The 70121-nt window shown below is 37.2% G+C and overlaps 1 protein-coding gene and 1 pseudogene across 1 annotated transcript; both read left to right on the plus strand.

Annotated features, from left to right (window-relative positions):
• Positions 1-41911: 41911 nt before the first annotated feature.
• On the plus strand, positions 41912-51195 carry LOC122357359 (T-cell leukemia homeobox protein 3-like). Its single transcript, XM_043256723.1, has 3 exons — positions 41912-42960; positions 48535-48772; positions 50759-51195. Exons 1-3 carry the CDS (start codon positions 42480-42482, stop codon positions 50973-50975), a joined length of 936 nt encoding a protein of 311 aa, XP_043112658.1. The 5' UTR covers positions 41912-42479; the 3' UTR covers positions 50976-51195.
• Positions 51196-57225: 6030 nt separating this feature from the next.
• LOC122358221 overlaps positions 57226-70121 on the plus strand; it is a 16767-nt pseudogene continuing 3871 nt past the window's right edge.

Here is a 70121-nt window from a genome sequence, read left to right on the forward strand (position 1 = left end):
AACTTGATATTTTGTAAGCAAATAAATAAATAAAATAAAAACACACACACACACAAAATAGTATAAAGTAAAACAGAGTAAAAAGTAGTAGTAGTAGTAGTAGTAGTAGTAGTAATAATAATAATAATAATAATAATAATAATAATAATAATAATAATAATAATAATAATAATGCCAGCAGAAAATTATAGATAAATATATACATATAATTAAGTAAATAATAAATAATCTTAAAAATAAATAATATTAAGAAATGTATATATTGTTTCTGTATATTCATGAGATACAAATTAGGGGGTGACTTATATAATTATCTTATAATTCACAATTCTATAGATACTCTATAGTTAAAATGAATGAAACGGTCCTTGAAAAAGTGTTTCACTGCAACTGTTTATAACACAGCTTAGATTCGCCAAACTGTGAGGCTTGACGCATTTTTTGTGCGTTTTTCTGTCGATGGAGCTTAACTTGCACATGAAGCACTTAACACAGCTCGAGCATTTCAGCGCTCTGTGTGCAAACATGAGTCATCTGAAAGGTGTTTGTTTGAAAACAAAAGCCCCATTTGCGCTCAGGCAAACCCCTGGAGACCCCCGACAGACTCAACATCCACAGAAGGTGAAAGACAGCACCTGAACGCTTCCTGACAGCGTATGACAGAAACATCGCATGTGCACTGCAGCATATTACCCACGATGCCTTCTCTAGCACCTGTAATTTGATCTCGTGATCACCTTCTGCGAGGTCAAAGGTCATGTCTAATGAACGGAGGGGCGAGGACAGCTAGGTAGCAGGCAGAACGACGATTTTGTTCTTTACATGAAAATACTCCTCTGTTATTACTTATGTGGAGCTATCCTCCCTCTCTTTTCCTTCTCTCAGCCGCACGCCGCTTTATGGTAATCCATCTTCATTGCGGAGACGTATACCGTGTTGTGACAGAACGGACACTGAGAGATTCTGGAAGATGGAAAGCAGGTACCTAACACGGATACAGCCAGACAACCAATCAGACCTCCAATATCTGCACTGACCGGACGGAGAAACTCAGCCGTCAGCCAATAACACGCAAGGCAGAGAGACGCCCATCTGAATGTGCTGACCTATCTCTGCATTCACTGCGCTGGTTCTGGGGACAATTTGTGGACTTAAACATGACGTTAAATGGTGAAAGCATTTCGGTTTTGACAGATTTAATAAACAAACACGGCAGCCGTGAAGAACGTGAAGCGCACTGCTGGTCTACCAGTTCTGTGGGTATCCATAGGAAAACAACGCTACATGCATGGTGATAAAATGCAATTAATGATAAAATTGTGCGTGATGCATGAATTGTCCTAACTTTTTAAAAGGGAAGAGGAAAAGCTCATGGAATGGATTGCTGTTGACGTCAAAGGATGTGTGTCCAATCAAACTCTGAACAGAAAACACCTAGCTGAATAAAATATACACTATATTAGATTAAAAACCTTAACTGGGGGAAAAAGCAGACGAAAATATTATTGGCAACTACTGAAAATATTTTAAGTTGTAAAGAAAAAAAAAGGTACATAGAATATGTAATAGATAGATAGATATAACAAAACAATAAAGGTGACCAAACAAAACAAAAATGATTAAAACTTACATTAAAATCTAAAATGAAGCTAATTGAATATATTAATAAATACTACAATGATTAAAATAATAGTTTGTGTCGCAAAAAAATTATATTTTATTTAAGAACATTTGGTTATTATTTATTTTTCTTTCTTTCTAGTGTTAAATAATGCTTTTAGTATTAGTAAATCATTTTTGTTAATAGAGCTAAAAAAAAAAAACAAAATAAAAAAATAATAATATTAAATAAAAAACCTAAACTGGGAAAAAAGCAAAAAAAAAATAAAATTATATATATATATATATATATATATATATATAAATATAAATATAAAAAATTATATTTATATATATATATATAATATATATAATATATATATATAATATATATATATAAATAAAGAAAAACAAAAAAAACTAACATATAACTAATAACTGACATATTAACATGCAAGTTATTTCAAAACATTAAGAAATACTATAATAGCATATAAAGAATAATAACACAAGTTCTGAAAGTGATCGCAGGATCCTGAAGTGAAAGCAGTTCATCAGCTCCCTAATTTGTATCAATTCCTGCAACTACATGCCTGAGGACTGAACTGCTTTCTCTCTGCGGTCGGTTTCTGATTTATCGTGACTGTTTGTTTGAGGAAATGTGCTTCACCTGTGACGTCCCTGTTGCTGTGTTACTTTAACCTCAGGCCGTGCCATCCGTCGTCTGGTCTTGTTCGGCTTTTGTTCACGGCGCACAACATGGCGGTTAACTTCTTGGCCTCTGCCCCGCCAGGGAGCCGCCAGACGTCGTGTCACTCGTCATGCCGGTGAAGAGCGGGAGGAAGATGGCGTCTGATGTCCTCAGGAAGTCTGAACACTCCTTCCTTTTCACTCCTACTCTCCTGATTCCCATCACTCCTCTGGTCTTTAGCACCTGCCAACACGACAGAGGAAGATCATGCAGCTTTCATAGATGAGTCCATCGCTCCAAGAGCTTTGAGAAAACAACTATGAAATAATTGAAGAATTATAAGACAAGATAAGAATGTCGCTTAAAACTGGAATGTGTATTTTGCACCAGTACACTGTGCGAAAAAAAATGTATGGAAATTGTATTAAAAAATGTATAATCAGTTAAATATTTTATATACATTATGTCAGATTTTATTGACTATATGGCATATGCTGGTTTTATACATTTAAACATTTTGATGTTTCCTCATTAAAGTGGACCAGCATGAATATAACAGAATAGAACAGAAAAGAATAGAATTTTATGATGACCACCATGTATTGTGATAAAAGAAAAAAACACAGTAAAAGTAAACAAAAAATGAATGGCAACAAACTGTCATAATTTTAGGTGCTAAAATGACTAAAACTGAAATACACAAAGTAATAATAATAATAATGAAAATAATAATTTTATAATGAAAAAATTAACAATTTGTTAGTCGAGCTGAGATAAAATTAAAATATCAGAGGAGAAACCTAAACTGGGGGAAATGTGTGCGTGTGTGTGTGTGTGTAGCTTAAAATGCTAAATTAAGCTAACTTGAAATATGAATAAATATTAGAATATAAACGTATGAAATAATTCAAATTTATGTAAAATATTTTAATATTTGGTGCTTTACAAATGGCAAATAAATAACTATTACAATCAACTAATAATAATAATAATAATACATTTTATTTGTAAAAGATTGGCAATTAACATTAACAAAATAATTTGAGGGAAAAAAGGAAAACAGCACAGCTATAAGTGCTAACCATTTTTACGTTTATACAGCTCATTAGCCTTAAGTACCCAAGACAATTATTTTCCATCATATTCCAATGCAGTGAGCTTTACATACGAGACAAACACCTCAAACGTGTTATCTTAGGAACGGAGGTCTTGATGTCTTTACAGCCTTTAGCAAAAGTCAAGCTTTGAATGGCATTTAAGTGGCACAAGCACAAATTTCTCTCAGCAATAACCCGCAGCAATAGTGTGATGGCATTACGCTTATTCCCCATGAATTACGTGTCACAAACAGAGCAATCAACTGGGAAGAGATTCTCTTAAGAGGTTTACGTATAGGCCACATTATATTAAATAACGGCAGTGATGGCTGAATAATAAATATGGCTGAATCTCACAAAAACAAAGGCGGGTCACATTTCACCTTAACATGAAGAGAAATGATATTTAGCATATTTCTGACAGGTTTCGTGAGTTTAAGCCATCTGTACTGGAGGTCCCCTCTCCCTCAACGACACACTTAAAGAGGAAGTTGGTGTGTCTATATACTGTAGAGGGTGTGTGCTTGTTTGTTTGATGAATATCACTCATCTGACTGTGACAGCTGCTGTTTTTCACAGAATACGACGTAGAAGCCGTGATGAGGAATCATTAATCCCACGTTGCCATCGATCATTTCAACCAGACAAACATGACAAGAGCTCCGCGAGACGCTGATGGATTTTAAATAACATTTAGCATGTCTGCACTTTGTCTTTTTTTACAATCTATGATGTACGCGGAAAGATATTAGGTTCCCTGAATTCAGTCTCTGTCAAAGGAAAGTTCATAAACACAGATATGTTTCTCTTAAAGGTGAAGCGCGCTGTTTCTACATGGTTTGTGACGACTAAAGAAACTTGACTGTATTCGCACAGGTTTCCCCGAATGCTCCCACATCTTCCAGTGGCCAAAATTCATTTTATCATCATACTGTGGGGGTGTGATTTAGTTCCTTGTTACCATATCTATTCATTTCCACGAGAAAGAATGCAGGGTGAAATATCCAGAAGATAAAAACAATTATTCTTTCACAGTGAAAAATATGCAGTTTTTAGCTGTTTTTAGTTCCTCAAACGACTCATTCTAGTAAGAAAAAAAGAGAAAGATAATATGCATAAATTATCGTCATGTTACTATATTTTATGCACATGTATATAGATATATAGATGTATATAGATAGATAGAGAGTCTAACACTCAGGGTTTGTCTACAATATTAAGCATTTCTAATGGCTTTTTACGCAAAGTGCTTAAACGCACAAACAAAAAGAATAATATTCTAAAAATGCAAAAAATTAAAAAAGTAAGACTTGCTCAGTGTAGTTTAATGTCTGGTTCAGCCCTAGGTTCTGGATCAGACTAGTTGTAGAATCTGTGTTTTGATAGCAAAAAGGTTTATACTTTTCAGCTGAATCAACTTACAAATAGCGAATAGCTTAGCTATTTCTGTACATCAGATTAGGTCAGCAGTATTTTAACATGGAAAAAAAAAGAAGACACTTCAGCTTTAAATGTAAGTTGTAAGAAAAATAAACATGAGCAAACTTGGAGAGGTTATTTATCTCCACTTGAAATCGGAACCCACTTTCCTCATGTCAAGCACTGACAGGACGAAGCACTCTGTCATGCACAGTCACACAATGAAAATAAGAAAAGTTACTCTACAAAACACCTCTAATCGGAGGGAAGAATTGGCTCCGAAATTACGAAACACTTCATAGTTGTTTGACAGAGACAAACGAGTACCGCGGCCCAGAATGCATTGCTGTGGTGAATGCGCCGCTTCAAAAAGACACTAATGGTGGTGAGAGGAGGTGAACGACACATCGAGGGTTTTATTTTACTGTACGTAATGCTAAAGCGATGCTTCTGTCTGCTGGTCAGGAGTGCAAGTACAGTAAAAATACTCAGAATTCTTTGGTTTACAAAACGTGTGAATTCACCCACCCTTTCCCCACATAACCGGTGCAAACTACTTCAGAACACAAATTGCTCCAACAACAGAATGACTCGGCTTTGCAAATACTCATAGTTACAGTTAATGGCAATTTAATTACCCTCATGCTGAATAAACAATGTACATGCCCCTGAAAATGGTTCTGTGACAGAGATTAACCTTCCTGTCAGTATTCCCTCCAGGAACAAACCCCTATAAATCTCGACAGGAGCTGCTTCAGCATGCCTTCCAGTGCCACGTCAAGTGACGATTAATCACTCGGGTGACAAATAAGAAAAATAAAAGCAGCTCTTGATGGAAACTGGTTGGCAGATAAGCATGTTCAGAAAGTGAATAAGGCTGTGAAACTGAAGCACGTTTGTGAATGTGCCAAACTAAAGACTATTTGAAGTTACATGTTGACAAGATGAAACACTTCCACATCTTTGCATTTCAATAACAGTGCCAATATATTGTTCTTAGCAGACTGAGAGTCGTGCACGATATTCAGACTTTAATCAGTATTTGGTCTTATTTTGTTGCGTTACTTATTGTGTTTGCACCTGCTGTTTATTTAATAGATTGGTTTGATTCAGTGTATGTAAGCTAGGGGTTGACCAATTGTCTGTGCTGATATTAAGCATTTTATGGTTATCGGTTAAGGTTTTTTTTCATAGCCTTTATTATTCTTAACTGATTTTCCTTTTAATTTCTACACCAGACACGTATTTTGGTTCAACCAGGTGTGTGCAAGCCAGTTAAATTACTGGCGAAGTACGAGGGAATGTTGTGGAGCCCAACCCCCTACATTGGCTGATAGTGGAGGGCTCATTGATTGGAAGAGGGAGTGTCTTCTGTCAGTGTTATTTCCCTGCAAGTCTGTTTGGCCCAGCCCTGAATCTCCTGCATCTCCACTAATCCCATCCAGTATCAAGGCTGTGTCATTGCTGAAGCTCCTGCTGAGGCTTCCTCTCTTGCCTTTGCGCCCATTATCATCCTGATCTTCAGCCCAGTCTCTGCTGTTTGCCTTCAGTTCCTCTGCTCCTCCTCAGTCACCAATCTCAAGTGGTGGACCTTCTGGTCACCAGCTCTGGGATAAGGATCCTTTGGCGCATCCTCAGGCTTCCGAGCCCTGGGCTCCATTTCTTTTTTCCGACCCTTCAGCACCTCCTCGTCTCCACTGGATTCCGTCAGTCCTAAGACTCCACCTCCACCACAGACTTCCATTCATCCCTCCATTTCTTCACTTTGGTACCACCTTGGCCCAGCTTGCCAAACCACTTCTACTTCAGCCTTGAACCTGTAGCTCTGCCTCCTTTGATTGCGTCAGAGTCAGAAGTCTCCATGGTTCTTCCTGGCAAGGTTCCACTATGGCTCCTCCCTCACTTGACTCTGCTGTGGGCCTTCGTCGTGGCTCTTAGGATGGGGGCTTCACCCTGGCTTCTTCCGCCTCCGTCTCCACCCTGGCCCTGCCTGTCCTATATCCTGGCTCCCCACTCCTGCCCTCCTCTGTTTGACCTTTTGTTTAAAGAGCAAGTATGCGCCTCCTTGTGGGGGATACTGTTATGGGTCATCCATATATTTTTTTTGCCTTAGTTGGACTTTGAGTTTCCACTGTTTCTAGACCTTTGTATTCATTAGTTCATATGGTTTTGGTAATGTTTGCACCATCTGTTTTGTTTCAGTGTATCTACCCCATGTTTTCTTCTGTTCATGGTCATTTCTCATTATGTGTAACTTGGTGGCTCTGTTCCTGTTTCCAGTTTTGGAGTTTGTGTATAAAACTAAATTGCTGCATTTAGATCCTAACCTCAAATTTATTTGCAATTATTCTGTGACAGAAGATCTGACACATAATGGATGGATGTAACTAAGTGAGGCTAATATTGTACAATTAAGGTAAATTAGCTGGCATTGGGTTAATGCCTTATTCAGAATATACATAATTAATTAAATAATAAATTATATATAAAAGGTAAATATAAATATTAGTATATAAAACAAAACGTTTCAGAATATCAACTGTAACTAAATAAAAAAATACATATAAAATATAAATATTTTATGTAAAACATACATATGTAGTTTTGTAACTACCCCATTCAGAAAATCCATTAAAACTGAATAATAAACATAGTCAGCTAAAATAATTTTAAATATAATTATCTTAATACAAATATTTGTTTCTGTCCAAATAAGAATAAAAACGATCAAATTGCTTAAATGGTTAAATAAACTAAATGATGCCCTGATATAAAATAATGATTAAACAAAAACAAAATAAAAAGTGCGCAAAAAGGACATAAATGGCACATTTTTGCAATAAAGGCTCAAGCAAAACTGAAAAATTATGTCCAAGTAAACAATTTAAATCTCACTAAGTTATGCATTTTATATTCATTTTATATATAGTCAACCACAAAGCATGAAGAAGAACTATTGCTGTAAGCCAACACTTACTCTACATACACTGAGATTAAAGCACAAAGATCTGGGAACCCCCGGTTTTTCTACAAACCCGATTTCCTGCGCCGTCTCCCCACAGGCGAAAGAGAGCGAGTGTTTGGGCTCTGGGGCAACGCAGTGCACTTCATCATTCTTATGAGCGGCTCTCAGACAGCAGCGCTGCAGCCCAGTGTACTATCAGCCTTTAATCCATCATCTTTTATGGAGAGTAATGGCTGTGCGTTTACACCAGCAGAAGGGAGGATGGGTAGAGCGCCGGGGCAGGCAGGATCTGGGCCTGCAAACATCACCCGAACACAGCGCTCACTTCAACATGGCTGGGATATCAGAGCTAGAAAAAGACGAGAAATCATGTTATCTTTACGTTTCCAGTACTTCTTCAGTAACTGCACATGATCAGTTCAGTTTGGTTGTTTGAGCTGGACATGTAAACGACAAAGGCATTGTTGTAATTTACAGTTCAAAGAATGAGAAGCTACATTTTGAATAAAAAGACAAGCTGTCATAATAGGAATGGTTTGATTTTTTATGTATATGTATGGCAGACTGGGGATAATTGCCACCTGGTAATATACTCAATTTCCGAGAGTAGATATAGATATAGATATATATATATATATATATATATATATATATATGTATATATATTATATATATATATATATATATATATATATATATATATATATATATATATATAAATGTGATTTTGTATATATATTTATGCATATTTATTTACGCATTTTTAGTGCCTGACGTTAAATGAAATTCAAACCGAATTAAATCAAAAATATATTACATATACCATATACTTATATGTATATACTTAAAATTGTGTCTCTAACCCATTCAAGTAATTTTAGCCCCAACAATAAGATTTAGACATCTTATTTCATTTGAATTATACAAAAAAAGTATAAATGATCACCTGATGCATTTGTCCCATATAGCAATCAATCTCACATACTGTACATGTTGCAAATAATTTCCTTGCTAACCTCAACCTCTCTCAAGATAGAGTCCTTCAAAAGGTGAAACAGAACAGAAGTCTCAGACAAAAGCCCATTATGAGACACAATGATACATCGTAGGAAACTTTACAAGAAATACCCCTCCTGAAAACACCATTAGAACATGTTTGAATAATAGATGGAAGGAAATACAAATACCTACTGTAACCATATCTGGATTTGAGCAAGAGTCAGCCAAAACATGAAAGTGCATATACTGTATATAAAATCACATTTATCAGGTTTCCGTCTGATTTAATTCATGCACAGCTCACTGCCGCAGAACTAGGATGTTGTAGGCTAAAGGAAGCTGAAATGGCACAGCTACATCAACAAATGTGCTTTTATATCGGTTTTGCATTTGTTAAGACTATCGGGTAGGTTTAGGGTTGGATTTGGTGTAGGGCATATTTACAACATGATCGAGCATTAGCTTTTAGCAACAGTTGATAACGTTCAATACATAACTATATCAAAGTAATACAACACAGCAGTATGTACCTATATCAATATCATAAAAATGTGCCCGGATTCACATAGTGTACCTGTGTTTTAGCGAAACGTGCATGCAAAAACAGTGCTGGACAGTGTGCAGAGTTACATATTTTTATGAGGCCAGGTTGGAAAATTCAGCTTTGCATCACAGAAATAAATGACATTACAAACTGTTAATAATTACATTAAATAGCTGTATTTTTTTATTTTTGATTAGCCATGATAAGAGACTTTAAGAGACTTTAAAACGTCTTACCAACCCTCAAGAAACCATAAGTCAACTCTTTAGCATGTGCTATGCTAGGAAATGGGTCTGAATATCTACTAAGAGAGTCAGAATGCCATCTGTTGACTTCATACAGTGGATATTCCTCCATCACCCTGCCACCTAATCAAAGAAATCTGGTCCCCCATTCCCCTCCTCCAGCCTCCTTATGGTGCTCTCCGCGTCTTCAAAGTTCTGTGCATCGATTAGTAACTTTGACGCCTCCATACTGGCAAGAGGCCAAAAATGATAAGCGCTCATGGGGGACATGAGAGCTAAGTGCTAAATCAATGTTTGTACGTCTGAGATGCGGATAGCGTTACTGAAAGGGCCCAATGGCCAAAAGTACTGATGATGTTTCCCCAGGGACGTCTTTAAGAGTCACACTTATCGGCTAATTTTTTGGTGCAATCATCCACATGATCAATCATGCCCTTCTTAGGGAGAAAATAAAGAGTTTTAATTCCCTCTTCGTTCACTTAAGCCCTTTCATTCAGCCAAAAATTAAAACTTTCTCAATTTATTCACCTTGCGTGTGCTGGGACCCCTTTTTATTTTCTGTCTTTCATGAAATGTGGTGATTTATACTATCAAACTAAAAAAAAAGCTCCATAAAAGTATCATTAAAAGAAAAAAAAGGGGATAATTTAATTAATTAATGGAATAGTTTACAGTATAGTTTAAAATGTACAAAAATATGTTCCCTCACACCATCCAAAATGTAGTTTATTTTACACTTCATCAAAACAGATTTAGGGAAATTTAGAATTACATCACTTGCTCACCAGTGGATCATCTGCAGCGAATGGGTGCCGTCAGAATGAGTTTTAGCAGCCGCCGATAAAACATAATTCCCAAGTAATGTGAGTAAGCCATCATTAACCTTTTTAAACTCCATAATTGTTGCCTCTGGCTAAAATACCAATCCTCTATCCATAATAATGCTTTCGAAAAAGGCATCTCGTCTGAATCAGGATAGAAATATGCACAGATCAGACAAGCTCCAAACAAATATGTCAGTGAAAGGACAACAATAGATGGACTTTTAAATGGTTTAAGCCTTATTATGCATTAAGAACTCTTGGCTGGAAGCAACAGATTGAAATGTAAAATTCCCTGATTAATCAGTTTCTTTCAAGCATGCATTTTTTCACCTCACGAGATGTTAATTGATAGACCGGAGTGTTGTGGATTACTTGTGAAATATTGTGATGTTTTTATCAGCTGTGTGGACTCTCATTCCGATGGCACCCATTCGCTACAGAGGATCCATTGGTGATCAATACTAAATTCCTTCTGATGAAGAAAAAACCTCTACATCTACATCTCAGATGATCTGAGGGGTCAGTAAAAATCATCACATTTTTTCCCTCAGAGTGAACTATTCATTTACAAACCTTAAACGTTTAACAGAACCTTTCTAGCATCTAAAAAGTTCTTTACAGTGAAAAAAAGTCCCACAGTCCTCCTAAAGATTCTTGGGGAACAAAAATGGTTCTTCCATGGTGTCACTTTTGGAGCCTTTATGCAGAGTGCATGAAACACTAAAGCTTTCTGCAGATATTTCACATAAGAAAGAAAACAGTACAGTAACACTTTATTCTGATAGTTCACTTTAGACATTCTACTCCCAGAAAAGTTTGCAACTACATTTAACTAGCAGTCATTATCTGCTTAATATCAGATTATTTTTCTAAAACATACAACATACTGACTACGAGAAACTTTGCAAGTATAAGTCAACGTATTCTACTAACCCTAAATCATACATTAGTCTACTCTGAGAGTAGTTTTAGTGCTCACCGGTTTAAAAGTTCACTAAAAAAAGTAAAAGCACTGATGTCTTATTTAAAATGTGTCATATGTATTCTGATAGCATGCTTATCTCCTTCAACTTGCTAAACCGCATCAAGCATCACTTTCCTTTGATTTGAAGTCATTAATAACAGGAGACAAGCTACAGATTTAGAGTTTCTCAGACATCTTCAGAGTTGAAAGGCAGATGAAGAATGAACACTCTGTGATCTGTTTGATCTGATAAGATCTCTTTCTGGTATTCTGAAAGTATGAACCTCCATGTCTAAGCACTAGCTATTATCTCACGCGTCAATGACTGCTAAAATACAGGCTAACAGGTCTGGCTGTGAGAAAGGCACTTGAAACTAAATGGGTCTGTGATGTTTCAACTATGAACTCTTTTTGGTCTTGAGGACTGACAAAAAAATAAACAAATGATCTTAAAATACTCTCCCATTAGATTAATCACATCAATTAGATTAAAAAAAATGTGATAAACCATAACATTCTCTCCACATTTTATTATGAATTGATTAATAGCATTCTTTGGTGAAAATGGCACTAAAATAGTAATTTCTAAAAAACATTTGGCATAATTTGTCAGAATGACAGCTTGACTGCAGCTAGAAATTATATTCCATTCACAAGCGATATTTAGCTTTTTGTTGTTGCCTTTAAATCATGTCTCATATTTCATATTAAGCTCTTTACTGACACGACTGCATGGGAGCAAAAGTAAAATAAATAAAAATAACATGAAAGGCATTTTTTACTGTAAATATTCCGAAGGCATGGTAAAAACTTTTGAAGAAATTCAAGATCTATTACTAACAGATCTTTTACTTTCAGTAAAAAGCTAGGCCTTGCACATAGTCAATGAAAAATGATTGTAATTCCTTCGTCACATTTCTTGACACCATTTCCAAAACAAATAAAACAATGATCACTGGATTTTTTTTTTTTTTTTTACAAAAGCATACTACTACTCTACTTGTGGAGTCTACTACTCCACGGTGTGGAGAGGGAAGGAGCGCATGAAGATGGCAATTAGCAGTCTTTAATAATTCACAACAAGGCAATTCCAGACAGAAGGAAGTGCCCACACGCATATCAACATGGTAGACCAGACCAAAAACACCGAACAGGAAAGAACTTATAAAGGGGAGAAAATTAAGATAATTAACAACACACACCTGAACACAATGATTCAATCACAGGAGACAGAAACTAGTGACACTACTACTTTCAAAGTGTAAAATGTGCAAAATGTATTAGCAAGGTCAGTGCATCAGATATTATATATATATATATATATATATATATATATATATATATATATATATATATATATATATATATATATATATATATATATATATATATATATATATATATATATACACACACACATACACATACATATACATATACATATATAAATTATTTGTCGGAAAAGACCTTTTAAATTAAAAAGAAAAAGAATAATTAAAGCATTTATATAAAACATCCTTAAGATCTTGAGAAACAAATTCAGTCAAGTGTGTCAATACTATAAATGTGTGTGTGTGTGTGTGTGTGTGTGTGTGTGTGTGTGTGTGTGTGTTTGAGAGAGATGGTGAGCCGGGAAGCCCTCAGCTGTGTGACACCTACTTAACGTCACAGTATTTTACTGTCCACATATTTCCTGTCAGGCTGACGTGTTGCTACACGGAGGCTCATTTTTCAAATCCTTCATTTGAAAGCCATTTGAAAACCACAGTTTCAGATTAATCTCCTCCTTTCTCACTCTGTTCATCTCTTTAACCTCAGCACTTCCCTTTCTCTCCGTATTTTAACTCTTTCATATCCCCCTCACTCAGAGGAAAATATTAAATGACCCCGAATGAACGTGGTGAGAAATGTTCATTTTAAGATTTCAGGTCATTCAAAAAGTTTTATTTCCCTCTATAACAGATTCGGAGAAAATTTAGATTTATATTACTTGCTCTCCAGGGGATCCTCTGTAGTGAATGGGTGCCGTCAGAATGAGGGTCAAAACAGCTGATAAAAACATCCCAGTAATCCACGAGCTGTCCACATGAATCCATTCCACAAGTAATATCTTGTGAAGTGAAAAGCTTCATGTCATTAAGACATTTTAACTTCAAAACATTGTCGCCTCATCTGAATCAGGTGCAAAATATGCAAAAAAAACAAGCACCAATTACAAAACAAAACAGTTCAAAAGTTGGTGGATTTTGATGTGAGGGGACAACAGAGGATGGCTTTCCATCATTAATCGGGTATGATGAAATGAGGAAAAATTCTGTCGTGATATTCTGATGCATATTTAATGAACGCACAAGGCATGCCGCATTCGGAGACAGATCACTTTTTGCTTCAACAAAATACAAGAATGCCATACAAACATCATCACATTAAAGAGCAATAAAATCAGTGTTCAAAAAGTGTTTATGATGATAGCAGTACACTGGGCAATAGCTAAAACAATAAAAATAGCACTGTGTGAAAAATAACATTAAAACACTGCATTCTGAGTACAGTGTGTTCCGAAAGCAATAACCTAATACTACTCTTTAATTTAAAGAGTCTTTAGCTGTGGTTCAAGCTTTGTAAGATATATAAGCTTGCCAGATTTTACTGCTCTTTAATGTGATATGCTTGTATGGTATTCTTGCATTTTTTAAGTAAAAAAGCTGGTCTGTCTCCGATCGTAAATTCACACACCTAGCCCTCCCGTCTAAATCTATAAATATACGTCGGAAGCATCATGACAGAATATTTCCTCATTCCGTCATACTCGATTAATAATGGAGAACTGTGGTTAATATATTTTGATGAAACATCTATAATGAATTGTTTATTAATAAATCACAACAACTCGGTGCCAGGGGCATTGCCAGTCATACAGGCCACGGAGGAAGTTATTATGTATTATGGACATATTTTAAAGCAGAATCAGTACACAGTAAGGACACCGCAGCATAACACCAGGAGATCTGGGGAATGTGGGCATGACAAGCCTAGAGTGTCTGGTAAATGTTTACGGCACCTTAGGACGCATCCATCACCGCTCGACACAACAGGATCGTTTCTCATGCATGTTACACATTTCTGCGTAAATATGATTAACATGAAATATGTCAGTCAAGTCTTTTGTAAACAGAAGGAAAAGCATTCCTCTGAATTCCGTTTGGTTCGGTGAAGTTTCCCCTGAATCTTCCTGTAAATAACAGATCGTTTGTTGCGTCTGTATCAGAAGTTCGATCAGATATTTTTTAACATCATTTGCGTGAACAAGTCTGTACTACGTTTCGTGAAAGTATGTGCATGAAAGATTAGGCACACATATGCGCCACGTGAGTCGAAAAACAAAGTGATTTCTGTGTTACTACTTTGAATATTTCCTTAATGACAGACAGAACCATACGGCTATTGACATTGTGCTGTTAAACGGTTACAAATAACTTCAGAGATCTAAAAGGCCTAATTAAAATATAAATGAAACGCAAACCTAAAACCGAAAGGGCTTAAAGGGATTTGCCTAATAAAGAAAATGTTGGCACTATTTACTCCACCTCATGACCTTTTCCCCTGCAAAACACAAAGTACATTTTGAGAAAAAGTCTCAGTAGTTTTTTGACCATAGAATAGAAGTCAATGGGGAGTTTATACCTGCTACTTAGTTGTGTGGTTTGAAACAAACCCTGTTCACACTGATACTGATTTCATCTCCAAAAGTCACTGGCCATTGAAAATGAATGACTTCCGGTCAGTTTGTCGCTGTCCGCTTTAGATTTGATTGCTTTAGCCCTGGAGCACAGGACCGGTGTAAGAGACAGATACTCTTCAGAAGTTATGGGAGATTGAGAACTCTTCTTTTTCTCCCCCCTGGGACGGCGTGACCTCTCTAATGCCTGAGGTTTCTAAACCGGGGTGCCTGGCAGATTGGCCACAGTTGTCAAAGAAACACGAGCAGGATTCACATGGCAGATCAATACACTAAAGTGTGGAGCTACTGACACGTTAAACCCAACAGCAGACATGGTCGAAGTACACGCGCGCACACACACACACATACACACACACACACACACACACCACATTACAAACAGATACCTTCAGCAGAAAGCGCAGCAGTAAAGGGACTCTATCCTTCTGTTCTGATATCTTAAATCATGCAGCTGAACAATAAAAGACGTGCTTTTACTTTCCTAAGCAATTAGATTCTGATAATAGCGGACAATAAAGCAGACAAACATTCAAACACCCTACAGAAACAACCCTTGCAACTACCTCCAAAACACCACGCCAGTGTAGTTATTGTTAATTAAAGCTATTAAGGTCATCCTTATTCCCAAGAAAAATTCCACGACAATGTAAAAAAAACTTTTTAAAACTTTATTGTTAATGAACAAAAATCTGAAATCTAATCTAATTTAAAATAACTGTCCCGCTTTTTATTAGGGGGAATAAAAGAATTAAAAAAAAATAGCTATATATAAATATTCAAATGATTTGAAATAAAATATAAATAAATTAATTATTATAAAAAATGTAATCAGTAATCACAATAATGATGATCATGTTATTGTGTAATATAAATATCCTTACTAATCATTCCCATTTTGTTATTTCGGGAAACAAAAAATGTGACATTGATCGAGTCAGTCATGGTGTTCACCAGGGGTCTGTTCTAGGTCCTTTACTTTTTAGTAATCATATTCTTCCTCTGGGGCAAATCACTATGGATACACGGTCCCAAATTTACTTCAGCTCAAAGTTTGATATTATGGTCACTTCCACAGTTCTCCCCAAATGTTTTCAGGATATAAAAGTGATTATATTAAAAAATTTAAACCACATATTGTTTATAAATAGTAAAATGCTGGTTTCCTTTTCTTGTAGTTCGAAATACATTCTCTGGCTGTACTCTGGCTAAAAACGAAAAATGAGAATGGCCTGTTCCGAAAGAGAAACAGAGACAGAAGAGTTTCAGCACCACAGGTAACATTTCAGACAGCTTCTGCCGTTTCCAACAAATGAATATAATCCACACAGAAGTTCCCATGATGAATGAGTATTCCTTGTGCTACCTTCACCGCTTTACACGGTTATAGCTCCACTTACAGACATTAAACTTTTATAATATCATCAAGTCATTTCAATTGCTTTAACGAGGCCAGTAATTGGAGCAGCCCCTTGTAGCATGTCGCTTAATTTCCCTATTGCGATGTAACAATTACATATGATTTGAATATTTTTTTCCTCTCCCAGTTAAATTATGAAGAATCAACAGCGGAGTCGAATAACAGGGCGTCGATCCACGCGGCGCGTGTCATGTGACTCCTGTGAATTGTTAAGATGAAGACAAACCAGCGGGGCTAATAGTGTAAGCGTTTCCCATGATGCACTGCTTCTAGCAGCTCTGATTATTATGGTGGTCTAATTAGTTGGTGCCAGAGCAGGCAGACTCCCAGCATGCTTTTCAGCGCGGTATTGAGACATGGATCACGCTTGCTGCCACCAGCCAACGGCCCTTCTGGGGCATCTGAACCCCATTTTTATGTCTTTAAGGCTTTATTGCGGCTATTTCGGCGAGATTTGATGCAATTGGACGCTGTTTAGACAGAGTATGAAATGCTGGATCGTAATGGTCTCGGATGTGCAGTTTCACAACTCGATATTAAAATGACAAAGGCCAATAACAGTGAGGTATTCAATGAGGTTTCTCGGCAGACCCCTAAGTAATGCAGCGCGCCGTCGAATCATGCGAGGGAAATAACCTCAATTGACTCAAAATGTGTTGCGTGTTTGGTTTGGAGAAACCCTGTTATCGATTTTCACATTCACGTTTATGAGACAGGATATCTGTATGCCGTAGCGCTCAATCTGCGCTTGAACACTGCGAGAAAGGACGGGGGGAAAAAGACTCCCAAATCCTTCTTTCATATCGTATAAATTTCTCCTGTGGTATTTCCGTAACTTATTTTCATTTAAATTAATTTTGTTCAAGTCAGGAGCGCCGAGGGGGGAGAAATGCAAATACCCTTGTAATTTCTCTCCCCTCTGTATATATTTACAAACAGCACAATATCAGGAAAAGACAAAACGGGAGAACAGACTTTCCTTTATAACGCAATTACAACTTTTGATGAAAACGCCTCTCCCTGCTTCTCTGTGTAATTAAATGTCTCTCGGCTGCCCCAGAGCGCCTCGCAAAACAAATCTCAAACAGCAAAATAAAAAATAAAAAAAAAACACAAACCTGCCCTGAAAACACAATATTTTTCCACTGCACAGCTGAAATGCCATTTAAAGAGCCTATCGCCGGATTATATCTTGCTTTCAGGGCGATAAGTAGAGCAAAAGAAACATTTTTTTTTGTCTTCATATCTCTTCGTTTCTACTGCTACAGATCTGAACAGATATGAAGATGAAAATGTCAGGTAAACAGTGAATAACAATCAATCAAATGATATTTTTGGTGATGCGTTTGAGGATAAAAAGAACGGCGTTTATTGAAAACATTTTGTAACATTATGAATCTCTTTTGACTGATTTAAATAATATTATAATGCTATAAATAAATAAATAATTATTTTACTTACATAATAGTTTTATATAATATTACAAAAGATTTCAAATAAATGCTGATGAATCCAGAAAAAAAGTATTTTTAATAAAATGATTAAAATATGAAGATTAATAATGCAAGAAATGTTTCTTGGGTAGTCAATCAGTATATGCAAATCACTCCTGAAGGATCACATGACACTACAGACCACCGGAATTAATTACATTTTATAATATATTACAAGAAAAAACTGTTCTTTTTTTATATTTCACAATATTACTGGTTTTAGTTTATTTTAGATCAAATAAGTGCAGTCACTATGAACATAAGAGACCTCTTTTCTTCAAATCATTAAGACATCTTACTATTAGTATTTATAGTTGTCCCTGAATATTCATCAACAACACATTATCCTCTGGTCACTGTGACAATCCAAAAAAAAGACGATCAAAAAAACTGAGTCGTATCTAATTTGACAGTTCAAAAACCCCAAACATGTCTAAGCAAAAATGTATTTCGTCTCCCAAAACATGACACGATCTGAACGGACCCCACTGCAAATGCAACGCTCTGGTGAAACTCAATAACTCCTTATCTCCATTAAAACACTGCAGAAACCTTCAGAGAGATTCATTGATCGTGTTAAAAATAACCGTTTCTTCTAACACGTCTTCTTACCAGGTTTCTGAAGCTGTAATGCATTTCCCAACCCTACTCTTGATCAACATTTTCAGGGTAAAATGCACTTCTGAGTCATGTCAGCGAGTCTTTTACAAATGCATTCAGCGTTAAGTCAAGTGCTGAAATACTTTATGCAAGACAACACCTGCTCATAGAGTCACCGCTGACTAAAGGAGGTATGTCATGTTATCAATGTCTGATCATTTAATTGTTGATTGACAGTATTTCTCTTTTAGATATATTTGTCAGATCAGTTTCACACAGCCGCTAGACCTTTGACCTTTCACATTACATCTTTTTCTAGCCAAGAACTGCCCACATGGACAGAAAGACACTGTTTGACTGACATGTAAAGCGAGTTCATTTTCTTTTGAAAGTGCGCTCAGGGGCAGGTTTGTCTGAAATATGTTACTCCCCAATTACAGACCTAGATGAGCCGGTTAACTAATCAATCACACATATCAATATTTGTCAAGAAAAGCTCCCGAATTAGGTTAAAAAATATACACCGCTTGAGTTTTGTTTTATCTCATTGCACAGATTTTTACTTGCTTTAAGTGTAAACAAGTCAAAAACATCTTTATATTTATTTATAAAAACATTATTTTTTGAATATCTTATCCAGTGTTGGCCTCTTTTTAGGTATATATAAGCTCTAATCTAAGGGGTTTAACAAAAATATAGAACATAAAATGGAATAAAAAACAAAATTGTTTTCAATATATAGTATTCGTATTTGTAAATATATCCACATAAAATTAAATATTTAAATATAATTCAACATCATATATAAATACATATATATCAGTTAAACAATATATAAATTATTATTTTATTATTTTAATTGGTAATTTAAATTTTACTTAACTAATTAAATGTAACATTTTTACATTATATATATATATATATATATATATATATATATATATATATATATATATATATATATATATATTATTTATTTATTTTAATGTAATGGCAAATTATTCATTGAAGAACTTTAATGAAGAAATCCTGCTGTACCTCAAGGCTTTCTAAAAAAAAAAAAAAAAAAAAAGAAGCAGTACACGAGTCAGGTCACGTATGCTGTGTGTCACTTTCCATGCTAGTGTTTCCAGCCTCCTATCTATGAATGCTTCAGCGGGATAAAGCCTGTACTGCTTTCTGAAAACATCCCTGTTTTAATGGACAACAGTGAGCACAAAGCATCTCCCCTTCACCAATGTTTAGTCAGGTTACCGCAGCAGGGCCCCTGCCAGATGGTCTCTGGTCCTGTTTAAAACCATCCTCCCCTGCCCTTTAGAGGACAGATCCGCTCCAATCCATCGCCCAGGGCTGTGGGATGAAGCCTGAGACGATCGGAGGTCGTGCCGCCTTAATTGCTGCACTCATGTGAGCTTTACTGCTGAGGAACAACAACTCAAGTCGCTGCATTATTGATGGAGGAGAAGCAATAGCACTTACAGGCCAACAGAAACACGCTCTCGCGCTGGGTGATGTCACGCCGGGGTCGGCACCGCTCTGACGGGCCTCGCTCTGGGTTCTAGGCTTGTGTGTGTGTGTGTGTGTGTGTGTGTGTGTTAGTGTGGACCTGCTCATCCATCACAGCCACTTACGAGCCATAGGATCCGTTGGGCGCGCAGGCTAAATCACGTTAGCTCCCGCTGCACATACCTGCTGCCTGATTAGCTCTTCCTGCACCGCGCAGGCCAACAACGCACGCTGCACTGGCGCTTGCAAATTACGCAGCTATATTTAAACACGGTGAAAACCGCGCAAACGGTAGGCTACATGTTACAAACACACCTGCCGCTAATCAGAAGCTACGCGTATATTTTGTTTCTTGTTTTTAAAATGTTTCGCTTCTTTCAGGTGTGCTTTGGAGGAACTGATACACTGGCCGTTCACAGAGTGCAGCTCAGTGCGGGTGTTAAATCCTGTTCTGTACACCCAGACTTCAACTATTTATAACAACGACAACAAGCGACAAAACAGATTGTGAACCATTCACAACTGAAATGAATTTGCATTTGATTAAATTAAAATGACTGCAAAACCTTCACAGAACTCTTCTGATATGCCTACTGTGGTTACATCCACACAAATTATATATAACGTGCTGTCAAACCTACATAATATATGTATGTGTACTGTGTATATTTATTATGTATATAGAAATACACACATATACACTAATTATTTATATAAATATATATAAAATCTGCATATATTTGTTATATATATATATATATATATATATATATATATATATATTATATATATATATATATATATATATATATATATATACTTTTAATATATATATATCCAATTTGTGAGGTGTCAGCCACACAAATATTATTTAACATAAACTAACTACATTGTATTAAATAATAAAATAGCATTCTTATAAAAGAAATACAAGTAATAGTAATAGTATTAAAAATGCAATTATCTATAAGTTCTTTATTAGGAAAGCAACAACTAAAATGTATTATCTAATATTATTATCTATGTTTATTCATACTTATTTTTCGATATCATAAAAATGAATTAAATCATGCCAATATTCACACAGCAAACAAATACCGTAAAACTACGATGGCTTTTTAACAGCATTAAAATGATGCAGAAATATTGGACTCTACATATCAGAGAACAAATAATAATTTGTGAGGCCTCGTATAAGCTACTAAAGATATTGTGTTCTGTATGTTTCAACTATGCACAGATCTATCTATAAATTTTGGGCCCCCATAGACTTCATAGTTTGTCTGAACAAACAAATATAACGGAACCGAAAATGATATCAACATTCTTCAAAATCATTTTTTCACGGAAGAAAGGAACGCATTTAGTTTTGAAAGCACACGGGGGTGAGTGAGTGACAGAATTAATAGAACTTAAATTCTAGAAAATGCTTTCCCAGAAGTAACTTGCAATTTTACGTTTCAACCACAGATGTCGATAGAGAGCCCAGAATGACTCTGGCTGTGATATCAATCACTGCGGTGTTACCAAAGCTATAATTAAGGGGATTTACTATTCCATTCAGACATGATAAATATCACTCCTAAAACCGTGTACACGACTTCTAAGACGCCACTCAAGTGCCCTCGAATCCATTCCACATAATATGTCACTGACAAACGTGTCTCTTTCTGCAGCGCTGGTTTTCTCTGACCGTATCCAGGTGATAAAACAGACAAAGGTCGGTGTCAGAAGAGAAGACAAAAAGATCTGACAGTTACTGCCATAACACGAGAGGCATCTTAACTTGCCCATAAATGTGTTTGCGTTGGAGAGAATAGCTTAATGCTATTGGAGCTCTGTCACTCTGGCTGCAGCACCGTGAGATGAAGCGTTTAGCGCTTAGCCGAGGTGTTTCATTTCTGACAGCCGAGCCGCGATCAAAACCCCAGTGTGAGAGAGATGACTGACAGCTTTTAATGAACAGAGGCCGGGAAGAGTGTATGAGATGAGAGAGAGAGACGCAGAGAAAGAAGGAGAAGGGAGTACAGGTCTTCATACCGAACATGGCCCTGCGACACACAGCGATGGACGCGGCGGCCGATCATAACAATATTACCACATTAACACGATGGGCCAACAAAGACCACAACCCTTGTGTAAAAGAACTAAAAAGAGCTTGCAGGTGAAAACGTCATCGCTCGCTGGTATATATATACACAAAGGCAACAAACTTCCTTGATTATTACACCTAAACATATCGGCCTAGAAATCGGTATGAGTACACGATATAACTACAGAAGAGTCCAGTTTTAAACAGGAAAAACATCAAAACTATTTTTGAACATGATGCTACTGGTCTAATCTGACTCAATGATCCATGCTAAGCTATGCTAAAAGTACTATCGCCAGACCAGGAGATCGGCTGAATGGATTCGAAAGTGGTAAAATGTAACACATGATGAACCAAAGCCTATCACGAGCAGCTTTTAAATATGAACTTATATAGATGGTGCTCAGTGTCTTTCAGTCAAGCACTGAACACCATCATGATAAGACTCATTAAAGTGAAACATTATTTTAACAACTTTACATGTAAAATACAAACCTAATAAACATAATTTATAAGAAAAAACATAGCTATTTTAAAGAAAAAACATCAAATTCATTTTCTCTGTATATTTTTACAGGAATTTACTATTTAACAGCTTTTACCGTAGCACTCCAACAGTTTTTACAGTTCAAATCATTTTTACAGTGATACCCCTCAATCAAAGCGGCATTATGTCACGAAAGTGCAGACCGAGAAGGTTTAGGGTGCCATTTGGGACAGGGCCTTAATTTAATCTTATATCAAGAAAAGAAAACTGAGATATTAAAAAAAATTAATTTGCAAATGATTTGTGTTGTGCAACGTGGTGTTGTGCAATTTAGCGATCCCAACCTTTCCAATATTAATAGCTAGAAATGAGGCCAAGAGGCCGGGGTTTGGGTGAGTATGGGAGAACCTGAAGATCATGCTGAAACATGTCTTTAATCACACAATGGGATTTATTCACTAACAGCAGCATCTAATGGGTTTTATAGAAATGAGGCCTTATTCTGAAAGAAAACCTGTTTATATTTGAATAGAAATGAGATTAATACACACATCAACACCACGATTGAGCTCTAAATATTAAACGTGGAGTTTGATAACTGACAGGAGCTTTGGGCGATTTTTTCATTTTGAGACATTTCATCAGGTAGTGATTAATCTGAACATCAGACGACACACACCTGGGCTGTCCACCATCTCTGAATATTTGATGCATCACAGGTATATATATATATATATATATATATATATATATATATATATATATATATATATATATATATATATATATACATATATCAAAAACGTTTAGTTTGAATGCGATTAATCACGATTAATCATTTGACAGCACTAATATAATTATAAATGAATGACCTTGTTTTTAAGTATAATCAAATTGTCTGACATGAATAGTTGAAATGGTTTGCAATCAATTTTTGAGGTACAGTTTTCTGTCTTTTTGACAGTAAAAAAACACAAAGACACTGCATAAATGGTCTCTTCTTGTCTGAGTTATTGTTTCGGCCACAGTGTGAATTAAAACATGCGCCACTGATAAGAACAGATCGTCCACAATATAAAATGTGTGACTGCATGCGTGCACGATTGTGAGTGTGCTCCATGTTGGTAGATGTGTGGGATGAGGACGGTACAACACAGCTGCAGGAATATCACGTTTCAGACATAATCAGAACAGATTGACTCCTGATTGCCTCAGTGTTGGACCAAACACATCTTACCACCCGTTCATACACACACACACATAACCATGCACAAACAATATATTACAGCATGTAATTCAAACACAGAAAAGCTGTCACTCAAACACCGATGTTTTAAGTTTTTTGCCAAATGCACCATTTAGTTAACTTCCTCATAGGAGTCTCACATCATCAGGGCTCTAATGAGTTATAATTATCAGCACATGCATCATTTAGTCATCGCTCGGCCGGGATTTAATTCTCTCATTTTTTATTTCTTGCTGTTTTACGCTCTTTCAAACCCGTGTGTCAAACAGCATTTACCATTTTATCCAAGCATTGAGTCAAAATGTTACAGAGGATTAACAAATAGGAGATGGGATTGTAATGGATCATCAGACAAGACACGTTCAGACTCATCTTTAACACACCATCAAAAGCATGCGAAGGATCTCTTACTCGGTTTTACCAAACTACAGAAGATTGTTTGTATGATACACTGACACCAGAGTGGCTAAAGACCAGCACGGTGAAACAAAACCATGGTGGTGCTGCTTGGATTTCTGCAAACGCCCCCAGCTTGGGCCCTTCGGGGCCGGGCGTGAAGTTAAAAACCCCGGGCCTCATCTATCAACCAAACCATCACAAAACATCGGGGTTCCTCACATCCTGAGCGTTCATCCGGAGATCAGAATCTTCCAGTTTCCCAAGTAACAAATGAGGGCGCAACAAAAGCCCATCGGTTTTGCGGATCTGCGCTACACTGATCGTGGCAAAGCCTCCTGGGTGCTGAGATGTCTTTTAATTCATTATGGCCTAATAGTTGTGAGTGTGTGAAGTCAAACGTGTGGAAAAACAGCTTTACGGCTTGGTAGTTAATGGCTGGAGATGATCAATCCATCAACGTGGAGAACAACTTCTCCTTAATTTAGGCTAAAGACCGTAGTCGTGCGTATAAAGACTGCACGTTTGTGCTGCAGACAAACATTTGACCTCAAAAGCTTTTATTTGGTCATATTTGTGCGCAATAAAACAGACATTAAATACAACAATCACCTAGGCACCTATAAGTGTTTTTACTTATTTGAATATATCTGAAGTCATCCTGATTTCCCCCAGTGAGCCCCGGGCTTGAGAATTACTGGTTTACAAAACTCCAAATTTCTGGCATGAAACTCTACAACTCAATCTGACACAATGACATCATTAAAAGATGGAGTTGATTGATTCTTTTCATATCAGCAACCAATAAAATATTTCAAAGATTCAAACAGTGTTTGCTGTAGCAGTTCGCAGCATGCTTCAGAAACCCTCCATCTTCCCCAGCTCCACCTGTGTAGATCTGCTACAAGCTTATTCATGAATGCTATATATTAGGGCTGGGATGTTACATTGATGCAGAATCGATTCGTGCATCGCGATTCCTCTGGAATCGTTTGTGAGCCTATATTTTAACAAGGAGATGGAGCTCTAATCTAGTTTTTATTTGTATTTATTCTGAAGAGGCATGTAATCTCAATGCTTGTACAACGTTACATTAATGTAAACACAGCCCACTGTGAACACTCTTGTAATTTGTCTCAACCTTTGTGAATTTTATGAATGATTATTTTAGGCTCAAGTGTTTTGAAAACAAGCAGAGTATGGCTGTTTCGAAAACATGTAGGGCCATCTGCTGTCAAAAACTAAGCTCAGAATCAATTCTAGAGGAAGCATTCGTAAAATCTCAGAATCGATGCTGAATCAAAATGCATCAATGTATTTTCCTAGCTCTATGTTATTCGTTACTTGTGAGGCAATAGCAAACCTCTGTACTTGTTCTGCCGAAGCAGCAGAATCGTAGCACATCTATTCCACCAGGATCAAACACATTCTTTTTTTCATGTACATTACCATGCCAAACCCTCATAGATTGGTCATGCTACATTATAAATAACAAAGACCCTCTTTGCTTTTAAGTCTTGCTTTCATATTGTTAATATGATTAAGCATTTCTCCAATTCTGCCTCAGAGACAAGCGTCAGCTTACATTTCAATAGATACAAGTGCAGATGATTACAGGAAACCAGCATATGTGGGTGCTGCTTCCAAAAAACTGAGGTTCCCATTCCTTACAAAAAAAAGACAACAACCCCAACCTTCTCTAATCTATCCCTTTATAATGTGAGTGAAAAGACGGAAGAATGACAAATCCAAAGGCTTTGTGAAAGAAGTGATGTTTACATTCCTTCTCTGACTTTTCTTAAGTGCTTTAATGATTTTAAGGTGTGTGTGATGAGGGTGTGTTGGCGTTACACTTACTGGAAGCAACTGTATAGAGGTACCATAGTACAGCAATGGTATCACAAGACACAGCAATATAATGATAGATATACTGAATGATTACCAAGGTACTTCATTTATATACCATACCATTTGTACATACATGCATAAAAATACAAAAATAAAATTGCATTCTCATTCAAATCTGGATATTTTTTTTAAATCTTTATTCACTTACACTTTTATGTTTATTTAAATAGTATATACACTGGCAAATTGCTTAATTTTTTTCCTATTCTTTTCATTGGTCATAAATCTATTATTTATTTCATTATTATTTTTCAATTATTTGCATATTTGCATACTGTTTGCGTCTTTTACTTAAAAAATGGCATCTTAGTGAGTTTTATGTATTATTAAACATATTAATTTTCCCTTGTTTGCTAGGGGAAAAGAAATCATTAAAGCAAGATCAATTTTTTTAATTTTCCGGAGATAACTCCTTTATTTTATTTAAAGTGAAGAATCTGTAATAGGACAAAATGCACAATACAATACATTTCAAAAACATTAAAATACGTGAAATTAAAAACATATGTATGAATTTGCAGAAATTAGCAATCTGGTCAAATACGTACAAATTGGTCTTGAGACTGTGTTGAAATGTCAACTAGAAACCCTATTCTAAAAATCTAGGTCATTTCGAGATGAAGTAATATGTCAAAATATCCTTCCAAGCTTCTATCAAACACACCAAAGTCATTTCACTATGACATACTTACGCAGCCACGATGAGGGTGTATGAAACAGATCATGCCTGTATTAGTCATTCATTACTTTCCTCTGATCTCTGACACTACAAAAGACAAGCAGCTTCCTTGCGTTTTACTCACTTACACACAAGCACACACATGCACATGCATGCTCACACACACACACACACACACTGACCGAAAGAGCACTCAGCATCCTCAGCTGTCAGCACAGGGTCTGCACGGGTTCGAGGGCTGACGAGTGGAAGAAGATATGGAGAGAGGTGCAGGGGGGTGCTTTGGAATTAAATTGTCAGTAGTGGGACCGACAGGCGACAAAACAACTGGAGAGGTGAGACAGCTGACAGGGTGAGACAGCAGAAGCTCTTACACAGAGTCTGAGCGGCCCTTCTCTGCAGTTCTCAACAGACCTGTCAGCGTGACGGAGGATGAAAGAGTAACACAGAGAGGTTTGCATACAGTGTCTCTGATTTCTATATTGAATCCACTCAGTGTCTTTCATTTTATATGAACCTGAAGACGTGTGAAGTTTAAGAGGAAAAAAGGTTGACTTTAAGCTGCTATGAGATGACAGCTCATAAACCTGCTTTTGTACATTTCGTGCTAGTTTATTCCACTGTTATTTTATTATAATGTACTACAGATAAATCCACCAAAAAACATGACTGGTTGCTTATGAGGCGGAGATGTTATAAGCAAAGAAAAAAAAGCTGAAAAGTTACTATAAAGATATATATTAAACCAAATGCTAATATCATTTATTATACGGTGAGTCTGTTTAAAAAAAGGGGGTTCTGATATCTGACGCCAGACAAAAAAAGATTTTTTATGATTATGAAATTAAATCAGGATTTATAAACGATAGAGCATTCATTTTGCAACAGTCCACCGATATTTCAATTCTAAACCACCACAATACATACCTATCTCAATGTAATAAAAACGTGTCAGGGTTCATGTACTGAACCTGTTTTTTTTGCGCCACTCAGTGAACATTTATTGCGCAATAATGCATGTAAAAACGGTGTTGCGCAAAAAGTGCACAGAGGTACATATTTTTATGACCAGGTTACTTTTAACTCTGCTTATATATTAGGTTATATATAAGCTAGTGTACTCTTAAAAGGATATTAGATATAAACAATTAATAGAGAGAGAATATATATATAGCAACAATAAATTGTTGTTCCCCTGAATTCCCTGCATCACATTTCGAATTGTCTTTGAATTTGATGTTTGTTCTTCTTAGTTTTTTGTTTGTTTGTTTGTTTGTTTGTTTGTGACATCTAATGTTGTTAATGAGCACCTTATATATGTTCTATATATGTATATATTTAAAAGCTGCTTGTAATGGGCCTTGGTTCATCGTCTGACTTTCTCATCACCAATTGCATTTGGTGGTTATCAGTGTATTTCATAGGTACAAAACAGATTTCAGTATTTTAATAGGTCGGTATATTAACATTATATCAGTTAATCATATTACGGTATTTCACTGTAAATTCACCTTAAACCGTAAAACCAATTTGACTGAATTTTTTACTGTGTGTATATATTTGCATATGTCTATGAACAAAGAAGGCTGTGAAAAGTTACCTTTTTTTTTTAAATCACAAAAATCTTTCGATGGATAATAAGAAATTAAAGCGGTGGGAAATATCAATATGAAATAAAGGTTTTTCGCAAATACCCGTTGGACACAATTATTGGCACCCTTTTCTAAGGAACCCGGACGTCGCTTGTGACATCAAGAATTCTTCGGTATGCAATGAACCAACTCGAGAGAACCAAACAGCATGTTTTCTGTTAAAAGGTCATATTCGACCGGTTTTAAGCAAACCACAGCACGGCTCTCTCAGTGCATTGCTCCTGCAGCTGTGTGAGAACTGGGCTTAGTCAAAGAATGCTGGTAGTGTCTTGCAACACCTGCATGGATCACTGACCTCTCTTTTAACAACATGAGACAGACGAATCAAGCTAATCAACTTGCCATATTTAAAGCCTCTCATAAATCTGCTGGCTTTATATCGAAGGTACTTCCTTTATTCTGTATCTGGTTACCGAGGCGTGTTCTGCTGCTCTCTCTCTGCCTTTGCAACTAATGCATTTTCCTCCTGGAGAGAGCGAGGCCTGCGCGACCGGACAGCTTCACATCAATGTGTTGAAAATGAACACTACTTCGCTTGGGCTTAATCCAGATATTTCTTCCTTGACATTTTTATGGAAGGTCCAAGCAGAAGAGTATTGAAGTTGCATTACACTGGAACAAAACAAGCGTTTAGCTACAGTAGCCAAGAATCTGGGCTCGGAGAGAAACGCAGATGTGTGAGATCGGATTTCAGGTGAGGCTGGAAGCGCCTGCGAAGAAACCGCTCGTCTCCACAAACACGAGAGGTGAGAAAAGCTTAAAGTTTCTACAAGCGGGATCCGTCGGCCTGTAACTGTAGTAGCGCTGATAGCTAAGCCAGTTGTAGAGTAACAGTGGATTCTGAGGATTAATCTTCAGACTTCGCGAACACAAACACGGCTGCCGAAACGTAAGCCCAGGCACAGATGAAAATGCCCTTCGGCCAGCGTGAGATCATGACGGCCCAGGTCTCAGCGCTCTAGTGCAGTCGGGACAAGTGGATTGACCTCGTTTCTGTAACATGAGAAAGAGCAGCACTCTGGAATCCACTAACTTTCATCTCGCCAGTCAAAGCCTTTCACCGCGGTCGCCTCAAAGAGCGCGTCAGCCGTCACGTATCTGCTGAGTGGATGAGCAGAGACCTGTGCTCTGACTCACGCTCTCCAACAAATCTCTACACACTCAGGAAAGACAAGAAACTTTGAATGTTGGCTGTCTTGCCTGAAAATGTAAAACAACATTTTAGCTTTAAAGCGGCAAATAGAATGATGAAACAATCAATAGACCTCTTTTATATATCCATGACATATATATATATATATATATATATATATATATATATATATATATATATATATATATATATATATATATATATATATATATATATATTAGTGCTGTGATCCAAAATAGGAGTTGTGTGTGTACTGTGCATATTTAGTGTGTGTGTGCATATATAAGCACATATGCATGTAAATATTTACATATTTATATAAATAATATTAACATAGATATTTACATAAATATACATGTTTTAAATACATGTAAATATTTTAAAATATATGTTATGTATTTATTTATATAATATATACACAGTAGACCAACAAAAACGGAAATACATATATAAATATTGTTATATAATGTTAATATTAAACAGTTATAGCTATGTTTTACTATAAATTATTATTTTATAAAAAAAAATATATATATATATATATATATATATATATATATATATATATATATATATATATATATATATATATATATATATATATTATTGTGTGTGTGTGTGTGTGTGTGTGTGAATGTGCATGTATATATACATCTCTATATATATGTATGTATACATAAACACATATAAACACACACACACACACACACATCCATAATAACCCCAGAAGAAATGCATGTCAGTAGAAAGGTAATTATTAATTCACCAGTCCAACAAAATACAAAAATAAATGCTCAAACATAAGACAACAGTCTCATCAAGAAGAGAAAATGCATAAATACACGCTCACACAAAAATCACAATATGATTTTCTCACATTGCAGCTATTCCTCAGAATGCGACCATTTCTTGTTTCACACTTTATCTCACAAAGACCGTTTTTAAATGTGAAATCTGAGGCAGAAGTGGACCTCTGTAGTCGACTCTTACACTCTTACAGATAAGTTCACATTAAAAAAGAAAAAGTGCTCAGAAGTACTTAATTGGTTGTGTGCCTCTGAACAAGCAGAATAACCTTTGACCTCACTATCCCTCATCGCACCGAGGTCATATACAGTCCAAATCGTGTTAATTCTTTTCATCGCCTGCGTCAACAACATCACTGCGTGGTTTTGCACCAACGAACGACGTGTCTCAAAAATCGAAAAGAAAAACGCCAATGACAGACATAAGGTAAAAAGTAAAACGGTCGTGATTCCCCTTCTCGAGCGTGTTTGGCATTCGTCGGATTCCACCCCATCGGTTCTTTCCGAGGGCCGATCGGACCTGTTGATGTGCCGAGATGTTCTGGCAGCTACAGATCTGTTTAATGAGTATTTGCGTGGTGAGGTGAAGCGTGGAGCACCAGAGCTCAGACTCAGCCTTTAACTGCTGTCAGTCGGCTGCCGCGCCATCACTCATCACTCAGCAGCGCTACAGTTCTGCAGGGTTCACCTGCAGTGAGACTGACACCAGTTACCTGATCGATCGCTCACACGTGTGCAAACACACAGAGGCTTGTACACGCATCCGCAAACCTGCAAACACAAACATATAATCTCACGCACCTACAATACAAACAAGAAAAATTCAGTTACAGGCAAACAAGCACGTACTCGCACACGCCAAGAAGAGTTTTACAGCCTGATGCCATCGGAGAGCTTTTTTTTTCTTTTTAGGACAAAAAAGACGTAATGTGCTGTTTTTTTCAACAGAACAGAAATCTGTACAAACAGTTTTTCCTTAAATCTGGCACGCAAATACATTTTCACTTTCTGTACTGTGGTTACGTACTGTACTGTGGTTATTAATTGTATGTATTTATTTATTTATATAACTGTAGTCACATAAATAAATACATAAGCTTAATATACATTGATTTATGCATATATTTAATACACCTACTCTTTTTCTGGTTAAACTCTTATATATATATATATATATATATATATATATATATATATATATATATATATATATATATATATATATATATAATTTATATGGGTCAAAGACGAAAAAGGTTTAACCATAAACAGCGTAGTAGTGCTTTAAACTGTAGTTGTTTTTTCCCCAAAACACTTTAAAAGTTTTCTGTTTAAAGTAATTGCAAGTTTGTTTTTGTTTTACAAAATAAGACAAAAATAAATATTTCCCCACCTTTACTAAATTTACCCAATAAAATGTCAAAAAAATTTACCTAGTCCAACAATCTTGTCACACATAATTATATTATATCTATGACACATTAAAAGATGCATTACTTTCACTCAGATACTAATTAGTTGTAATTATAAATATTATATATATGTATATATGTTTTTTTTTTTTTTATTTGCCACTCATTTAAAACACAATTGAAAAAGATAATAGAGTTTATATAATAAATGGCACTTTTTTTATATATATATGTGACCATGGACCACAAAACTGAAAGGACAATTCTTGGCTAAGCAGAGATAAAAAAAAATCGAAATACTGAGAAATTCCCATTTAAAGTTGTCCAAATGCATAATACTAATCCAAACGTTTTAATATATGATATAAAAGTATTCGATATCTACAATATATCTTCATGAAACACAATCTTTACTTAATATCCTGATTTTTGGCATGACAGTAAAAATGTATAATTTGTGTATTGTTGGCTATTTTACAAATACACCGTGCTACTTATGCTCCCATAAAAGAGCCGAACAACATTAGAAAGTATAAAAGGAGTGTCGTCTCCGACTACGCCAGTTCAGTCTTTTCTGTCTTCTGAGCTGCAATCATTTCCTCGTTAGGAGTTAATGCATTCCTTTCCCCCCCCCGTCCCACTGCAGGGCTCAAGCTGAGTTTATTTTAACCCTCTTAATTAGAGAGGGGACAAAATATTCTGTGCCAGACACTCCTACAGGGCAGCAAAGCAAACCTAAACACAAATACTGTTCATTAGATTTGTCCTTTTGCTTCCACCGCGACTGATTCTGCCACTGAAAGGGTGACCGGATCGATTTGGCGGTGTTTGTGAAGACATAATGAAGTTCTCAGACGGTGTGTTCTTATAGAGTTAAGCAGGGCAGAGGCCACTAGCAGACTAGCTGTTACTCTCAGATTTATTAGACTCAGCCTGGAGGTCCTACCGCGAACAGTAATAAATGATATCAAAGCGGCCGTATTTCTAGATAACTACATTATCAGCCAAAATCTCACCTCGGGATCTCCGGGATAATATATATTATTGATCTGCGCACCTTTTTAATCAAACATACATGAAATGGACCGATCAAGGACTTTAGGCCTGTTCTAAAACGGGTTGCAAATGAACAGGAATAATGACCTGCATGAAGAAAAGTCTCCTCAAACGACCCTACTTTTATCTGATGAAAAGTTAAGTAAGTATATATATATATATATATATATATATATATATATATATATATATATATATATATATATATATATATTTCAGAAATAAAGGTACAAAAGCTGCCACTGGCACCTTTAATATAGAGTAATACATACTTGTACTTGCGACAGCTTTTGTACCTTTTTCAGTTTATAACACAAAAGAAATTAAAAACCTCTTTCATTTGAGCTTCTTTCGTGTATAGATCACATCTTTGAACATGCAGTGCATCCTGGCATGCTTTTAAAAACTGTTATGTATTAGTATGATGGACGCTTTCTCTTCTCTATTCATTCAAACTTAAAAATTGAAAACCTACAAATTCTTAATAGTGCAGAAATTATATTTGAATGGTTTTAAGGTTTTTAAGACCATGAGAATCAAGCTAAAATATACATTATATATGTATATGTATATGTATATATATATATATATATATATATATATATATATATATATATATATATATATATATGTATGTATATGTATATATATATATATATATATATATATATATATATATATATATATATATATATATATATATATATATGTGTGTGTGTGTGTGTGTGTGTGTGTGTGTGTGTGTGTGTGTGTGTGTGAGTGTGTGCAGTTCCTTTTATGCCAAATAACTGTAAGCTTTATCTCAAACCATTACCATATGACTGATAACAGCACTTTTTAAACAATTTCAGGGCTAAATGAATATTATTTAAAACAAATCTGTTGCATCAAATCATGCAACAACACTGGAGCACATTTCATTACAGTGTAACTAATACCCGTTACATGCATAAAATACAGGTAGGGCATGTGGAGCATTCTTCCACGTGATTGAAAATCAAGTGAACATGAAAGTAAAGCGCATTCATTTACTTTAAATCCATTAAAATGGAGGGAAAATGCTTGTGCTTGCAAGTTGTAAACTCTTCCACTGCCTCTCTCTCTCTCTCTCTCTCTCATGATGCATGAGGGCTTATTTGCGCGAGCTCATTATGATTAATAACGCGCACGCTGTGGATGCTCCATTGTCGTGAGAGAAAATAGAAAATGCAATTACTTGTTCGGGATGGCTGGGAAAACAGGTCTCGCCAAAGACTGACTGTAGCTATTGGAAACAGCGAGATAAAATGGCACGAAATTAAACAGCGTAGGATCCTCAGACGACACTGCCAGATTACTGAAGTCCAGCCTAGACTTTACAAATAACCAGCGAGAAGCTGCAATAACGCTGGGCAACACTTTACATGCTGAACATTGTAAAAGAACGTTGCATTAAATAATGATTATAGTATTAAAAATAACAAGGTGCAATAAAAGCACTGTCTACAGTGTGACCTAATAATGAGGATTCTACTAAGATGACCCACGAAAACACAATTAAAAGTCAAGTCATCAAAGCGTGGTCACGTGAAATTAAATATTTCATTTTGGGCCACCCAGGATGTAGATGAATTAGTTTCACAATGATTCACAAATCACCATCTGAAATAAAAAGCAGTGTGTTTGTAAATATCAGATCCATCATTAAGGTGTTTTTATTGCTTTATACGGTGAAAAAAGTGTCTCGTCTGAATCCTGAGAGAAATACGTGCAGATCAGACAGTCCAAAGCTGCTTTTTAATGTGGAAACAAACTGGAGGAAACACTCTTATGGACTGGTGCTTAAAACCTCTTAAGCGTGGATTTATTTATTCTGAACATGCAGCTTCTTTCTTCACACTAGTTGATGTGATGGACTAATTCTGACGGCACCCATTCACTGTGAGCAACTGGTGAGCAACATTTGAAAAGTAATGACCCGAAGGTCAATCGGTTTTCATTTGAGGGTGAGTTAATTCTTTAAGGTGTTAATTTAATTTTTTTATTTACTGTTCAGAGCTAACTGTAATCTGTACTTTTGAGCAAATGCTTGCATTCATAGTGGACATATTGTGTAGTATTGTGAAGTATCTTCACCTTGATGAAAGACACATACACACACTCACAAAGAAAACAATTCACATGCATTATCTTAAAAAACTCCCTTTTCTTTACAGAACAAAGTGCAAATGATGATGTATTATTCTTCACCCCTATTTTACCCTGAGACATAAGCACAGTCTTTCCAATATTTCATGCAAATGCCTTGTAATTAAAGTCGTTCAGTGCTGTCATAGGATGGGCTATAAGGCCAGTTTGATAGACACCTTATTGAGTTAATGCTGCTAGGACTCATTCCAAAAGCTGTAAATTGCAAGGCCATCAATCTCAGCTAGTGTTTTTCCTCACTCATAGGGAGTCATCAATTAAGAGGCTGGTGCTCCCTGTGTTTTGGCCCAGACGCTGGGTCCCCCCATCTAATACAACAGGCCTGTCTGTGCTGAGACACTGTGCAGGGAGAGAGAGAGAGACGGAGAGAGAGAGAGAGAGAGAGAGAGAGAGAGAGAGAGAGAGAGAGAGAGAGAGAGAGAGAGAGAGAGAGAGAAGAGTGCAAGAAGAGGGTATGATAGACAGCAGTAAGCCTGAGGGTACATCATTATTACCAAAACCCCTCTCTTTCTCTCTTCACTCCTGCTCCACCATGTATTTATCTGTATTTTGTCTCTTAGAAAAAAGGGATTATATATATATATATATATATATATATATATATATATATATATATATATATATATATATATATATACACACACACACATATATATAAAAGAGAGATCGATAAATAGATGATCACATCAAAAAAGGCCAATAAGTACACAAGTTTGATTTATTATTAAGAAATGAAATCATCATCATCATCATCATCATTATTATTATTATTATTATTATTATTATTATAATAATAATAATAATAATAATAATAATAATAATAATAGTAAACAATTCTGGTTCATGTTTTACACACACACACAAGCATACACAATAAAAGCATAAACTTATTTATTATTAATTTATTAAAATATAATATATAAATAATGAATCAAAGTTATCAATAAATATTACTGTTAATACGTTATAATTTTGTCAAATTGTATTTTATACCAGTTTCTACCGTAAAATGCTCGAATATCTAAGCATGGAAAAAACCAACACAATGGCAACACAACGAGTTTTGTAGATCAGGTACTGCGTAAATATTTCTGGAGACGCTTAGCATTTCAGTCTCACTCACGGGGTTTTAAATCGGATCCGACAGAGAGAGACAGAGAGACAGCCAGCGCTTAGGACGCGGTTCTAGCGGCAGCAACGAAAGAGAGTGAACAAACTCTTATTGTTACATACATTTGAACATTTCCCGTCTGTTTTGATGAAGCCGGCCCGTGGCAGCCCTCCCCCGGGTCACCACCCCCGCAGGTGGCTGGCAGAAGGTCCCTCTCCGCGAGGAGCCCGCGGGCACCAGCGCCGAGTCCCGGCCGGTGGCGGCCGGTGGAGCAAATTAAATTACAGCTCGCGGTTTGTAAACAACACAAAGCCAATGATACGCTTAATTACGCTTTTGACACTTCAACGAGACGCGTGTAGAAACGCGATCGGAACGAAAGACACAAAAGATGGATTACAAGACGCGCGATGATGGGTGAAGCAGATGCGTTTAAATTAAACAAGTTTCATTGTTCTGCAACTCTTCAGGAAAAAGAACTAAATCATATCTATCTATCTATCTATCTATCTATCTATCTATCTATCTATCTATCTATCTATCTATCTATCTATCATTAGGTTATTTTTTTTACCACGTTTTCAGAGAACCATATCAAAATATATTTAATCTTATTAATAAATAAACCAATTAAAGTCTTTTAAACTTTCATTTTGTGTTCAATGCATTTTTCACACGGAAATAAATTAACCGAATTAAAACGAATGAACAATGACTCTTATTTGGGAAATCCTGTATTTCCTAACATTTCAACAATTTCACACCGAAAACGCTGAATGGAGGGGTCATATGCGTATTTATTAAATATGCAATCATGAAATGATAAACTTGAACAAAAGACCGCATGGCACTTTTAAATAGAGTGAAAACAGAATTAATATTTGTGCATTCCACAAGATAACGTTTGACAATTAATTAATAAACCAAAATAAAACAAAAAACAAACAATCTAAAATAAAATAAGAAAATCCACACAAATAATTACACAAATGCATGTATTTTAGTACGGCATGTTTTCATTTGTTTACACGACATGTACAAAATGAATAAATATACTGGCAGAAAAGTCTTGAACTGTTGTAAGAAAATGTAGAATGATTGCAAAAAAAAAAAGTTCATTCTTATAATGTTTTTTTTTTAATTATCTGTATTTTCCTTTTTATTTAAAACACGTGCAAATATCTGCTCCGTAAATATTTATCGAACAAATCGAAAAGCTTTGACTTAAGTGGATAAAAATTATTATAATAGGTTACGTAAAGTTAATGAAAATAAAATACAAAAATAAAATGAAAATAAAAATACAGTAGCAAAACAATTCCATTTAAATATCTTTTTTTTTCTTATTTAACCCATTCGACGACAATAATAATAAAACAGAAGGTGAAATACAGCTCGAAATAAACTGGCTACATCCAAAAAAAAAAAACGAAACAAAATCGTTCTCCCTCCTTTACCATCTCTTTTCCCCCCCAACGCCCTCAGCGCGCAAAATTCATATCGACAAAGCGAATAAAACAATTCATTATTCCAACACTTTATCTGTTTCGGGTCACACAAGAGCTCGCGATGTTATCCTGCCCCTCACACCTCTCATTTAGCCCACATTACCACATGACGTATCGGAGATCCCGGTGCGCTCCTAGCGCTTTTCCCTTTTGGCGGTCCGTCCAGTCGAAGCCGTCTGATCGGGCAAGGAGGCGCCAGGTTCTCCCGGGGGAGAGGGGAAAGTCAAGGACTGCAGCTCGAGATGCAGAAGAACGTAATTCAATCTGCTCCGAATTCAACCTAATTACAGCAGAAAGCACAACAGTCACGGGAGGGATGGAGAATGGCGCGATGGATGCGAATCCCCACTTTGACGGGCTCACCGGCGCGCGCGTACACGTGAGCAAACACGCGCGCGCGCGCGCGCGCACGTTCAGGGGGGCACAAGGCCAAGATGCGCGCGAGGAAATGCTGAAGGTAAAAGGATGTACTGACGCTAAAGAGCCCGAGCTGCTCCGCCATTTCTCCGTTGAAAGACATCCGCTCGAGACCATTTACAGCTCGCGATTATTACACCAAGAACATCACGTTTGATTTAAAAATAAATAAATAAATAACACATTTACAATTTCTAAATAGCAATATTCTACATAATAATATACCAATACATTCATATATAAATTATTTATTTATTGATAACAGTAGTAGCAATAACATAAAACAATGCAATTATTATAGTATTCTTTTATAATTTATATTATAGTTTATATATTTGTAATGGCTTTAAATCATATTTTTAGGATAAAATACATTCTTTGGTGTAAAATGCATGATATATTACCAGTAGTGATAACAAGCAATGGCAGCATTATTGTTAATAATAGCATTGTATTTATATATTTTTTTACAAATATAATGTATTTATAAACACTAAATATGAATAAAATAACAATAATAATAAGAAGGCTATTTTTAGACTTTATTATAGATTATATTCGTGGTAAAATATAAATATACGATTCGGTTAAGATTATTAACGAGCTGCGTTTTCGCGCTGCACAGCGGCGTTTGTTTAAAACACGGCCAAACGAAACTAACAGTAGCAGCAAAGCGCAAAAGACCGTCTCGCTTTTAAAGCGAAAAACAGATGCATTACACAGTCGATCCTCATCATCTATAGACGCATGCAGCTGTGATGGGTGGGATTTTCCTTTCAAGCCCACGTGCCGGGTTCACGGTGAACGCGGCCGGCAGGTGTTCGGGCAAAACGCTTAAGTGGCTGTTTGTCACGTTGTTATTTTTGCTTTTAAATTCGAACAAAATCTATATCTCCACGTCAGTTCGCATAGACTGACAGCCTGTATAAATAACCGGCCCCAAAAGAAAAGAGAGTAGCGACTTCGCTACCGACTCGTCTCATTCTTTATGTAGCGTTGTAATCGCCATTTGTCATGAGCTGCGCCGCTCGGTGTCGTCTTCCAGTCCCCGTGGCACCGTATTGAGCAAACACTATCGCAGTTGTTTGCAAATCTCCAAAAGCGCAGTGAAACGGGTTACACCCGGGAGGGCGGCGGGTCACCGAATCCGTTGAAAGGCGAACCGTGACAAATTTTTTTTGTCTTCGCTTTGTCTTAATGCTTTATTATCAGCACCGCCCGAAGATGCCGATTCATCAGCGAGCTCAGACATCGCCCGCGGGCCACCGGCTATGAGGGCTTTTATATTAGGCTTTCGACCCAGAGGCCGCGCGTTTTGGAAAGATTTGGGCACTAACTAAATTGGGTTTAAAAACAGACTTTAGATACAGGGCGTCGTTTTAGCAGGCCTGTTTAAAAATAAAAAGTTAGCGCGTTAGCAGGGGCGCGCTAACTAGCTAACGGTTGCGCGGTAACCATGGCAACCGCGGCTAGCCAGGTTTCGTTGTTTCGAAAATCGCGATGTACCGAAAACGAGTTAGCAAAAGAACTCAGAAGTTTGCTTTCATAACACGAACGCGTTTCAAATCTGAAAACAGTCTTGATTCTACATAGCAACGTTTTACCAGGACATTAATTGGATGGATTTTAGAATAAACACTCCATTGCGCCTAATGAAATGAAACAAGAGTTGGGTAGGCGCGGTTTGTCTGGTTCAATAATTTGAGCGCTTCTTAGTGTTAAAAATAATTACAACTTAAACCAATTAGTAACCATTAGATAATATTTTGCCTCCGCGCGAAAACGTAATTGTATTTAACGCGCGGGGCCGACGAAAACAACTCGAGAACGCGGGGGTACCGCTCGCTTCTGCAATTTAATTCAACTCGATACCAGCAAGAGAAAAACGCAATAAAATATTTTCAGCGCAGTTCATTTAGCCCGATAATAACTGCGGCCGAAATAAAGCAATCTTCGGGAAAGTAACTGCTGGAGGAACGAGGACGCGCAAGAAATTAGATCCGCGGCTGCGCGCGTGCACGCGCAACGCAGGACGGCATCGGGGGCGAAACCGTGGAAATCAGAACCGGGGAGTGATAGTTAATCCCGACCGTTAATCACGATCGAGTTCGTTTTTAATTTCTTAACTGGCTCGCGATGAAGACGGACTGGGTCGTGTCTGATCGCCATGACCTCAGACGGGCCTTTAATACCGCTCCGCATCCGAGCGCCCAAACCCAATCATCATTTCTGAAAAAAGCTCTTCAACCGACGCTTAGAAACACAGAGCAAGCCACCTTTTCTTTGTGTTTGAGAACCCCCCGTGGCCTAACGGTGAGACGTTGCACAACTCGACCTCGCGCTGTTAAAAAGCCACGACTCCGGGTCGCTTTATTCGATATCACCGAGAAGCAACAACATGTTTTCCTGCTATTGAGACGCACACAAGAGCGCTTATTATTGATACAGCTTTGTATTCCGAAAATTGATTTTTATGCTTCCCCCTAGCCACTTTGCGCCGCGGAGAAATATTTTTATTCGCGCGAAAGCTGAAATAAGTACGTAATAAAACGATGATATATTAAATTCGTTTTCCTCGCTTTCAGCTTTTATTATGCGCCATTTTTCATCTTTATTGAATTGAAAGCGGAGCATCTTCCACTGTGGCTTCGGGCGGAAAAAGGTTAAATTATTTGCGCCAATCACGCCGGCTCCTGCTTCACTAAAGGCAACCGGCGCGTCTCTGCCTTCGCCCTTCATTTCACGCCGCCAAAGGCTAGTGCGCTTCAATGAAATTCAGCTTCATTTGATTAAGCAAACGCATTGCCGAGTGTAAAAGCTGCGTGTTTCCGTACCCTCGACAAAGCCCTTTTTCTCGATCGATCTAAACATTTTGAACTTTATTCCTCGGGATAATTAACAGCGTCGACCCCGTTTTTTTGCCAGCTGTTTTGATGCGTTGTCTTTGGCGACGTTAAATAAACGAAGCCTGTTTTAATGAATAGCATAACCCGATGGCAAAAGCAAAACTCACGAGTATTTTAAGCTTGCATTTCACTTTGTTGCGAGAGTCGAATTGGCAGGTGAACTCTCATCATACCATAATCTATAAAGGTTTAGATGTAAAAATAAAATATATTATTATTATTGCTACTACTGCTACTGAGTAAACGTGGCATAAGCATGAAGCAAAACTGCAAAATAACGTGCACCTTTAAAAACGTAATCTGTATAATGCAAAGTTGATTTAGAAAAAATACAAAACTATAAACACTAAAGATATATCGTGATTATCTTGGTATGATTTTTTTAATAAAAGGCCACAATGTGATAAAATTGACCTTGGCTTAAAGCCCTGAGAGTTGTTTTTCCTGTCACATGACAACAGATTTCTTCCTGAGTGTCTGTAACGCTTAAATTTGGGATACAAATGTTTTTATTTTCTCCAGAACATTGATGTTATTAATAAGCGTCTTCACCGTTAATTCTTAAATAATAATAATAATTGATTTTATTTCAAACTACTTGTGTAAAAATGTAAAAAAATGAATAAATCCACTGCACTGCTCTGTGTTTTAGGAACACGAAACGTTTTATTTTCAACGACGGCACAACACAAGCCCCGGTGAAAAACAGAAGCGGCTTCTTTAAGAGAGGGGTGCGGGCGCGAGGCATTGTCTCCACAGAAGCGCGCGAGAGCCAATGGAGAGGCGCGTGACAGAGTTTGGGCAGAAGGGGTTTGCCTCACCTGCTCGAAATCGCTTCAAGAGGAGCGCGAACAGGACGTTTTCAGCTCACGGCAATTAATATGCACGTATCGGACAGTTAACACTTCACTTTAGATAACAGCGATGAGCTCGAGCGCGGGCCGCGCGCCTTTCTGAGGCACAGCGCAACTCCAGAAACGCGTCCGGTTTGTTTGCTACAACTTGGCAACTCATCACTTCGGGATTTAACAGTGAGCGCGGAGCCCTTTCTGCTGTCGAGCTGCTTTTTTTTGTTTTGTTTTTAGGCACCATCATGGAACTGAAAGAGAGCCAGACGAAAGGCAAGAACGTGTTGGATAACGCTCAATTAATCGCGAAGGAGTCGATGTGATTTCTGTTCCTCACTTGTTTTCGATGGCGGCGATATAAAATCGCATGGGCTCTGAGCACTCCGAGGAAGAACGTCTGCTTATTCCAAATAAATTCTGCGCCTTTGGGAATAAAGCGCGTTGCGTTGAAGTTTTAGGAATTAAACGCCGCGACCTTCCAAGCTGCGCGTAACAGAAAGAGCCGCGACGATGGAGCACACGGGGATAGAAGAGGTGAACCAGACGCACCAGCAGCACGAACCCATCAGCTTTGGAATAGATCAGATCCTCAACGGCTCGGACCAGCCGAGTAGTTGCATGCTGCCGAGCAGGACCGGAGAACCGGACTACGCGCTCGCGCCGAACGTCTACGCCAACGGCTACAACAGCGTGTACAATCCGGCCTGTTCGATGGCGGCGGGGCTGGCGGGTTCCTACAACGTAAACATGAACATGAACGTGAGCATGAATATGAACGTTAACGTGAACTCGGGGAACGCGGGCGGTGTCATCCGCGTCCCGGCCCACAGACCCATGCCACCCGCGCCTCACCCGCCGACTTCTGCCCATCCACCGGGCATCGCGGCGGGGATACCCACCGTGCCCACGATGCCCAGCATGGGCAGCCCCGCCAGCTTCACGTTCCCCTGGATGGAGAGCAGCAGAAGATTCGCCAAAGATCGGCTGACCGGTAAGACCGATTAAGACGCATTTACAGCGCTGCCGAAAGAAGGCTAGGAAACAAATGGCATAATTACGAACCACATGAACAAAGACGGACGATTCGTTAGTTGCTGGCTTTTAAAGGTCAGTGTTGTCTGAGAAAATTGTTTTATTAGCTCGGAACGATTTGTACGTATAATCTTTTTTAATTGCAGTTTAAGCGTAAATTGCGGATAGGCTAAAAAAAGCAGCAGCAGTCCAATTAATAGAAACAAAACAACCAAAACCAGGCCTATATATATAAATAATAAAAATAATATATATGTGTGTGTGTGAGAAAAAAAACTGCTACGGCATGTATGTTTTGTTCTGAAATTATTTGCACTGTTACTTTTACAATAAAAAACACGCCTCAACATTGCAGGAAGAAACGATAGCCTTAATTATTATTGTAAGCTACAAATAATTCCCAAACTAAAACACCTTCATTTTCAGGCCATTATTTTTAATAACATATTTTAACTCTCTGCCGTATCTTAAAGAAATAGCACATTAATGCACAGCATTATTTAGCCCATATTTATTTACTTAATAGAAGCTTTTATTCAAAGCCATTTAAAATGATATACATTTTATTAGTAAATTCACGTTTATATACAGTAACACATAATGGCATATACAGGCTAATAATAATAATAATAAACTAAGAATATATTTTACATAGGCCCATATAATTTAAGACACTAGAATATATTTTTGTCTTTAGCGCTAAATGGATTTTATTCTAAAATGTGCGTTTAGGTGTTTACATTAAAGTAGAAATGTCCTTTTTCTCTGCTAAAACCCATCTGATAGCTCTCTGCATTGCGCTTGAGTTAAAACCCCTTTAAACACACCGCTGGCTTTAACCCCCGACGCATCTGGAAATCGAGGAGCAACACTAGACAATCTTTTAAACCACAAACATAATTCATTTTATCCGAGAGAGGCCACGATGCTGGACTGAACTCAGGCGCACAGTAGAAGCGACATCATCTCGGCCTGTGGATATTACACACACACACACACACACACACACACACACACACAGTGGCTTTCAAAATCACAGCTTCTCGTGGAATGGTTTTATGACACCAAGTCACGTCTATATTCGTGAGCTGCTGTCTCTCTGGGCCTTTAGGACAAATGAATCATGATACAGCGGTCGCAGGGAGCTAAATGTTGCCACGGCCAGCAGTAATGCGTAATGGCATGTTGACAAATCGTTTTAATCTGCGCAAACGTAATACCAATAGAGATCCGACAGAGGACGATTTTGGATAACAATTCCGAGTGGGACAAAAAAAAAAAAAAAAAAAAAAAAAGAGAATGAAGTGTTTTGGAAAAAATAGCCTCGGCTGTGCTTGATTAAAGAAAATGAAATAACTGCATCTTTATTACATTAATTTTTAGCGTATGGGTTTGGATACGCGCAATTGCAAATAAAACGTGAACGCGTATTCCGGTAAACACGTTCTGGATAACGAATAAGACAATAAAAAAGCGTTATTTGTGTCTCGTGGTCGTAACGTCCTCCGCTGTCCAGTGCTCGTCTTCAAATGACGTCACTCACGGTGAGATGAAAATGAAGAAGAATATGGATCTGTGCGCATTAAATATTCAGAATTCCGCTCTATTCTCATTAATTATTCAAACGAGAGAATGATATGTCAACTGCGAAAAGCTCTTTTGTAAATATGCTTATCAATTTTACTCATAGTCACTTTGGGCCACTCGTTTGTTATATTTTTATTTCTTTGAACCGCGCCGGATACAAGGCGACGCGCGCAGGCCACATTTTAGAGTTTTGAACGAAATTAGATGTACGTTTTCTAGCCGATAAACATTACGAAATATTACAAATAAACATAAATATATCTACAAAAGCAAAAAATAAATAGAACTATTTGCATTAAACACATCTAAGACTGTCTTCTCGTTTTCGAGATATTTACATTATAAGTTACAATAATAGTTACAAAATCGCTAATATTTTAAAAGGTGCCTTTCTCTCAGCGTGACCCAAATAAAGAACCGACACTTATTTGTCATAATGCACAAGTCACAATGCCCGTCTGAAATAGGTTTCTCTTTTTCCAACTATTTTCTCCGTCAGCTTGAATTGCACGTCTGCATTACACCACAAGTGTCAGGGCGCGTAATGGTGCGCGGACGGGCCTGAGACTCGATATGCGCCGCAGGCCGGACATATCGTGCCGGATCGGGAGGCGATGAAAGGCTACACCACATGTTTTTTTGTTAATTGACTCCTTGGCAGTTTGCAAGTTTATAAAAATCCAGAAATGCATAAACAGATCAGTCGTTCTCCGGTCAATAAACACAGGTGCTCTGCTCTGACGGTAACGGCCTTTACGCACGGCTTTTCCGTTCCCGTTAACAACTGCGGCGTGCAAGGAGGTAGACTATAAATAGGACTCTGTATAAATGCAACAAATGCTACGTTTTTAAATAGACACGAGAAAAGCGCGCGCGTAGGCGTCCTAATTCAAACCGTTTCCGCGCGCGCTTTGATAACAGTATATTCATCAGTAGGTAAATTTATTTGTATTACCGCCGCTGGTGGGGGCTTGTTGGGTCCAGCTGCATCACAACAAGGGGCAGGTGATGGTCGTAATCTGATATCACCGGCCTTGGAGAAATTGCAAAATGAAATTGCATGTGGATGCCCCTCTATCTGAAATGACAATAATGATCTTTCCCACCCATAAATACAAATGATTATGAAACCGAGACGAGGCCGCGTAGCCATGGCGACGGTGTCTGAAGGACGAGCAGGCTCCAGAGCGGACGGTTTATGGCTTTTCCTGACAATTATTTTATTTTATTCGATATTTCAATTCCCAGCGCGAGAGAAAATTTAAAGGCGCATTCTGTTTTGCTCGCCGCGCGTAAATAGCGACAAATGCCCATGTTATATTTCAATATCGCGCTTTGAATCCATTACATGTATATTTATTAGATTTCTACAAAGGTAATATGCGCGATGGGAAAGGCAGGCGCTGTCGCATGAAGGTGATATCACGTATAACTGATTTTATTACTGGCCGCATATTCTCTAAGGCAAGCTTTGATTTTTTGATGCGCTCACCATAAATTTTATTACACAGACTTATCATTTAGAATTCCTCCGCTGTCGAGACGGAATACGGGGATTGTTTTTGTTTCCATTTGACCCACATATGTATCTGCGGAGGAGTGTTTCTGGGAAACGTGTTATTAGTTCGTTTTGCAATCCGCTCACCTGACATACAGCAGAAAAATGAATATATAAGCAACACCGCTATCCAACCACGTCGAAAAGGCTACAGAGCGTCGTCTGTAATTAATTTTAAAAACAATAATGAATCATTTCGTTCTTGGTCATTCTGATCTCGAACGTTCTAGAACGGTTACCCGCGCGCTTAAGTGACAACGACGCGCGCCGCCTGTCACTCAACATCAGCGCTTTAATTAAAAGCAATCAAATCTAATTACGCGAAGGAATGAAGAGTCTATGCGCTTAATCCAATCAGAGGCCTTTTACTTGCTCGTCTAATAAAATCTGACAAATAAACTAATGATCTCGCAGAAGTAGAAACGTAGCGGCACAATAAAACATCTAGCCAGTATAAATAAAAATCCTTGTTTTTTTTTTTTATCATCAGGCGTAAAAGTCAATTAAGTTGCATCCACGCGGTTGCCCCCAAAACCCGGACTCAATGTCAGCCCGAGCTCGTGACAGAATCCCAGGAATCCCTGCTCGACCAGTGCGAACCGTTGAGAGGTTCTTTTTTCTTTTCTGAGGGCCACGGACCGATCTTGAATTACACGAGAACGTGAATGAATGTCGTCGAGCGGCCAAGAACAGGCATTTACGGATCTCCAGCACGGTATTATCTGAACTCCAACCTGCCAGGCACTAAACTGGCCCTCTGTCTTCACACGTGACCGGCCGACCACTGCGGGACCTAAGCTCGGCCACAAAAATAACAAACCATCGAGCGAAGGTCACTCTTCTCGCTTCACTCAGTTAAAAAAAAAAACAGGTTCGCAGAGTGTAGTTCAGGTCCAATTCCTTCATTCATTTTCACAAATTTGTAGATATAACTGATGCAAAATATTTAATATTTATATCTACACAATACACGGTCCTTGCAGCTGAAGCCTAAATAAAAATCATTTTTAATATTCATTTTTTTTAAACATATCACACACAAATCTTACTAATAAATATACTTTATATTTTAATACCATTCTGATATATATTCAGGATGTAACGAGCATATTTGAGGGGCGAAATTCATATTAGTGGCTGATTCTTATATTATATTCGGTCCTCTTAATCTTAAATGTGTTCAATCTTATTTGTATTCACTCAGCGGTGAGGATACTTTGCCACAAGCTGCTCATTATTCCGAATGTTTAAACGAACATCCCCGTGCACCATAAACAGCAGTGTGCAACACGTGATGTATTTATGTTTTCGTTTCGTTCAGGTGCACAAACTGCTAAAACACAATCACCAAAACATAATGTTGGTTAGACTCCTAACCGCCTTTCAGAGGCTTTGACTGGGCTCCAGTTTGTCACCCTTTAGTGGAAAGGTGTCTAGGAATCATTTGTGGCCACCATAAATACTTCAGAAACACAGTTTCTGATATACACACGGATAATAGCATTTGCTTTAATGTTTGTATACGCTGTTATAAAGTGACATATATAGGCCTGGTGTAAAATTTGGGCTTTCATGGATCTCGGAAAGGCGCCAAACTGTTCGCATCAGTTATTCACAGCTGCTTCTACTAGTAACATTGGTGGGAGGTAAACAGGAAGGAGGGGAAAGGTGAAAAAAAAATTCTGAACGCAACAATCAGGACCTCTGTTGTAAAACTATGAATAATGGATAAACAATACAGAAGGACTGAATGAGAAATGAGCCTGAGTTCACTGCTGCCAGCACTTTGTGTGATATAAACCTGAAATACAGTTTGTCCATGTATGTGCAGTAGTTATAGGCGATGAACGCGACCTCTCTTGAAAAAATAAATAAATAAATAAATTTGCTTTCTACTGAGGTAACCATAGCAACCGTACGCTAAGCGAACGCCAAGTTCGGGAAAACGAATCAAAAATTCAAATCGCGTAATTGTTTATAATGTAATTAAATATCGCGCCACCAACATCATTCAATATATGTTTGATCTTTCCAATTAAATACATCTTTCGAAACAGGCAGCCCATGTTTAAAGGCTCGGAAAGACCACCACATCAAGAAGGACCCTCGTGGCGTTTGTTTCTAACCCTAATGTCCACGAATTTAGGCTGCTTCCTCGATTTCCAAAACACAGTGTAGACATAAAACACTGCAATAACGTTCATTTCTTTCCCCCTAGAAACTGTTTTGCATTTCCATAATGTAAAACGATCCGGTTTTACATGAATATAAAATCATTTTAACCAAGATTACATGACATCGCTAATTGGCCCATGCCGTTTGGCTTCTCGTGAATTTCCTTTCAGTGACATCGAATGCAAACGTTTTCCACCTATTTGTTTTCTGCAGCTGCTCTTTCGCCCTTCTCCGTGACCCGGCGGATCGGTCACCCGTACCAGAACCGAACCCCGCCGAAACGGAAAAAGCCCCGCACGTCGTTCTCGCGCGTGCAGATCTGCGAGCTGGAGAAGCGCTTCCACCGGCAGAAGTACCTGGCGTCCGCGGAGCGCGCCACGCTCGCCAAGGCCCTGAAGATGACAGACGCTCAGGTCAAGACCTGGTTTCAGAACAGAAGAACAAAATGGAGGTGAGCAAAAACTGGTCGTCCGAATGTAGAAAATAGCAGCTACGGGGTGGTTTCGTGTTCACCATACAGCTTTAAAAGTCCTGCTGTGGCTTATATTCATTATTTCGATTACATCTATATTTGAAGCTTTCAGATTCGTTTTGTTGGCATTATCTGATTAAGGCCTGTATAATTCCCTAAAGCGCCAATTGAGTCAGAACTGAGCTTAAGTGAAAAGGGCATTTAAGGCCTAGTGGAAAAACACCACTGTAAATTTGCAGAGGTTTGCGCTTCGTTTGTTTATTTATTTCACATTGGACGCAATTGCCTTGACCAAGCAGAAACGTTCAAGCTCTTAAAAGGCTGTGTGGAAACTTGCTGTCCATGCAGTACTCACCTATGCTTCTGAATAATTGAGAGCATGTCCATCCTTTCCCGTAATCTACTCAACTTTTGCTGTTGGCTCTTTTGGAGCAAATAAGTGCCCAATCTAATTAAGAGCAGGCTTACTTACCTTTGGTTTTACCAACAGGCTGCAATAGGCGGACGAGAGGCTGAACGTGATTTATTTATAATGAAGCTGAGTCATGGCCTTTAACGAATCTAAATTTATTATGGTCGTTTTAGCATGCCTGATCATCAATATTTATGGGCCTCAACTTAATTCGCAATTACACGATTCGCTGAAAGCTGCTGGGAAGCATTCATTAGCGTGGTCACTTTGCTCATTGTCTGTTAGGAATGAAATTCTGGTAAATCGTACCACGACCGAACCTGAACGTCAGTAGCGACGCCGAGAACAGTTCGTGTCATGAGTGCATGAAATCGTACGTCTTAATGACTTCATCCTCCGTGACAAAATCTGTCCGGCATGAGGGTCTCCATACCTGCCGCCCGGCGTCCATTAGCCACACATCACAGCTAAATGCATCACTGTAATGTGATTGCACTCGCTCATTTGATCACAGGCTTGTTACCCGCATAATCGACACGCAAATACATCCTTCATTCTCAAAGTGTCTCTAGACTACACTTGAATATTTTACAACACAACAAACCTGGAGAAAAAAAAATAAAGAGTGTTTTTTTGCATTTTTTTATGTTGTTAGCGATCGGTAAACCATTTATCGATTTAAATGTGATGGAAAAACTCAAACAGGGCAATTTAAATGGTGATCAGTTCAAGAAAATGCATTTGAAAAAAATGTTGGGGGAAATATTAAGAAAAATAGATTTGATAAATATTAATAAATTATTCGTCATAATTAAATAGATGGTGCAAAGTAAAACAAATCGATAAAATAAAACAAAATAAATTAATTAAACGCCACCTGGCATAATTAATACTTTTTTTGTTGTTATTCTAATGTTTAAAAATGATTTGTCTTCTGCCTAGCTGTTCATTCTGACCTAAAAAAAGTTTTCTTCATTAAAACTGAACAAACTTAGGATGTAAAAGGGACGGCTCACCCCAAAAGTTCAATTCTGTCTTTGCTTTGTCTTCGGTTTTACAATGAAAACACTGAGGTTAAGTAAACGGTGATTAAAAATGTACTTTTGTAAAGCAAACCATCCCTTTAAGTGAGTGCAGCTGGTGGAGCGATTAATCGTATTTAATCCTTCAAAGTACACATCAGGTCCCCGGACCAATAAAATAGCATTGTTTTGTCACGCACTGTTTTATAATAATACTGCATCTTTACGCCGACAGCTCCAATAGGCTCCTCGTGCGTATATTCAAGGTGTTATTAAATGTACAGAACCATTAACATTCATGCGTTTCATTCAAAATGACTTCAGTCGTAACGCCGCATATTGTTAGTTTTCACAAAGCCGCAGCCGTGTCTTTTGTGCGCCATGGAGAGCTCAGATCTCCGAAGGTAATTAAAACCAGCCTAGGACCTGCACCAGATAAACACGTTAGTTGACATAATCCGCTTTTGTATTCGAAAAGGCTCTCTGTCACTGCGCATCATGTTGACTTCAATCATGCGTCTCTGATGACAGGAGGCAGACCGCCGAGGAGAGAGAGGCCGAGCGACAGCAAGCCAACCGCCTGATGCTGCAGCTACAACAGGAGGCCTTTCAGAAGACCCTGAGCCAGCCGCTCCAACAAGACCCTCTCTGCCTACACAACTCCTCGCTTTACGCCCTGCAGAACTTACAGCCTTGGGCGGAAGACAACAAGGTGACGTCCGTCACCTCAGTCGCATCTGTGGTCTGACCCGCAACTCTTATGTGTGCTAGTTTATTGAGAAGGGATTTTATAGGACGCCAGTTAGAACTTAATTTAGGCGGATCTCTGACATTCTCACTTGGACTCACCTCATGAGCATCTGTACCAAGCCATATGGTTTTTTTTTCTTCTGTGAGATGGTAGAAGAGATCTAGCCGAGGTCTAAAGCATTCTATTTAATGTCGATGTTTTTCACAGCATCAGCTTTGAGCCTGTGATATAAAAAAAAAAAAATTTACTCAAATTAGTTTTCCAGAAACATGCATATTTAAGAATTGGCATGGAACAAAAGCATCCTAATTAAAGTGGAATCAAAACAAACATAAGCTCACATTTTCATTCCCACGTGAATCTGACTGGTCATTTGCTCGTCCCTTACGCTCGCTTTTACGTTCCTCTTTCTTCAGCTACCCATCTAAGAGAGGAGGGGCTTTGTCCTTTCCAACCCAAAACCGCAAAGCTGTCTGATGAATTTCACCCATCGAGACGGCCGCTTGTCTCACGTGCCATTTGGCATCAAGGAGACTGACTCAACCCCAGACTCGTTCATTCTTGTTCTTTTTATTTGTGTTTTTTTTTTTTTTTCCTTTGGACTTTGTAAGATGTGTTTGTGATGCATGTTCTCTACATTTCCTGTATGAAGAGATGGACTAAAAACTGTTAGTTCTGTCAAGCCGGAGTCCTTCCTAAAACGCACTTTGGAAGCAATTATGGAGGCGCTCTCTATGGATTCTTCATGACGTGACGCTTAAAGGTGTTTTATATTAAAAGAATTGTGACTTCTAAGACTTCTGTTTCATCCTGTGTAAAATTTATTTAGAATACTATAAATGTGACCCCGGACCATAAAACCAGTCATAAGTACAACAGCCAAAAATACACCGTATGGGTCAAAATGATCGATTTTTCTTTTATGGCAAAAATCATTAATATAGGAGTAAGTAAATATCATGTTCCATGAAGACATCTTATACATTTCATAGTGTGAATATATTAAAACTGAATTTTTAATTAGTAATATGCATTGCTAAGAACTTCATTTGGACAACTTTAAAGGCTTGAAATCTTCTCAATGTTTAGATTTTTTTTGCACGCTCATGTTCCAGATATTCACATGCTTGTATTTTGGCCAAATATTGTCCTATCCTTGTGCACTTCAATGGAAAGCCTATCGATTAGTAGATGTATAAATCTCCATCTCTTCCAAGACAATTGACACTCATAACTGGTTTTGTGGTCACAAATGGTGAAATGTGCCGTTTTTGCACAACTATTAAATACAGAATAGCATAAATGCTATTCCTACACTCTTAAAAGGAAAGGCTCTTTACTGGCATTAATAGTTCAATACGAGACACTTTGGATCCGTTCCATTGCACGTATAGTGGAAAACAGTTCTTTCCATTTTAAACGGTTGTGAAAAGATTCTTTGAAGAACCAAAAATGCCTCTTTTCTTGACATTACAGTAAAAAAGCCCTGTTGGCGCCTTTATTTCTAAGAGTATAAACTTTTTTGAGCCACTACTGGGCTGATTGGGATGCTAAAGCAAAACAGCGTTTTAATGCTACCACCACCACCATTTTTTAGAGGAAACGAACAACAATTGTCTTATTTTTGACACTGATAAATACACACCACTTCAGATTTGACTACCACCTATATTTAGCCCGAATCGTCATTCATTGTGAACTTGTAAAAACCTGCTGGTGAGAACTATGCGAGTGCAGTTTGTATACAAAAAACAAGTCCTTGACAGGTATTTTGAAAGCATTCATCACCCATGTCCACCCAGACACCGTAAGGGCGTAAACAACTGATGGGATCTCTGTGAGCCAAGACAGCAGTCAAAACAGCAGTTTCCTCATTGGACGCCACGGCGGAGCGATACCCACGTAACACAGGGAGGGGACGTGGAATCATAGCCGTTTTATTCGCAGTAAATGAGCCTTTACATTCTGTTCTACACACCACTGCATCTCCCAGGAAATGCTAAGGCGCTAAACTGATTACAGCGCCCACGGCCTGTGGCTTACAGAAAGGAACCAGCAGTTGCACAAACCACAGGCAGGGAAGACAGCTGGAAAACAAGCATCTTTCAACGGGAACAATAATTCTGCTGGATTTGTGCAACTGGGCTATTTTACAAGTCATTACACATAATCGTTTTCCAATTTTGCTCTCAGGCAAGTCAACTAAACATATATTAACATCTTGCTAACTGCTTCTGAAAATCAAATAATCTAATTTTTAAAAAAATATATATTTTTTTCAGGTAACCTAAAAACGTGTTTTGTGTTTGTGACATCCAAATTAACTATTTGTATTCTGATTTAATGCGATTGAATGAATCTGACCAAATCAGGCTGTTATAAAGTCAAATAACATCTTGATTAAACTTCTTAAATATACAGTTTTTTTGAAACCAATTGCTGCATTTGAACTTTATTTTTTCAAAAACACATTCAAAATTATTTAAAAGAGTCAAAGTAGAGCAATTTATAAAAAACGATTTTTATTTCAATTGAATGCTAAAAAGTCCTTTTTCCAAATTGATGATAATAACAATAAAAAGTCATTATTAATAATTGACAAGCAGCAATAACTGATAATAATTAGTAAATCAACATAATAGACTGAACTTGTAGAAACTGAAAACTAGAATAATGTAAATGTAATGTAAATTCCACTTTAAAATATACCACAACAGCAAAGTATTATAATAAATTTCCATATTTCACAATATTACTGTTATTCTTTCATTGGCAGGCACAAGCTATATAAAGCGCACTTTCAAAACATAAAAACAAAATTTTAATGTTATATTTATATACTTAAAATATTAGATTTTATGTAATATTATATTAATATTATGTAATTAAAAAATTATATTTAATGTATCCACACTTAAAAACAGCCGCGTGTCCTGTTAATATTTCCCAAATTAATTTTTTTACAGGTGTTTTACCCGTATTTTTAATTACACATTGCATCGTTGCTTGTTTTAGGTTTGAAGGGAAAGTGTGTAAAAGAAACGGTAAACATACTGGTAATTATCCGCCACGCGTACATTAACCGCTTTCCTAAGCATCTTCTTCTGACCGTGTTGATCAAGCTTCTCTTTGTTTATGTATTCTCTTCGATTACGAAACTGTCATCAAATTTATCGCCAATGCGACATAAGCAAAACAACAATTTGATAACTGTCTGTTTTAGTCATCACACTCCCGCTTTGTTTAGCCAAGTTTGATGCCATCTCGCCTGGTTAAGATCCTGTCAGTGTGAGTCGGTTGCCGGGTGACGCCTCCAACCTCATTTCCTCTGTCAGTCTTCTCCCTGGTGCTTTCATCTTCCTGTCTGTTCCGCCACTGCGACGTGACTTGGCTCATTTTGCTGAAATTCCTTTCGGCCTCTGTTTTCGAAAACTCTCTATTGTGTTCGGCCACAGGTGCTCCGAGCCTCTCTTTCTCCTGCTGATGCGCCTTTGTGTTTTTTTTTTTTTGCCCTATCTACCTGAGGGCCTCCGCCTCAGCCAATAAAATGTTGCCACACAAGATGAGCGGAGCGAGCTTAGAGGTTAAAGTATCACGCTTCCTATCTCGCTCAGTGTTCCTAGACAGGCTCCTGTTTATCTCACAGACACTACAAACCAATATGACCTATATGGCCTCCGCTTCTTCACAATAAGTCTGCCATTTCAGATTGCATCGGATGTCCGACGGTTCAAAGATCGACTGCGCTGCATTTTCCACAAATTCATAAACACAGCCCTCAAAATAAAAAAAAACATCAAAGTTCAGGCATACAATAATCTAAATATAATCTAAAAAAAGGTGCTTAAAAAGGTGCTCCACAGAAAAGCCTAAAGGTTCTATGAAGAACCATCTCTTTCTTACATTTAGAAAATCTGAAGAATCTTCTTTGGCCACAAAGAACCTTTAGAGAAAGATTCTCAAGATGTTAAAGGTTCTTTATGAAACCATTTAGACAATAAGCTGGTTCTTTAAGAGCCTTTACGTTTTAAGTGTTGGTGCGCTTTTGAATTTTATTTTTATCTTTATACAGATGGCTATCTATGTGTCTAATCACTCAAGTCCTCCCAAAGAATTCTATTTTTTACGAGAAAATGAACTTGAGGGACACTATTATAGCAATAATAAGGCTTTTCACAGCATATGGAAACAATCTCCACCAAATGGTGATCAAAACCGGCCCTCACAGTAAAGTAACACACAACGATCTGAATACCTGCAGTCAGAGTTCTGCTCATCAGAGAAATCAGATAGCTTCTCTTCCAGAAAGAGATGCAACAAACACTTCTGTGAAAGCAAAAAGTTAGGAAAATATTTGATCACTGAAATCATCATTACGAAAGACTCTGTGCAAGCCTGATATATGAAATAATAAACAGAACAGTCTATTGTTTTAATTTGCAATGGAACATTTAAATGTGAGTAAGAAGCTTATATCTTCTCTCATATCTTCTTATAATAAAAAAATATCTATTCAAAAACGCTGAGCAAAAATGAGCAATTTGGTGCATTGTTATTTTATGTGGACAAACATTAAGATGAAATTCTTTAAATCAACTAAATTACATAATATGTGTAATAGCTGTCTGTTTATTTCTCCCAATAATTCTATTTTTTAATATAATTTTTAATACAATAGATAGACAGATGTCATAATTAGAAGAATCATGTATAAACGATTCAGGATAAATGACACATTTTGCTAATTTGTAAAAAAAAAAACTAAATAAAAGAAATATATCAGTGGTAAACATTAAAACGAACAAAAAAATGACACTATGGCACATCCGTATTTATACTGATTTATGCAAACTTTCAATAGAAGACCAGCTTGTTAGAGCTTGTCAGAGTACAACCATTTTATGTTAGTAAATACCCCATGCAAAAGATGTTTATAAAGATGTTTGCGCCCTCCTTTAGAGGATTTTCAAGAAAGAATATTAAAGTGTAGACAGGGCACTATAGAGAGCGGTGTAAAAGCATGTGTGTGTTTGGGGTGTGTAATCAGACCGGCATGTCTCTGTGTGTATACGGGTCACTCACGTTAAAGTGCTGCCTGTTTTGAACTGTTTTCTTTCAAGATGGCTGTTTTCACCAAGAGCCTGCATGAAGGGTGGAAGCGATTATCTTCGTCCTTTTATGGCTGTCACCTCTAACAAAGCGAAAAAACGTTGTTCTTGTGAATGGGAAATCAAGTAAATTCTCCGAAGAGTTTAATAAATAGTCGATGTTTACACGCGGCCCAATGAACTACGAGGCGAGTAGAGCGGAGCATTCAAACGGCTTCGAGAGCGGAATGATTCTTTTGATGTTTCGAATCTTTGATGCTTCGATGCGTCGGACTCCCGCGTTCTCGCGAAATCAAAATTAACGGTAAATAAAAAAGATCTAGTTGCAAATAATCTAAAATCAATTTTATAATTTGTGTTAATAGAATTTTGTGTTACAATCGTAAAATTCTGATTGTTATAGTGTTTGCAAGCTGTTTGGTAAACCACTTAAAATGTATAAATTATTGTTAATAAAACTGTAATATAGTAACTGACCTCGAGTTAATTTTTGAAAATGTTTATATAAATGGAGCAGAATATTCTGTAAGGGTCTTAGCGTTTTGTTTGTTGGTGTTTTTCAAACTGTTTAGTATGTTACAAATTAAATGGTGCCACAAACATCACGACACATTACAAAGACAAATGGATCTTTAATTATATATTACTAATATAATGTACACAACAATTATTTTGCATAACACACACACACACACACACACACACACACACACACACACACACACACACACACACACACACACACACACACACACACAGGGATGAAAACTCGTTTTATCATTTTATAACAATTAATTTAATAGCAATCTTTTTCGTTTTTGATTAATAATAATAATTGCTATTATTTTAATTGCTAAATTTTGTAATTTCAAGTTGCATCAAATCATCACAATAAAGCATTCTGACTAATTAATATTTTTTGGGAGAAAGACTACGGAGGACAAGCGGTTTGTTGAACGAAAAAAAGGCGAGTGGACTAAATAGTTATAACATGGCGTCATCTGGCGGATAAATTGGGAAACGAAAGCAAGAAAAAGCAAACAAAGGGCATTTACTTTAACACCGAGGACGAACACTATTGGACGACTTTTAGAAAATCCCGCCCACTGTGCACTCTCATTCGTCCATTCAAGTGTCAATCCACCCGCCGGAAGTACGATTAACAGGACCCTCTGTGGCGCAAAAATGGAGGATAACATTAAAGATCTCAGCCGACCTCAGATGTATTTATTTGGTGAGCTGAAATAAAATCTCATGTTGCATAATCATATATGTGCGATTATCAGTATTATGCAATCACATGACCTCGTCTGCTGCAGTACTGCAGTGCAATAAAAGAGTTGTGGCTAATGCAGCTAGCCTCATGCATTGAGTTTACCTTTGTTTATAGCCTAATGTTGATGTGCTTTTTCATTCAAAGAAATACTACGGACGAGAGGAGTAGGGATATTTATTTCCCCCTTTGTTTGTTACGATCTCGTGCCTTTATAAAGAATGTTACAGAGTATGTGGATGTTGTTTGTAATAATGTTAATTTTAGGGGACAAAACATCCTTGTATACAATATTAATAAATATATACATATATATATTTTTAGTGATTTTGTGACTTCTTCCTACAGGTTGCTCACTGAAAGCTGATAAGAAAGAGCACAAAGTTGATTTGGATGATGATGAGGCTGAACATCAGCTGTCACTCAAAAGCGGTGAGGAAGATGAAATAACAAAATGTTATTAAAATTATTCATTTTACAGATATTCGGTCCTGCGTGAATAGTTTAAACAGTCCTACCTTGAAGATGAATGCAGAAGTTGATTCAGTCATGAGATGTTTGTCATTTCTATTCTATTCTTACCTAATCTATTAGATTTATCTTGTATATTCTGTAGCACTTAGTTAATGGTTTTGTTTTGTATAGTTCTATTCCATTCTATTCTGTTTCATATTTGATTTAAACTCATGTTAGCTGAAATGCGTGTGTAGTAAATTCTAAATGAAAACCTATTATTTTTAATTTTTTTTACTTTAAATTTCATAAAATTTTTAATGTCAAACGGTTCCGTTCTGTTCAGTTTAATCGTGGGTTCTATTCATTCTATCCAGTTTTTTTCATATTCTGTAACATTGTTTTCAGTTCTGTATTAGAAATATCGCGGTCAGTGTTCATCATAACTGTGCTAATGAACTATGATGAGTTGAATCGCTTTGATTGGCACAGAAACTCATTAACAAACCGCTTTCCTCTCTTCACATGTGTTCTCAGGTGTGTTTGGGAGCTGAGGCCGAGGATAAATTCCACACCGTGGAGATGGAGGGATTGACCTACGATGGCAAAACCACCAAAATCACTCTTGCTGTTCTGAAGCCATCCGTTCTGCCTTCTGTAAGTGTCCTAGTCTCCGTTTTTACAGAGTTGTGTGTGTCATGAACAGAAATGTGCAATGCTCAAATGTGTAGTAATAAATATATTTGTCCTGTATGAATCTACTAGGCTTTGGTTATTAATAGTTACAGCATCCTTGTCATGGTTTTCATTCATACTTACTATAGCGGTAGTAGACACTACCATCAGATCAGATTAGATGTTATATTGAATTTGACATAAATGAAAACCGAGGCTGTAGCACGCACTGTACAAAGTTTCTAGATCATGTAATCTTCACAACTTCCAAAGCTCTTTTATGGAGTTTTCTCTATTGAATGCTTTACGAAGGACGTTTTATCTTGATATAGTTTTTTTTTTTTAAACAACAGTAGTATCTATTAATGCATAATTACAAGTAACTAACCCTAAACTCTAACTTTATTGTAAGTACATACTGATAATTGATATTAATCTGTATTTAAGGTAAGACATCCAGGTAAACAATAGGGTACGTTTGAATGAACATGCATCACCATTAAAGCCTTGTTTCATTTTATTAGCTTGTTAGACCCAAATGTTTCCTAGAGGGGAATTTGATTTAAACAAATCTCTATGAACGCTGAGAAATAAAATGTAAGGTTTATTGTGTTTAAGTGTTAATGAAGAGGAGATTTTAGGCTCAGCGCAGGAGACAAAAAGTTACTTTTGAGAAAACCGCTTTTAAAAATATGTTGTAGTTGAAATCATCAGACGCAAATAAATTGAAATAAAATAATCACTTGAAGTGTATATTCTTGGCTCTCCTTCCACTAGTCTGAAAAAAAAAAAGCATGGTATGAGAAGCTAAATAAACAAAACTGACCAGCACATGAAGGGAAAAAAAAAGGGTTTTGTCTGTCTAAATTTAGAGATATTTTCAAGTAGTGTGGTAGAGATGAATACTGCAGATGACACTACAAGTTCACTCTGACTCGTTTTGTAAAATAAAAAGATTACTAGCAGCCAATTGTAATTATGCCCTCAATAACATCTTGAATATGGATTTATACTGTGTTGGGATGCCTTTTCTGGGTGTTTTTATGGTATTGAAGAATGTGTCTAATAAAAATTCCAGCTGTGCCGAGGCCGGTCAAGTCGTGATTGACAGATTGTTTTTGGAAGGGGCGGGCCATCGTTGCATCATCAGGACAGCAAGCACAAGCTCTCCATGACATCAGCACACGTTCGCCTCTGTTTTATATCAGCTATGGAAAATGTGAGCATTTCCAAAGAGCTCTGGGAGGAATCTGTGTTTTATGGCTCGGAGCGATCAGAACGCAGGGTTTGTGTTCTGATAGATACCGACTGCTGGTTTGATTAGTACAGCGGGTGGAGTTTTTAATCGTGGCAAACTCATCCTGACACTTGAGGTCATCTATTTTAGGTTACAGCTGCTGTTTTTTCCAAATCTGCAAGCCCTTTTTTTTGTGTGTTATTTCAACCCCGTCTGTAAGATCTTGGGTTTTATTCAGTTTATTCAATCCTAAAATTAGCAAACGCCCCGGGACATCTGACTCCAGTAATAATTGTACCGTAATTGCAAGGTTTTTGTCTCGATCGCTCGGGAGACAATCAACTCATCAGTCAGCGTTTGTGTTGAAACAGATCATCTGAGAAGATTTTGGACGTGAGGGATTGTTCGCCATTTAACATAATTACAACAGCTTCATAGCTGTCATTTAAAGCATTAAGCAGACCATCGCGCCCTCAGCTGTTTACATCTGGTTGCCATCGATGCAAGCGCCGTTGCCTGGCGCAGTGGAATGTTCATTCAGAATTTTTGGCCGTGGCTTGTATTTCGCGAGTTGCGCAATTGAGCTGATGTTTAGCTGAAGGCCTGTCTCAGATATACTGGCATGGCATGATCAGGACGGAGCCCAGTTGTGAAGTCTTTCTGAGAAACCAGTCTTGTTCGGATTTTGTGGTGGGAGTCGTTTATCATCAGATTTTACCACAAAATTGTCTGGTAATAAACACTAAGCAGCACGTTTGATATTCATTAATTTACCGACTGGTCAAAAATGTTTAGTGGTTTTGAAGGAAGTTTCAAACACCCATGCGATTTTTAAATGACAATTCACCCTTGCCCGTTAAACCTTGGAAAGATTAAAACAGCTTCACAAACAGGCATATTATTTCTGCATTTATTAAGTCATTCATGTTATCACATATATATAGTTCAGGTATAAAACTGATGTCTTTGTAGTGATCAAAGTATGCTGGCACTTCAGCTGTGTCGAATGCATTAAGTGACCGTTAAAAATGTGTTTGTTATTGAAGCGTTCATTGAAATCGAAAACATGTATTAAATAGTATATTTTAACTCATGTTGTAGTATTAAAAATGTTAGTAATTTATTAAATTTTATTAAACACTTTTAAATAGACTTTAGCAATAATATGTTGTCGCATTATTTTTTTAGTTGAGAATCATCTGTATTTTAGACTATAAAAAACCCCCAAACATTTATTTGAAATAGCGTTCATTTATTCATTTGAAGTACAATCCTTTATAACGTTAGACATTTCGGGTCCAGTCGCTTTTGAAGTCACCTTTATGTATCCTTGCTGAATAAGAGGAAATAGTTTCTTTCAATGTGGCAAATTCAAGATGTCTTATTTTCATCTAATCCTCTAAATTTTCTTTTTGTTCTCTAGCTAAGTCTGGGAGGTTTTGAGGTCACGCCTCCTGTGTCCTTTTCGCCTGCGGTCCGGAGGGGGCGGTCTACATCAGCGGTCAGCATTTTGTCAGTGAGTACCTTTTGCCTTTTCTCATTTGTTAGGACTGAACATACGACCAGTTTAGTACAACGATTTCCCAGGTGTGTCTTTTTGCCTCTTTTGTTTACTCTTCTCTTCTCTGATGAAACGATCCTCAACCTGTTGCGACGTCCTTGGGAGTAATCCAGCCCTCCGTAAAGGGCCCTTCACTCTCCACGCGGACTCTAAATGAATTAACCAGCACCATGTGATACCATTTTCTCCGATATAATCGCTTCCATATGTTTGCGCATGCTGTTCAGACACTCTCGGCATGTCAGTTCTGCTCTCCAGATATTAAACGAGCGCAGCGTTTAAGCCTCCACTTATATCTGTCAGATTGGTTTTTGTCACAAAATGTGGAAATGCTGGTTGCTTTGTTTTTATTTAAACCGAAGTTATTGATGTGTGGAGATCTCTGTGGTTCGCTCAGGCGTGAAGGAATCGGATGATGAGGATGAGGAAGAGGAGGAGAATAATACATCGCCAGTAAAGAGACCTTCCAATATGACCCTCACAAAGTTCCTCAGGTGATCTCTCACATCAACCCGCTCGACAAATAATGCTGTTTAAATACAATTCATTCAAAAATGGTTACTATATGACACAAACAAAAGCCCCTTAAGAGAAATGTATACTTGATGCAGTACAAAAAAAGCTTGATCTTATTGTTATGTTTTCAAGTTCAGTTTCTGTATGTTCTTAAATCAAGATGCAGTTACTTTAGAAGTAAAATGATTTAAGATACTTAGTCTTGTTTTCAAAAAAATGTTTATTAGGAGTTCATGCTTGGTTTGAACTTTTTAAGTAAAACGTTATTTCTACACCTGACTATTTTAAGCATAAACGCACTTAAAATGATGAATTGAGTGAGTTAACATTTCTGAATCGGAAAACAGGGCATAAAAATGTAAATGTATCTTGACTGAACAATGTTTAGATACTTGTGCTGGTAAAAAAAGATCAAAATAATAAGAAAGACATTTTTATGGTGTGTTATTATAGGCGATGCTTAAAAGGAAACCGTGAGGTTGCCCTGTTGGCTTTCGTGGAATCTCAATAAAGAGACACATTGTTCAATACACACTTAATCCTCTAGATAAGTGTCTGAGACAAGCAACAGCTTGTCATCGATGTGATACACAGGGAGTCTGTTTGAAATCTTTTGTCAGAGTGTTGAAATGATCCCTTAGTTCTTATTAAGGCAGAAAGCCACGAGAAGCTGTCATGCAGTGTTTCTACTTGGGTTCGGGTGTTGTAGTGATTTACCTGTGATAAAATCACCGTAATACGTATTTTTAGTGCCTTATTGCTTTTATAGGATAGCAGCAATGAGAAGATAAGACACAAATTAATGCATTATTAAATATAGAGTGATTGTACTCGTCTCCAGCACCTCACCAGTCACTTCCATTCAGATTTTACTGCTGGAATGCTCAGATTCGTAAAAATGCACTTTGTTCTTTTTCCAACGATCGTGTTCCATCATTTTAGAAAAAGCTGAAAATGGACTCAGATGAAGACGAGGATGAGGATAGTGACGATGATGATGACGACGACGATGATGATGATGAAGACGACGACGACGATGATGATGACGAGTGAGAACTCATGTTTGTTCAGTGTTGAAGGGAGAGGATCATTTATATTTGTATTTGTTTGACAAATGCTTTTTCTTTTTAGTGATGACGACAAAGAGGTAAAGGCTGTTGAAAAGAGCCCCGTCAAAACCCCTCAAAAAGTAAGTCTTGGTGATTCTTTCCAAGTATACAGTTAGAAAAGAGGAAATGCTGTGTACTACAGTGCCATTCAAGTTAGGGGTTGGTAAGGAAAGGAGTTTCATACGCTCACCAAAGCAGAATTTATTTTAAATCAAAAATACTAATAATATTGGGAAATTGTTAGTAATTTATTCAACGTTTTCTGTTTTAATACATTTCAAAATAATAGTAATTTATTCCTGATGCAAAGCAGATTTTCTGTCTTCAGTGTCACACGATGCTTTAGAAACCTTGAGAAACATTTCATATTGTTATCACAGAAACTATTTGCCTAACTTCGGTGTAGAATATTCATTTTTTAGAATTCTTTGAATTCAAAAGAACTGCATTTTTAATTTGCTAAAACCTTTTAAAAGTTTTTACTGTCACTTTGGATAAGTATTATACAGCCTTACTAAATAAAAATGTAAATTTACGCTGCCCCAAACTTAAACAAAACAGTTTTATGTGACATTGCTGAATGAAACCGAGTGACCAGCAGGTGCCAGTCTCTGCCTGAGATTTTGCATCACATATTCATCGCCACCTGTTATTATCCCATCAACATTAAGAGCACATTACATTCTCTCTGTCTCTTTGTAGAACACATATTCTTTCTCCTCATGTCACCTCAGTGACTTCTTATCTTTATTATGTCTTGTTTGCATCTTTTCTTCATTCGTCTGTGTTCATAGACTTCTCTCTGTCTGGATCGTAATGATCGCATGCACACCGGGGAAGATTCACAGACAGCCTGACTTCACCTCTATACCCATCACTCGCTTGTTTGGGGTCAGAAAGTGTATTATTGTATTCTTCAAGTATGTATTAAATTAATCAACGGTGACAAGACGTGTATGATGTTACGAAAACATTTACGTTTCCAAATGAATTAACAAATCGCGTTATTACATTTTCATCAATAATCTTGAAAAATGCATCATGGTTTCCATAAAAATATAAAGCAGTACAGATGCTTTTGACACTGATGATATAAAGAAATGCTTCATGGTTAAATCAGCATATTGGAATGATTTCTGAAGGATCATGTGACATTGATATTGCTGAAAATTCATCACAAGAGTAAATGACGCGTTAAATCATATTTAAAGAGAAAACTGTTATTTTAAATTGCAGTAATATTACCATCTCTACTGATTGAATAATTGGAGGTTTCTTTTAAAAAACAAGAAAAAAGAAACCCAAACAGACTCCAAACTTTTAACGGGTAGACAATTTATAATGTTGTTTATTTCCAGCTTGCATCAACACACCTGAATATATATATATATCAAGCAGTCCTAGAAAAGAGCTTGATTAGCTGCATCAGGTGTGTTTGATTAGGGTTGAGCTAAACTTACCCCAGGAGCAGGGTTGAAGACCTTTGATCTAAAATGTATGTAAATAAATGTCGTTAAATTAAAAGCGTAACTATTTATGCACCATTAAAACTCAGTGAAATAAACTGAAATTGACAAACTACAATAAAACCTAATAACCCTGCTGCGTTCGGAGGCGTGACAGTGTGTGTGTTTGTATGTCTGTTTAGAGATCAAAGCGGGTGCATACCTGCTCTGTGAGGACTGATTCCTGCCCTGAGGAGACGACAGACGAGCATTTCTGTCACACGCTCCACATCCTTCCCCCACCATCAATGCTTGCTTCTTTTCTCACAGCTTTTAATCTCTCATTCGCTCGCTCGCTCTTTAGCCATCTCGACATCTATTTACGACCTTTAACTTGTTTGTTCATTTAGCTGGAAATATTGTCTGTGAAGTCTGTTTATGACTGTCTGTTTATGACTGTCTGTTTATGACGTAACACATTAGGTCTTAGACTGAAAAAAATGAAAAGTTTAGTTTTCAAGTCAATTCTTTGAACAGCTTTTTTTTTTATTTACTCATCACCCAAGTCACTGAGTAAAGTCACATGTCTCTTTAATGTTGATGTAAAAAAAAATGTTTTGGGTACGTTAGTATTGTCTTGTTTGTAAGACAACTTTCAAAACATATAGAAAAAGGGCATAAATGGATGGATGAACATAGTCTAGGCCTCAAAACTAGACACAGTAATCTCAATACAATACATTTTAAAAATGAGCTCTTTACATCAGTGTACTAAATAATGAACAATAATTTTAAAACACAGAAAAAAGTCAGCAAACATCAAAACAATGCTCCTGTAACAATAACTGCATAATTTATTCTTGCTGCAATGCTTTAACATTTCAACAGCATGCAGTTCTTCGTTCAGACAACTTTGACTAGTTGGGACAACATTTGGGAGTAAATTTGCATTTTTATGTAAAGTTTAAATAAAATAGTTATAACCAACACTGATAAAGACTAATATTGTATATGTGTATGTATTGTATTTCTCACTCCCCCATCCATATGTCTTTTTCATCCTCTTTTACTCGTCTGTTTTCTTTCTGGGGTGTTTAGAGTTATAAAGCAGTGACGGTGTCCTGTAGTCCCATCAGGCCATGACTAGACAGGCTTTGCTATCTACAAATTACTGCTCTCTTTCATCACGGCTCTCTGACAGCCGACTGAAATAAACATCTGAGAACAGTATAGTGTTACATCACTGAAGAGCGAAGCCATCACAATCACTCAATTCACAAACATCATCCGCTGTTATGATTCTAACACTGAGCATGACAGGTGACTCTGTATTTGACATGCGTTAAATATTTTCTCTGCACATTTAAACCTGGGATTACCTCTTCTCTCTTTCTCTTTGTCCATTTTCCAGACCCCAGAGAAGAAGGGCGAGGTAAGCAGAACGGCTCAACAGACAAGAAAGCCGGGACATCAGGGAAGACCCAAACACAGGTAAGTTATGATTTATTACAAAAAAATGTACCCTGTAAAACGATTAATTGCATCAAAAATAAAAGTCTTTAAGTACTATGTATGTGCATGTATATATTATTTTTATATATTTCAGTGTATTTATTTGGAATATAAATGGTTTTAAAATAAATATAGGCATGGAAATATTTAAAAATGCATACTGTATGTGTGTGTGTGTGTGTATACAGAACACACACATATTATGCACAAACATTTTTCATGTTATCAGTTGCGATTTGACAGTGCAAAAATAATAATAAAAAGCTAGCAGCAGTTCAGAATTTCTTCAAAGAAATGATTACATTTATTTATTAGTAATGGTGTAATATTACGATACAGCCATTTTTAGCTGTTAAAATGGTTTTAATGTTAAATAACCATGCCTATATGTGGGTAATTAAGCCAACTTTTCCGCATGAAAATGTAAAACCTATTTTATCTCATTTGGTATTTGATGGATGCAAACCAAAAGATAAGATTATTCATAATAAATTAAGTCTGGCATTAGTGCAAAAACAGCTTCACGTTATGTAACACTTTGCTAACGAAAACACAAAGTTCTGATGTTCATTGAATGATTTTTCCCTGGTCAGACTGATCAGGTGCGCTTCAGGATAAGTTTATTGGGATCACGGCAAATTGTAGGAGCCGTCTGGGTTCAGGTTTTGGTATTCAGTCCACGTCCCAATCCCAAGCCGTGCCAACCAAAAAGCCAGAGTCTACCAGTGGATGCCAGAGGTAATTCTTACCAAACGTCCAGGTGCAGTTTAGGATGCCGACGACATGGCAGGCTCACAGAGAAACCACAGGATAATGAGACGGCCTGTCTTTGTTTCACGATCAGCCAACACCGCCAAAAGCAAATGTGAATTAGACCAGCGGTACCCCTAAAGATAAATGTGTGCAACGGCATTTAAAACTCCAGCTGTGATTAGCTGAAAACCGCCCATTCTTAGGAGGACAACGGCGATCCCGCCATTATTTCTGTATCTTTAAGTCAGTGCAACTTAATATACTTTTAATAATCAAGCGTTTTAGAGAAAAACATCTTGACATTCAAAGCTTTTCTTTTAGATCACGGAAAAAGGCCATTGCATTTTCCCAGGCAAGGGAAATGGTGAAGCGCTGTTAACTAGCTGCTGGTGGCAACAATCCCAAAACGCCCAATTTGAAGGTCATTTGTAGGTCTGCTTTAAAACAACAAACTACTCACAAAGCCACTGGCCTTCTGGCAGTGTGTGGGACTGATGTTAGAATCTCAAATGCATTCACCAGACTTTCTTTTAATCACATATTTTCCTTCTTTGACAGGTGCACATGCAGTTGTGTGGGTTGAATTTTCTTTGATGTAGTTTTTTCTTTCGCTGTAATTGAGGCGCTGAATCAGAAAGATACAGGAGTAGGAACAGCTACGCACAGGAAGAGTTCTTCAAAGACATCCAGAGAAATAACGGTCATCCACGTAAATCTGTGGAACTTGAGAGAGAAGTTGAGCGCACAAAATTGGTTTACTTACTAAAGATTTTTCTGCATTTATTTGTGTGTGTTTGTGTGCTTAGTTTTTCATTTTCTTTCTACACTCATACACAATAATGCTAAAGTAAAAGCCAATGTGTGATCGCTAAAACGTTTTTAAAGAAAAGCTGAAATATTACTATCATACTCTTCACTATGACATTTTAGGTTGTGCTCAGGTGGATCCCATTTTTTGGATCGTCTTTGAGATTTTTTACACACTGATTGGAGCAAATCTGTAGCAAATTCAATTGATTGGACCTGATTTGGAAAAACAATTTAGCTGTCTATATAAGTTCGAACAGCTGAAAATGAATATCGAGAGCAGAAATCAAGCCATAAGGTCAAAATAATTGTCTGCAAAAGCACAGACAGGATTGTGTTGAGGCACAAATCTGGTTGAGGCTGTTAGCATTAAAGGTTGCTTCCATCATTAATGGAAGAAGTTTGGAGTCAGCTACAGCTGTCAGTTCGTTCAGACTTGAGCCATCAGGGAAAAAGTACAAGAAAATCTCAATCTAGGAGCTGCAAAACTTGTCCCATCATAACCTAAAATACTTTAATTTTAAAAAGACAGGCTGTAATTGTTATCAAAGCAGTATTAACATTAACTAACTAAAAGCATGCAAATATTTGTTGTTACTTGAAACAAAATATCATAACTGAAATAAAGTAACCTTTTTGGAAAACTAGTTTGGCGCCATATTTTTCAGCACTCAAAATAACTCAAAATTAAACAAATAAATGTAAATTAATATGGATTTAAATCTAAAAATGTATTATACATTGTAGTTTTAGTACAAAAAAAGTTAATTCCCTATATAGTATAGACATGAAAAAATGTAACAAGTGAAAAATGTACATTTTATTTCAAATACAGTATATCAGAGACACTAAGATAGCAGTAAGGGCAGAGTTAAAAGTCTTAGTACTTATGCAGTGTGATATTTGGTGGATGTGATGTATTTTTTCTATACTGGTACTGCAGTTTCTGGATTTGATTCACGTTATTACGTGAGTGTTCTATGATTAACAAAGCCCATAACCTTATAAAGGACACGGCTTTGTCAACACGCTTTTAATGCTTTTTCTAATAAAATATTTTTATGATAATTTCATTACAGGCACTAAAACCTAACACTGACTTTGTTTAAAATGGAGGAAAAAATCTAATAAAGCAATTAAATTAGATGTCTGCTCTTAAGCTCTATTATAAAGTCTTTACCAGATTTAATATGGCCAAATATCCATCAGACTTTGCCTTTCACACATCAACGGGTTCACAAACCAGGTGACAATTACCTAAGTGGGCTAGTTTTTGCAGGTGACAAACAAAGCGAGACTAAACTTTCCTCACAATTGACAAGTCAAACCTCTGACCCTGGAACACACCCCTGCAGGACGGGTTTAAACCTTTGAGTGTGACGGTCTTGGCATTCAAACCCGAACCACATTTGCTGCATGAAAGCACCCACAGTAATGTGAGCATCCCCCTTAACAGTATCAAGAAGATTGAGTTCCCATCGTTCCGCTGCGATTCACTTGACCTAACAATGTAACAAAGATTCAGTAAGCGTGTTATTATGCAGTACCACGTGAGGGCACTGGTACCTACTCGTATAGAAACACCCGGGAGCTGTGTAACATGTGTGTTTGTGTACCCACATTTAGCTAATTCCATAATGGCCATGTTGTAATTTTAAGACATAGTTTTAAAACATGACTAGATTAGACAGTCAGTAAGACATCCTCGACTATTAGCAAGCTCTGGCACTTTTACACTTCTGCTTCCAGGTCAGGACACTCCCTACCGTCCTTCTCTACACCTTGTTTTCAGTGTGCAGCCATATACACCATTAGAAATCGTGACTTGGTGTTGGATGTCCCTTCAGAGCCATGAGGCAGCGAGCAAATTAACTCTGTCATTAGAGAGCATAGCAGGCAGCTGCGCGGTGCCTAACAACACATTCTCCCAGCAGAGAACTGTATATCTGTATGAATGCATGAGAAAAATAAGCACGACCGCACACCTGACATGCACAAGCAGTTGTGGAATGCTCTGCTGGAGCTTCCTGTGTTGCGTGCTTGAAACAAGTTTGGACCAATGGTATGAACTGTCACGATGCAGCCAAATCTGAATGGCATGCGCTGTCGTAAACTATACAAGAGTATTCATGCCTAAAAGGTCCAGTTAGTTTTATGTTAGTCAGCCTCCAGCTGCTGCAGTGCAAACAGAATTCTCATTGAGCATCTTAAAGGGATACTCCACCCCAGCACTTTGTCATTAAGTCACTGTCATTAGTCAAATGTCTCTGTCATCAGTGAATCACCTGTAACATTAAAGAAAACGTTATTTTGGAGAGTATCTGCTACACATATTACGCTCTTCTGAGATGTACAGATGGGCTAAATAGACATTAACAATGTATCTAATATTATCGAAACGACACAAAAAGCGTGTGGGTATCACGTTACTCATGCTTTCCAGGCCTTGACGATTGTTCTGTATTTTGGCAGTCAATGGGGCCAGTCGCAAGCCTCCTGGTTTTCATCAATGTATCTTAAATTGTATTTCGAGAAGATGAACTAAGCTTTTACTGGTTTACACCAACAACACGCAAGGTAAATGATTAATAATAACATTTTTTCATTTGGGTGAGTGTCCTTTACAAGTAAAGGCTTCCATAAAATGGCAAACTTTATTCTGATTGGCTGATTTCTGGGAGTTTATGCACATTT

Source organism: Puntigrus tetrazona, chromosome 14 (genome assembly GCF_018831695.1).
Source record: "Puntigrus tetrazona isolate hp1 chromosome 14, ASM1883169v1, whole genome shotgun sequence".
Classification (NCBI taxonomy): domain Eukaryota; kingdom Metazoa; phylum Chordata; class Actinopteri; order Cypriniformes; family Cyprinidae; genus Puntigrus; species Puntigrus tetrazona.

What these genes read in the sequence shown, in the direction of transcription:
- LOC122357359 (XM_043256723.1), top strand. Translation starts at nt 42,480, where the DNA reads ATGGAGCACACGGGGATAGAAGAGGTGAACCAGACGCACCAGCAGCAC. An exon ending in CGCCAAAGATCGGCTGACCG is followed by an intron (nt 42,961 to 48,534) that starts GTAAGACCGATT and finishes TGTTTTCTGCAG; the next exon opens with CTGCTCTTTCGCCCTTCTCC. An exon ending in AACAGAAGAACAAAATGGAG is followed by an intron (nt 48,773 to 50,758) that starts GTGAGCAAAAAC and finishes CTCTGATGACAG; the next exon opens with GAGGCAGACCGCCGAGGAGA.